This window comes from Pholcus phalangioides, unplaced genomic scaffold (assembly GCF_987345545.1).
Source record: "Pholcus phalangioides strain wild (caught in Gottingen) unplaced genomic scaffold, Ppha-v1.0 ptg000015l_1, whole genome shotgun sequence".
In the NCBI taxonomy this organism is placed as follows: domain Eukaryota; kingdom Metazoa; phylum Arthropoda; class Arachnida; order Araneae; family Pholcidae; genus Pholcus; species Pholcus phalangioides.
Genome location: NW_028301608.1, coordinates 38,135,566 through 38,207,654, shown reverse-complemented (window position 1 = coordinate 38,207,654; position 72,089 = coordinate 38,135,566). Strand labels below are relative to the sequence as shown.

At 37.3% G+C, this 72,089-nt stretch overlaps 2 protein-coding genes across 3 annotated transcripts; both read right to left on the bottom strand.

The window, feature by feature from the left end:
* Positions 1 to 15,262: 15,262 nt before the first annotated feature.
* LOC149075964 (CYFIP-related Rac1 interactor B-like) lies at positions 15,263 to 38,329 on the bottom strand. 2 transcript variants are annotated; one of them, XM_089243486.1, is made up of 10 exons: positions 38,239 to 38,329; positions 34,503 to 34,607; positions 30,779 to 30,900; positions 28,841 to 28,946; positions 27,836 to 27,972; positions 25,451 to 25,525; positions 23,379 to 23,581; positions 21,817 to 21,943; positions 20,468 to 20,538; positions 15,263 to 17,288 (listed from the first exon to the last, which is right to left on the bottom strand). In XM_089243486.1, the coding sequence occupies exons 2-10, from the start codon at positions 34,570 to 34,572 to the stop codon at positions 17,225 to 17,227; spliced, it is 975 nt and encodes a 324-aa protein (XP_089099612.1). In that variant the 5' UTR covers positions 34,573 to 34,607; positions 38,239 to 38,329; the 3' UTR covers positions 15,263 to 17,224. The 2 variants fall into 2 exon arrangements, with proteins under 2 accessions (XP_089099612.1, XP_089099613.1); XM_089243487.1 differs by lacking the exons at positions 15,263 to 17,288; positions 20,468 to 20,538; positions 21,817 to 21,943; ... (4 more) ...; positions 30,779 to 30,900; positions 34,503 to 34,607 and adding an exon at positions 36,306 to 38,122 and having other exon boundaries at positions 38,239 to 38,321.
* A 4,243-nt stretch (positions 38,330 to 42,572) lies between these two features.
* Positions 42,573 to 44,367, bottom strand: LOC149075963 (uncharacterized). The gene has a single exon (XM_089243485.1). It carries the CDS (start codon positions 44,037 to 44,039, stop codon positions 43,290 to 43,292), a length of 750 nt encoding a protein of 249 aa, XP_089099611.1. The 5' UTR covers positions 44,040 to 44,367; the 3' UTR covers positions 42,573 to 43,289.
* Between the last annotated feature and the right edge of the window lie 27,722 nt (positions 44,368 to 72,089).

Genomic DNA, 72,089 nt, shown 5'->3' with positions numbered 1-72,089 from the left:
ACATAGACCTAGGCATCATCTGATGAGATTTTTCACAACAAAATCATATAATTGAAGGTTGAACAAGTAAAAAAAAAATGTTTTCTCTCTCGTGTCTTTTTAAAAGAGACGACTTTAAAGACCTCTCGTGACATTTCCATGGAAAAAGTGTCTCGCTCGATATTTATATATAAACATGCAGTAGTGTATTTGGGAATCTTTCCAGACAAACGTCTGATTTCTGAAGAGACAGGGCATTACAGGCCAACGTACGCCATCTTTTCTCTCAAGGTTTTCTATATTAAATACTTAAATTATTCATCCCTTTTTTTTTGTTTTTTTTTAACGTCTGAGAAAATACGTCTGGGATCAAAATCTACCAGACGTGTGTCAAAAACACACCTCTCCTAGACTTATATCATTATTATTGTTATTAACAGTGTTCTGGAAATTGAAATCTTACGGATTTATAGAGGGTGTTTTTGAAAACAAATTTTTGACTCAAAAAAGTAGGTTTGCTAATATTTTTACTGAGTGTTATTATTTAAGTCAGTGCTTAAGAGCATTATGGGACTCCCAGGCCAAGTGGTTTTTCTGAGACCCTTACTTGGCAAATTCTCGAAAGTTTCAACGAGATCTCATTTTTGTGAGTCTCCCCTTTTTTGTGGCTTCCGAGACATGCCCAGGTGGGCTCATGTCCTAAGACTGCACCGAGTCAGTGTGTTAAACATTTTTACCGCTACGAAACGGTGCGGAAGTAGTGGAACAATTTTGCGTACCGGCAGCTATGGACGAAGATACGGGAGTGGGGGGGGGGGCGTCAGAGGGGAGTAGACTGATCTAATGTATATATAATTGACATCATAATCGTGCCCCCCACCCTAGACTTCCAAGTCTATCTCCGCCTATGCCGGCAGCATGGGAGAAATAATTTGACTGACAAAAAAAAAGTAAACAGGAGAGATAATAAATAAAAGTTTTCCATGTACTAGTCGATCCCGCTTATAACGTTTTCCCGCTTAGGCCGGCAGTTAATAAATACGCGGGGGGGGGGGAAGAATTTGCAGACCACCAATTAAGTTCCCGATTTCAAGGCGCAAATGCGAGCCGATATATCTCTCGTTAAAAAGTTTCGCCACAGAGAGCAACAGTTCTACAACGGCACAATTATTCAATCATCATATTTCACACATAGTTGGAAAAGTTGACGGCAGATGGCAGCACTATACACAACAAGCATTACGCAGGAACAAATTTCACATAGGGCCACTGCACGTTACATTCCGAAATGCACCAATTCGTTAGAAGCTCCGTTCCGCAGAGGAATATGAACGAGGTGCATGTGTGATTTAATAGTAGTAGTAGTAGCAGACGACCGCCAATTATTAAATATGAGAAATAATTAGTTGACTGACAAAAAATAAATAAACTATAAAAATAATTTATGAGCTGACAAAAAATAAATAAATGGGAGAAAAATATTCTTTGTGGAGGGACAATAAATGAAAGAAATTATTTGCGGACCGGCAAAAAATAAATAAATATAGTTCTTCAGCAGACCTGCTAACCACGGCCGTCTTATGAGCATCATGGGCCCCCCTTGCCAAATGATTTTTCTGAGGCCCTACCAGGCAAATTTTCGAAAACCTCAACCAGATCCCATTTTTGTGAGGCTCCCGGGTGGACCCATGCCTTAAGAAGCTATTGCTGCTAGTGGCTAAAGACAGAAATGAAAACCAATTATAGACAGGATATAATATCTTTAAATATAAATCTAAAATCACGTAGCGGTAATTAATATGAATTGGTCGGAATTTTTCGCGGACCGGTGGTTGAAAAACACTGAGCTAAGAAAATCTGCGTAATGACGACTTGTTTTGATTATTATTTCAGGACATTATCTCAGAAACGTTGTGGGGAAATTTGAATACGACTTTCTCTTTTGGGTGTATATGTCGTTGCAAACCTTCTGTGCAATCATGTTGCTAAAGTATCATTATTATCATCATTTGTGGAGTGTTGTTTCTGGGCACGAGGCCAGGATGCTAAAAGAAAATTCAGGGTGAGCCGAAAGCCGCAAAATCGTCGTTTCCTCGATTCCGTGTAATTTGGTTTTCAAGTGTATTATGTATTATCTTGATTTATACCATTTGTGGAATATGAGGATGACCATATTTCTTCGAGAATAATACGGGATATCAAGATCGAAAAATTCTACAGTGAAGAAAAGTAGCACCCCACATTTGTGCATGCAAGGTCTAAAAATTATAATAAAAAAAATTCAAGAATTTGGGAATGCCCCTGTTTCACCACTACGTCCCTCAACCATGTGCTTACCCATGAAGAGAACACCTTGCAAAGCCGTCTCGTATGCCTGAGGAATAGGCACCGGAACCTACGAACTGAGGCCATTTGAGCCTCCCTACCAATAACTTCTAAAAAAAAGTAATACAATTGACCTTCTCCCGTATATACGAGACGACCAGCAAGTTTCAGCGCCCCCCCCCCCCCCCCCGCAATGTTTTCTTTCTATCGGCGTCTGTAGCCTGAGGCCCATATATTTTTTGAAGCATATATTTGCGAATATATATAATGCGGGAAATTTTGTCACCGAAAATGAGCCAATTATTGGTTATTGAAACCTAACAAGTTGTTGCTTCCGGATTCAGCAGACAGGTGGCGTCGCTTCTTAAATCATGCATTTCTCAGAGGCAAAGAACACGATACATGCACAAAAAATTCCGGGATGCACCAAAACGCATCTTGTTTGCACGAAGGGTCTGTGTAGCACAAGAGGTTAAGAACCCATGGACTAGAATCAAATAGTCCTACTTCGGAAATAAATGGATGTTTTTATTAATACACTAAGACAAGATTTTTCATGCATAGACTCTCGAGGGCCCCGAAAATAGTTAAGGTTTTGAATCAGTACCGTCCCAACAGGGTACCGAGTTAACGGCCCTAAATTAAGATTTTTTATTGCAAACATATAAAATGTTTACGAGGTACATAAATGGCTCAAAGCCCCCTCCCAAAAAAAATGCTTGGACAGCGGAACTAGCTAATATCGTCAATATCAGTGGAGGTGGGCTATCGGGACCACGAATCATAATAATGGCCCAAAATTAGTGAAGATTTCTCGCAAATATATGTTCCAAAAAATATATGGGCCTCAGGCTACAGACGCCAATAGGAAGAAAACATTGCGGGGGGGAAGGGGGCTCTGAAACTTGCTGGTCGTCTCGTATATACGGGAGAAGGTCAATCGCATTACTTTTTTAGAAGAAGTTATTGGTAGGGAGGCTCAAATGGCCTCAGTTCGTAGGCTCCGGTGCCTATTCCTCAGGCATATGAGACGGCTTTGCCAGGTGTTCTCTTCATGGGTAAGCACATGGTTGAGGGGCGGAGTGGTGAAACAGGGGCATTCCCAAATTCTTGAATTTTTTTTTATTATAATTTTTAGACCTTGCATGCACAAATGTGGGGTGCTACTTTTCCTCACTGTAGAATTTTTTTTTAACCTCAGGGAGTTAAGCCCCGACTTTAAAGATTGTGTAAGTTTTGAGTTAGAAAATATGGTGATATAAATTTTGGGGGGCTTTCATCAGAGGCCAGCACTTCAAGTTGAACTTTCAGGAGGTATTTAAGATGGCTTCTAAGAGAAAGTGCGATTTATATTACATAAAATTTAGCAATAAAATCAAGAAAAAAAATGTGTATATGAAGACAAATATACCCTGCATTATCTTAGGTGAAAAAATTTGAACGAAGTGAATTATTTCTTTCCCCCCCCCCCCAAAAAAAAAATGAAAATTCGAAAAAAATAAAGATTTTTGACTCATATTTTTAATGAATTTTTGAGCATCAAAAATGCAAAAACATCTTCCAAAAACATGAATGTTTCGGGCCTGAAAGGGTAAAGTATACTTTATTACTGGCAATTCGATTAAGTGTTTTATATATAATTTTTTTTTTGCAAAATTTGAAGAAAGCCGCCCCCCCCCCAAAAACAACAACAACAAACAAACACAACACGAGAGCCACCGAACTATTCAGGTTGGAGTTAGTTCACGTCAGAAAATAATTTGAAAATTTTCAGAATTTTTTATTATATGTTAGGTATATGACTTCTAATACACTCTTGTTTTGTAGAACGCGCTATACCAATCTCCTAAAAGGTGTGTCAGATTATCACCCACATTAGGTGGGTGTCTCGAGATCTATAGGGAGTGGCAGAAAAAGTCATTATGCGACAAAATTACATTAAAGTTTTGATAAGGCCATGATTCTCACCCAGTGTAGACCTATATCACGACAATTTAGGGTGCTGCCAAAGTACTTAAAAGGGTGCTGTAAGATACTTAAAATTTCTAACGGTACGACGAAGAAAATTTTGACACACTCAGCCTTGTACCATAACCTTGTGACTATGGTTTTAGTATTTTACAAGGGCGAAAACATCAGCCAGTTATGACTAGTTCCAGTCAGTGACCTACTTCATGAGAAATACATATATACAGTACTATTCATTATATACGGTCGCGGAAGGGGGGGGGGAAGAGCAGAAGGAGCACATTCGAGACTAGAAAAATGGGCGGTCACCTCAGGGGTGCCAGACTAATTGGTCTAATGGTTATAGATGATGATGATTACGGATGAGGTTAAACGTCTCTCCCGTGTCTGTTTCGGATGCTACGTAAAAATATGGGTATCTTGGGGAGGGGAAGAACCTTTTCCATATTCAGATGCGAATACTGTATACACTTTCTCATACGAATGTTTCGAGTATTCCGAGAAATATCGATAAAAGGTCATTCACGAAATGATTTTCTTCTTGTACACTTGGGTTGGTACGTGGTCGAAACGTCCATTAGTTCGAAGATGATCTAGCTGGAACAAGGGTGTTCAACCGTTAGGAGAGAGTGTGCTATTTCATTGATTTAAAAACGTGCTGCGGGCCACTTTACAAAGTGATCTGGGACAGCACCGCAGGTCACTTAAATGATCTAGCAATGTGCCACGGGTCGCTAAAGTGATCTGCAACTGTGCTACGGTGATCTGGAAAAGCACCGTGACACTTAAGTAACCTGGGAATACGCCACTTGAGTGATCTGAGAATATGCCACGGGTCACAGAAGTGGTGTGGAACTCTGTACGCTGGGATTAAAGGGCACCATGTCACAAAAGGGAAATTTTACAGGAGAGCAGGGTCGTAACTAGGCTGGAAGGGCCACCGGGGGGAGCCCCGAACCGAATGGAGGTTTCACAAAAATTGTGCACTTATTTTGCATAATTGTTTTCCTTTTTAGTGGGGGGGGGGGGGGTGCTCCGAGAAGGTACGCTATGGCCCTGCAGGGAAGACCCGTTTAAAGACTTTTTTTAGAATGTCTTTCTATGGGGATCGCTTGTATGCTATTTATTGCAATGGGATTTGGTGTCTTATACCAATGTGTAGTGTGACGAGAGTAGTTAAATATTAATAGCATTATCCCAACATTGCCGAGAATGGACATAGCGCCCTTTACCTCCGGCATACAGAACTGCACTACTGGTCACTTAAATGATCTGGAAATGTGCCGATAACTTCATTTGTATAAAATTACGTTTGAAGTCGCTCCACATCAGATGACTCCAAGGGTCACATTTAGCTCGCGGGTTGAGCGTGTATGATCTAAAAGAAAAAGTTACATTGAAAGCAACTGGTGAAGGATTGTGAGGATAATTATGACATACATACGTAAATAACCACCAAGGTAAATGATTCGTGAAAATGATCAAGACCAGGGGGTGCACAGAATTTTCAGTCCGCAGGCCAAATATACGGTAATTTTACCACTTGCGGCCAGAAATTCGTATATATGGGGTGACCATATGACCTGTAAATTTTATGGGACATTCCGGTAACTTCAAAATCTCCTAGATAGATTTCAAAGTAATTTTCGTCGTCCCAACTTTTTCTTAAAGCATCCCGTTTTCCTCCTAATTTTCAACGAGGCTTATTTGAAGTTTTGAAAAAAAGAATTCAGATTGTTTTCATGGCATAATGTCTTTAACAATTTTTTAGCTGTAATTGGCAATTTTAATTGTAATAAACAATTTTTTTCGCGTTAATTGACAACTTTACCTGCACTTGACAATTTTTTTTTGTGATAATTTAATATCTCGTATGGATCCGTTTCCCGTATTTTTTTATGAAGGACATATGGTCAGCCTATGCATTTATCGTGTTGTGTATATTAATACTTTTCTACCTGTACACTTTTCGAGGGCCGGAGGTTGTGCACCCCTGATCGAGACGGATGATCCGTATATAAATGATCGCTTAGGCAGAGGAGCAGCTGATGATCATTGGGGGTAAGTGAACGGTAAGTAAATGATCATTAAGAAATGAAGCAGCAAATGACCCCCAGTGCAAGGGCAGGAACCCCGTGGGTACCAAAATTTTTGAGAATTACTGATAGTGCACACAGCTGTTCTCAAGTTTTTTTTTTAATCACGGTGCACTTTCTACTCTATAATTTCTATGGCAGAGCCCGGTAGGCTTTTTTTAATTCATTTATCAGATCTACTGATTTAGTTTATTGCCTGAAGATGCCGCGGAGCTCCTTGGAAAAGTCCACGGTGCACGTATTAAAAACCCCTGACTGAGAGTTTGCAGGCATGTGAGTGATGAAAACAATCTGCAAACATGGGATGATTGAAAGATTGACTTAGAGAGCAAGGGACCAACCAGTTAGATGACGGAACAAAAGAGTGACCTAGAGAGTGTGTGTGAGCAGGGGAGTGACCAAGAGAGTGTTTAAGCGTGGGACCAACCTAAAGAGTAAAGAACTTGGTGGGTGAGCGGCCAAGAGCGACCAAGGAAGTGTGCAAGCATGTGAGTGATCAAGAGTGAGCCAAGAGAACAAGGGAACAGGTCAGTGATCCACCAAAAGAGTGACCAAGAAAGTGTGCGAGCATGCGACTGATAAAAGGAGTGACCTATAAATGTGTGTGGGCGGGACCCCCCCCCCCCCATCAAAGGTGGAGTCGACAGATCTAATGTATATACGTACATATGAATTGACATCATCATCGTGCCCCTTCCCCCCCAGACTTCGAAGTCTATCTCCGGCTATGGTGAACATGAGATTGACCTAAAGAACGAAGGACAGGGTTAGCAAGCCTGGAAAAGAGTGACCAAGACGCTGTGCAAGTATGTGAGCCACCAAAATAACAGTGGTTCTCAACCTTTATTGACCTGCCTGTTCATTATATAATTTCTATGGAAGGGCCCCGTAGGACTCTTTTTTTTCCTAATAAAATTTACTAATTTATTTTATTTTCTTCGAGCAGCCGCGGAGCCCCCCCCCCCTCGGAAAGTGCACACGGAGCACCGGTCGAGAACCACTGTAATATAACATTTCCTTTTAAACTTACATCTGGGACTGAATTGAAAGATGAGTTTCAACAATAATTTCGCCTGAAATTCAACGCGAGCCATCCAAAAAATGAAAGGAAATCCCCGCTAATAAAAACTCTTCCCCCTCCTCTATTATCCGATACATGAAACTCGTGTTTATGATGTGAAAAAAATTGTTTATATAACCTACTATAAATACAACGTTCAAGAGTTGCGTTTATTTCGGGGCTGGTTGGAAAAGAAATAATATTACATAGAGCCACAGATGATGATCATTTCAAGAAGTTGCTCGAGTGGATGGAATCTTTTCTTTTTTGACCCACTTCAGAATAAAAAAGAAGCCTTAGAAGTGAGGCAAGAAAGGGAGGTAATATACTATTTTTAAGGATTTTTGAGAACCGTGAGAAATGCGCACCAAAAACCTGAAGAACTTCCGGCGGGAGGCTCTTTCTGTGGCATCTCTCTCTCAAGGCAAAAATATTATTCCAACCCCTCAGCGACTGAGAGAGAGAGAGAGAGAAACCCTAACGATATTTCCCTCTTTTTTCCCCCAAATCCCAATTTCCCCTAAAAACAAAAAAATGCATAATCGATCTCAGATTTACAATTTGCTGCTGGCAGAGTAGCATTTATGGTTTTTCCGCCTGTGGGCTACACGAATTTTGCCGTCCTTCTCCCATAATAATTGTTTTGGCCACTCTTTTCCTGGAATTCACCACCTTGTGCTATAATCAACTTGCCTCCCCCCACTGTCCGTCATTCTGTAGGTCACTCGTTTGGTCATTCACATGCTTGCAAACTCTCCAGGTCACTCAATAATATAGTCTTCCAGCTGTTCGGCATCTCATTATTATGACTTATAAGGGACATACAAATTTCTTCACGTCCTTCTGCCATTCTACCAATTTTCTTGCCCCCCCCCCACTTATAAATACGCCACTGATTGCTGGGCATTTATATGCACGCAGGGAACTTATTTGACCGGGAAATAGAAGTTACAGTCGATTGAAAATTACTTTTTTTTTCCTTCTCCATACATTGAAATACAGTATCTGTTAAAATGGGCTTTATGCTTGCATTGACGTCTTAGCGTCATCTGTCTTCTACAATTGAAGCAGTTTTTTGTAGCAGGAAAGATTCTGACGAAGAGATGAAGCCCGTTTACAATTCATTGAAAACTCGAAACTTCCTCTGGTTCAATAGGCGGAATCAACCTTGGCTATTGCACTTCTTTACCGATTGTTGAATGAATGAATATTCCGGGCCTGATTTTCACATGGATGAAGGGGAAAATTTGCTCAGGGCCCAATCACCATGCATTCATCGTCCCCCCCCCCCAGATCAAAGTCGGATAAGTCGTCTGGAAATTACTATTGTCTTTATTTTTTATCAGCCCCCCCCCCCCCCCCGTTTCGGTGGGCATTGGGGCTCTTCAATTTGCATTTGAAATTATTATATGTTGTACTACCGCGGCTCCGGTTGCGTGGGTTTGGTAATCTGAAAATTACTCGACGATGATCCCCCCAATATAACATTTGAAAGCCTCGTGACCCCCCCCCCCCTTTTAGAATAAGTAATAGTAAAGTATAATAAGAAAATAATTAAAAAAATGTAAATTATTTGGTATAGGCCATTTTAGTTCTAATTAAAGGCAAAAAATAGAAAATACTGTTTTCTAACGATTAGTTAGCACGTGACAAAAAAGAAAAATTCCCTATAATCTGTACTTCAAAATTCTTAACAGGCGCAGATCCAGAGCAAATTAGTGGGAGCAAAGGGCGTCAGATTGATATACGTTCCGTGTTTACAGGAGAAAACCATTTTCCTTTGTACTTCTGACTCTGGGGAGGGGACCACGACGACCGCTCGACCTTTTTAGATCAGCGCCTGCCTCGCAACGCAACATAACTGTTTAAGTTTTAAATAAAATGTAAGCAGACAAAAAAAAAGATGCTAACAAAAAAATTACATTTTGCATTTTCCTCGGAATTAATTATTTATAATGATCCTTGCAATAATAAGTCAATTATGTACTGATATTAGAAACAAAAATAGAGAAAAAATGACAGCATTTTCAATCTTTCAAGATGAAAGTAAATAATAAAAATCAAAACTGCAGATGAGGAGTGCACAACTTCTAGTTCACAGACAAAATATGGCCAGCCTTGGAATTTAATTCAGCTTGCAAATAGTACAGCAGCAAACAACAGCATGTCTCCCCCTTGTATAAGATTTTTGATTGAAACAATTCCACCCCCCCCCCCCGTCCAACACATAAAATGATTTCAAGCAACGAAATATATTCAGCGAAAGTTTTCTGCACCTACTGTATGCCAATAATACAGTATAAACTGGTTAATTTGAATTTTGTACAGTTCAAATTTTTACGAACTCTCCTTGAGTTCAACATGGTCAAGAAATTCTGCAATGATGCTGATGCCAGAACATTTGAATAATGTAGCAACTTAGATCAATTATCATATAATAAAATTTGGGAAACAGTTTCATACCCGATAAAATTTTAATAATTGATAATTATTATATGTGAATGCTGATGATTTGTGGCAATTTTAGTCTACATTGCTCTATTTAGTCATTTTACTGATCCAGGATAGATTCATTGGACAATACAAACTTTTTTTCCAGTGTGGCTTTGAATTAACCAAGTTCAACTGTATGTATAACTTTGCAATTTTTTTTTAAATTTCAGGCAAACATATTTGAAGTATAGAACGTGAGAACCTGAAATGCTTGAGCTAAACATACTTTTATTATATTCCACTTCATATAATGTTTTTATACATATACACAGAAACAGGAGGAGACTAGATGCATATTACATACATCATATACACACACACGGATATAAGATAATAGCAAATATTTCAAGAAAAATGTGTAGAGTATATATACATATAGTTTTTTTTTTTTTATTCTTAAAATACAAAAACCATACAGTTGCTTTGCTCTATTTCTCATTAATACTGCATCTTGGGCATCAAAAAATAGTATAAATCCAGTATAAAATGTTACATGAGAAAAAAAAAAACCTGGTAGAAAAAGGAATGTTAGATGATAAAAGTTGGAATGAAATTTCTTTGCACGCAAAACTGAAGGCACAAACAAAAGATAACAAAAATGAAGACCTTCATAAATTTCTAATATTTATAAATAATAAATCAATACCCTAAACCAGGGGTAGACGAATTGCAAAAAAATATAGGCACCAGAAAATTTTTTTAGCCAAAAAAAAGGTTCCCTTTTGACTTTTTCAAGGCATAGTGATTCTCTTTCATGATGGCACATATGCTGCGATATATTCCAAACATTTTGCGCTGCTCTCATTTAGTAACTAAAAGAAAATTTTAGGTGCCAATACCAATTTTTGAGTCAACCTGACACCTGGAATTTGTCCAGCCTTGCCCTAGACCATAGTTTCCCAACCTTTTTTGTCCCATTGCCCCCTAACGCAATCTAACCCATAGGATCTTATGTTACATCCGTAGCTTCTACTGCCCCCCCCCCCCCGGAACTTTCCATCAGCCCCAAGGGGGGCGTTAACGCCCACGTTGGGAATCACTGCCCTAGACGAAGAATACTCAACTGAGCAAACTCAACCAGTAAGCACGATATTGATCTAATATAGTTTTTTCTTTGACACAGCCACCTGTAGCGATTCCAAAATCTGCTGGCCTTTTGTTTATCCCATTATTTGCTTTTATGTTGTTTCTTCTCTTCCATATCAACATATAAAAACACTAATTTTATATGTATACCAATTCAAACATTTTATAAAAGGCCCAATTGCTTGAAATTAATAAATTACCATCATACACTTCACAAATCTCAATATGTCTAGAAAAAAAAGATGTGTTGAAGATCTTAGTTATTCATGAACTCAATATTCCAACAGTAGTAACATTTTCCCTTAGACTTTAATGAGCATCAATGAATCCAACATAATCATATCTCTGAAAGCCAATGAAGTTTTAGCAAAATGATTGTCATATTGGTGTAAGTCTAACAGATTTCATTGGCAAGATCTCCAAAAACACTCATTCTTATGCTGTAAATCACTGCCATCAATCTTTAAAAGAGAAGTGATTTGACATATTTTGATGATCCAGTTTCCTCCTTGAATACTAAGCATGCATAGTTCTGAAATCATAAATACGCCAGGGCCGCACACATACTGTACATACACAACACTTTCTGGCATGTATCAATTCACTAGAAATTATCCCAGGAATTACGAGGTTATGTACAGTTTTAAGTAGTAGTATTTCTGTGCGAAATATTAAAAATAACCATCATGTTATGATAAATAACAGGCTCAGAATGATGATTGATATCATTCAATATTTGACAATCTTTTTCCCTAATTTGAATTACAGTGGTACCTCTGCACTACCTAGTAATTTGTTTTGGAACTCATAACAAATGTTGAAATTGACAAGCCTAGAGAAATTTTTCAAAAATAATATGCTATGTATAGAAAATAATAGTTGTAACAAAGCCCTCACGGTTTCTGCATTATTTTAACAGCGAGATCAAAAACTTTTTGCTCATCAAAATGAGATGAGCTCAGAAATAGTCAAGTACGGAGGTTTCATCGTAACCATACCAATATTGTAATTACAATTAAAGTAGTTTGCAAAGCTAAAACTATCATGATCACACAATGAAATGGTGTATATAAATATTGAACAATAGCATTAAAATGTATATAGGCCTAGATATATGAAATAAATTTTCTGTATGTTTGTTCTTCATACAAATCTAAAATTTTAGGCTGATCGTGAAATTTTGCATATATACCAAACAGGACCTGACATGAACGATAGGCTACTTTTAAAGTTCATCGGAGCTAGGCAAACACCAAAATAGTAAAAAAAAACTGTCAGGCAAAAATGGTTTGTGGGCCTCAACAATGACTATTGGAATGTTTACTTTGGTTACCATGGTCCTCTAAGAATGCGTTACAGACATGTTTATCCCTATAATGGTTTGTTACTTCTTCCATGCTGTCAGAATATGGAAAAAATTCCAGGAAGAGCCGGGTATTGTAGCTAGTAATCAATAAAATTAAGAGCAGGGTCTTAACATTGTTGTACATTTTGTATGCGCCTTCCTACATCCACATATATAAAATACATACATATAATCAAGGAAGCACACCTAATAACATTAATACTAAGGGGAATACTTCATTTTCATACAAGTAAGAGAGAAAAATAATTATTATTCATGAAGGCTTGCAGCTTCTGGAAAAGAAAAGTAAAAAAGATGCTTCGATTTCTCAGCTGATAGATAGTGCACAAATATATGCAATATAACATTATGCCTGGCCAGAAATTGCTTTGAGATTGAATTTCATATAAATATGGGGGATTTCGATTTTAATTGTGAGTTATCATGTATGTTAACAATTTGGGATTCTGAGATAAAATAATACAACTAAATACAAAATTTTTGAATGCATGTTGATAATATAGCCACTCCACAACTTATGACTGCTTGAATTATAGAATTTTTGAGGGATTATGAAAACTAAGATTTTGAGCTCATAGAGAATTATAGATTGATCTTATAAATATCTGGCAAAAAAATATTGCTCTAGCCAGACCCTTCTCTATCTTTGATCCATTATTAGAGAATTGCATCAAATTAGATGATTTTTTCTTACAATGCTCTGAAACAGGTCCTGTTCATAAGTTGGGGATTGGCTACATATATATGTGTAATTACTTCAATAAATATCCGCAAAATTTGTTTCAGAGTGCATGTGCAATTTTTTTGTGAGCTCATCAATTCAAAATTAACCTATGTGCATCTTTGAGTGTGAATACATTTGAAACTCTAATAGCAACCTTAACTGGAATTGAGGTTCAGCTTGATGAGAAAATCCAGTTGCACAACAGGACTAAGCTTAGTGCAAAATCAATGACATACATTGTACAGGGTGGGCAAAAAGTCCGTAAAAACTTTAAAAATGAATAAAAACCAGAATAACAAACAAAAATGGCTTGCAGGGTTAGCATCGCTAGGTCACAGGAATGTTTTTAGATATGGGAAAAACACTCGATAGGTGGCGCTGGTACGACCGACTTCGGTGGAAATATGCAAATGAGATGAACTTGCACACCTAATCCACAACCAGTTTACCGTTGTAAACCATGTATGTGCACCTGCTGCACTCTGCCCTTGCTGGATTTCTGACTCCCCTGCAATCTGTTATCCCCTGTGGCGGTAGTCATGTGGAACACATACTGCTGTAATAAACAATTTGGAGGCATTCGTTATTTGCGTATCTTTTCTTTGACTTGTGTACATCCGTGCCACCCTATCAGCTGTTTTTTTTTGTTTTTTTTTTTCCCTATCTTAAAAAAAATTCCAGTGACCTAGCGATGCTAATTATTATATATATTAATCAAACTATTTTTTATTTTGGTTATTTTTCTGGTTTTTATAAATTTTTGAAGTTTCTACGACTTTTTTGCCGATCCTGTACATTAAATTTTTCTTCATAGAGAAATATTGCATCACCGGAATACTATTTGAAAATAAACTGTGATTGAAAATTAGCAGAAACTAAACAACAGTTTTTTTTTATAGTTTGCATAAAAAACATCTAATTTCTTTGGGGGGAAAAAAATAGATTTCATTGTATTAGATAAAACTAAGGATATTTTTGGTGAAATAGCACAATAAAAAAACTGTTTATCATTAATATGCCTTGAAGTTTCATGACAGAATTATTAACTTTCTTATAAGTTTCTCTCTTTGTTTTAGTTTTGAACAAATTGCTCTTTCAGGAAAGCTCTGAAACTAATGAGTCTTTATAAAAATATATTTTTTATTGCCTTGAATTTTGATCTGGGATTTTTTTCTCTCTTTCTCTCAGCTAAACAATTTCAATCATTCCTATTAAATGTGTCAAAGTATGTTGAATCGTAAATTGTAGTGATGATCAATTATATAAAAAGAGACTTCTTTTCATTTTAATTTGAAATACAGAGAAACCTAGATATAAATATATTCTGTGGGCCAAGAAAATAAAATTGCTGTAGATAGATTAGAAAGTAGAGAGATTATAATTATATCGAGAGACAACATTATCATTGCATGCCACCAAATTCTGTTGTAGTCATCTTTTCTAAATCTTTATTATTAGAACCATCAGAAAACATGCTTTAAAGTATTTATTCGCCACAAAAACTAATTAATTAGCTTATTAAATTGATTCAGATGCATTGCATAAAGAAATTTACTGTATTGCACTTTTGTGGCTTACAGAGAAAGTGACAATACCAACAGCATTATCAACATTTTTGGTGATCCTGTGATGCAAAACACAGATGCTATTGGATGCTCTTGGAAAAATGAAAACAAGTGAAAAAGTTAAAATTAAATTCAAGACAATGTTTGAGTAAAATATAAAAACATATCATTGCAGCGATTTCAAAATGTCTTAAAAAATATTGTTATAGAGATATTTATTGTAGTAGAGGATATCACTGTATCGAGAGGTATTTAACATTAGACCAGCGGTTCTCAATATATCATTTTTATGGTGGAGAACGTAGGCCTATTTTATATTTATTCATAGAAGTTATTGACTTTTATTATTAAAAATATTTGTAATTATTTTTTTCAAACTTTTTTTAATTTTCCTCGAGCAGCTGCAAAGTCCCTTGACCGGTTGAGAATCCCTGTATTAGGCAATTTCAAACAAGATTTGAAAAAATATTATAAAGGGATTTATTGTTATTTTGAGTATTGTTATATCAAGGTTTGACTGTAATACAAATATTTTCCACTCATAATGTTCTAGAAACTACGGTCAGACTAAAAAAATGTTCACACAACACAAGAGAAGCTCCTACAACAATAAAAATCTATTTCAAAATAATGTTCATAATATATCAAAAGTTTGGTGTGTTCACTTGCAAAAGTACAAATTCACATCAAAATTTTTTTTTATATGAAAATGTTTACGCATAATTGTCAAAGCGCATGTATAAAAGGGAGTTAGGAAAGACGGCCTTGAAGAATATCTGTTATATTTGCATAGTGTACAAAATTAAAGACATTCAAAAATGTCATGTTGGCAGTATATATAGCTGAAGGCAATGTAGTTATGAACACAGCTGGGAATTTCAAGAGGCAAAAGTCTCAACTGGAATAAAAAGAATCTGTTATGATCATTACCGTGATAATTTCCACATTGTAACTTTTCACCAACCTTCAACTTGTATACAGTAATATTCTGACTAATGTCATCCTACATTTATGTCATCTTGTCCTATAAAGAAAAGGTTTTTTTTTTCAATTAGACCCACCTTGAGCAAATATTGAAGGCTTTTGACATCATGCTCTTAGAATGGAAAAGTTTACCTGAGAGAGTCCCCTCAAAAAGATGAACTGAGAAAGAAATTGTGCAAATTTACATGTCCTAATGAAAAGAAAAGGCTATTATCAGTGGAAAAATTCATCTCTACACGCATCTTTTTTGACTAATGTCATTAGTCTTGGAGCAAATTATTGACTTCAGTCAGAATATCACTGTACAATAACAAAATATTTAAGTGTTTGTCAGCACACAAGGATTAAACTGAAAAAAAAAAACTCTTCATTCTCAATTGGTTAAATTCATAAATAGCTTTCAAGCACAAAGCATTCCAAAAAGAAAAACCACCTAAGTCCAATTTATGTTGATTGGCATTAGAAGAGAAAATTGATTTCCAGTCACTAGTCGCTCACTGTTTTCCGGCTTCAAGAATTCAATCACACAACAACCATTTTCATGCACAAGTTGAGATTCTAATCAAAACCTGTTGCAGCAGATATTAGTACACTAACTACACGATAGAGGAGAGCACATTTTAATGTCAAAGAAAAATAAAAAGAGATTTAACGGACAAAACCAATTTAAAATTATAACATCCTAACACTAGAAACTTAAAAAGAAGTTTACTATTATTATTTTTGTCTCATACTCTATTTATCAAATTTTTGTTCCACACACGCTATACACCTTGTTCTATATTATTTTTCAAGACAAAGTTGAATATTCTTATGATAAAATAAAAATATTATAAGATATAGATAACTAAACATTATAGAATTTTTTTAGAGAAAAAATACTGTTCACAATCACATAATGAGATCATTATTTACTACACAATTTAAAAAAAAAAACTAGTTTTGCTTGTATGCAAAACCAGCATTTTAACTGAATAAAAACATACGTAAAATACTTGATTTCTGAGCAAATAACAGACTAGACATTGATAATAAGATTCCTTCTCTGCAATGTACAAAGAACATAATTAACATACGGTTCATAAGCTCTCGATAATCAATCTGACTATTATATATAATATATATATATGAATCACAAATTTCATAAATATTCGAGAAATTATATATTTGTAAACATCCAAAGTGATCCTTCACATGAAATAGCCGTATTTCGATCACAACAACTTGAGAATCATATTCATACAGATACTTTCCTAATCTCTCTCTGATATTTCACCGGTATAAATATTGAATGTGTATTCATTTTTATGATTTTAAAATTCATAAAGAAATAATAATAATAAAAGCTTAAAATCTGGAAGCATAACATTTGTGTATAAAAATGCAAATATAAAATATTCCATAGCAAAGTGTAATAATAATATATTCAATAACTAAAAAAACGAAACGTGCAATTGCTTTCAAAGCTGGCACTTACGACTACTGACGCAATGGAAAAGACTTGAAGAGGAACTCTAATGGAAATCATACCAAATCTATTCTTCGTACGTGAATCAAAAACAAAAAACAAAAACACATTCATGTCAACAGATTTCTTATGTGACGTGGAGTTGAATCGTCATTCAAGTGCTTTGTTGTGTACCTAAGTAAAAATAAGAATAAAACTGAGACACACAGTTATAAAATGGAAAAAAATATATATATTCACATTAGTAATATTTAATGTCAGATTAATCACTTATTATACTCATAGTTGTAGTGCCTAGGTAGTGCTAGTCTTTGGCTGCGTAGGTCTGGGTTTAAATCCCAGTGAAGGCATGGATATCTATTAACACTAGCAAATTCCCTGGACGGATCATATGGATCTCTTGGGAAATTTGTGGGGATAACGTTATGAGATTTCATCTCTTGGCAAGGTTTGACATTAAGGCACTCAATGTTTTAGTCGCGACCATTTATAAATTCCAGGAGCTAAGCTTTGCTCTATCATATATTCATACTTTGAATGCAGCAAAGAGTGTTGACCTAATGCTCGACAGAAAATGCCTCGGTTGAACAAAGACACAGAACCACCATCAAATTTTAAAAAAAGTTCAAACTTTGGTAAAACAGACCCAGAAACACATGAAATGACAAAAAGTGCATATAGTAGCTATTGTTTGAGTTACTCAAAGATTTCTCAAATGTATGCTTTCTTTTGTGATGGTTGGGAGTATAATGTGTCTCTGTAAGTGTCATCAAGAGAAGTGAGGACTTCAGAGAAGAGATGCTACAAAAATACAGTACTCAGCATCAAATTCTGACCATAGACTTGGACAAACAAACATGCACATAGTATGTACCACATACACTAAGGGACGATGAAAAACATGGCAAAGTAGAACACTGCAAAGACCCATGATTGGTCAATCGAACAGACATTTTAGTAAAGCCATAGTTACTGGCCTGGCAGACGTCTGGTTGTTCCCTAAAATAATGTGGTTGAAAGAAGGCTACCATCCCAACACTATCTAGGACATCAAACAGAAATGCACAGATATTTTCAATGTGGTTCAGTAAAAGATATAAATTGGCTCAAAGGAAGCTTATTTGAAGTGAAGATGTGGAAATCTGAAAATATTTCAGTCTTGTATTTTTTAAGAGCAAAAATAATTTAATTTTTTCAAACACACAGTACTAGCAGACACACCATATAACACTGTGTATCAAAGTTTGAATACATGAATTGTATGGTATGAACTACTGCATTTGTAATTTAACAATCAATTATTTGTTGATATGCTAAATTGAGTTAGAATTTTACTTGATGTATATGTTATTTATTTTTTATATTATCAAAAAAAATTAAACTTCAGTGCACTTTGTAAAATTTTATTGAATGCAACAGAGTCAATGAATGTATTGCCCCCTCATGCTAGAAGTATAAATGTGCAAATTTTTACTTCTTTTTTATCAGATGGGATACCTTATTTTGCTTGAAAAGTGAATGTGAATCCCTATTGAAACAATGTTGTAAAACATTTTAGGAAAATAATTTCTATAGAGCAACATTATTAAATTAAGTTCAAGCAGAAATTAAAATCAAAATCGATTGACAAAGAAAGTTATTCTTATAATCACTTTCTTTCTAAGAAGATACAGATCTGTTACTTTCTTCAACATACATTAACTCAAATTCTACATCACTCGTTTATGTGAAAGTTATTCAATTTAGGTATGTTGGTTTTAGTTATTCATTTTTTTGCTTGAAAAGTTTAATTATTATGGGCTACACAAATGTTAATTGTCCCTTTCCTTTCAATTAGCAATGAATTCCTTTTTACTTTTCGTATAAGGCACTAAAACTTGTTGTTGCAGCGATTTTAGGAGAAATTTTTGTTAAATGCATTCCATTGTATGCTTCTCTCCACCATGTGAAACCACTAACATTTTCTGCTCCCCCCCCCCAAAAGCAGAATATACTAAATACTGTTATGTAGCAGACAATCAATGCTACTGAAGAACAATCTTAGGAAAGATCTCAAGTGTATTTTTCCCTCTTTCTTCTATAAAACACTATTATGGGAAACTTATTACAAAACAACATTTTAAGTCAGCTGGAGGCTCTTGATAAACAATGAAAAACATTCTGCTCTGGGGTTTTCTGCAGATTTTAAGTTATAACATGAAGCCTTCTGAAAAAAAGCCTCATTTTCGCAATATTCTGGCAGTTCTGAAAGAATTCCCTTCCAATAGTGTACCTTCTATAATTACCAAGTGATAAATGAATTCTGATCTGCACTTATCTTTGCTGAAATTCTCATACTTTTTCCCCCCATACAGCTTCAAGTATAATTTTCTCTTCATTTTTCAGGAATTAAGCCGATCAGACGGACACATTTCATGAAGAAAAAACACAAATGCAGTCTCTTTATTTACATCTTATCTGAAAAACCTAACAATATGACTGGCCTTGATTTTCTAGCTTGACAAAACACGTATGTTTGCCGAAGTATTTTTTGTTAAAAACAAGCCTTTCCTAAATTTCAGAAAAAATACTTCAGCAAACATACGTGTTTTGTCAAGCTGGAAAATCAAGGCCAGTCATTGTTAGGTTTTTCAGATAAGATGTAAATAAAGAGGCTGCATTTGTTTTTTCTTCATGAAATGTGTCTGAAGAACTTGTGAATGCTGGTAGTATTTTATTATCCTCCGGCAAGTGATTCAAACCTGAACAGCAACCCCTGCAGAGAATATTCTATAATGTTCTCCAAAAGATTATTACTGAGAATTTTACATCTATACAAATGTGAATACCAGTAATAATAAAAGCTCTCACAGTAAAGATATTATAATCTCATACATTATCATTGTTCTTTCTTATAATTTATACTCTGCATTAGGGTTATAAATAAACATGCTACAAAACTGTATACATTCATTAGCTATAATACCCTGCACTGCCCAGGTTTTCAATTACAGAGAGGATTGAAAAAAAGTGACAAACCACTACAAAGAAATGAACTATTATACATAATACTGATAGCTTTAAAGAAGTGACAACCATTGCAAAGGCTATGCATATCTGAAACGCATTGCTAGGAAACCCCCGTAACCAAAGTAAGCATTTTAAAAGTCATTGTTGAGGCTCAGAAACCACTGCTGCCCGACAGATTTTTTGCCCAGCTCTGACAAACTTTTGAAGCAGCCTATCGTTCAAGTCGGGTCATGTTTGGTATGTACTTAAAATTTGGCAATGATTGGTCTAAAATTGTAGATTTGTATAGAGAGCATATACACAGGCATCAATTTTATACATATATAAATTAGCCACACATTTACCTTAAAGCATTCAATAAACCTTCTACAACATTTGCTGGTTGGTCCTTTAAAACTTTAATACACCCTTTCACCTGGAAAATTAAAAAAAAAAATGCAAACTATATAATACATGACAATTTATTTTACCAATTCCTTCTTGAAAAAAAATGGAAGGAAAATTCTTTGATCAAAATATTATGAACCAAGTATAGAATTTTTACTTTGTTCATACTTATAGAATTCATATACAGTAGGACCTCCCAAATCTGAACAGATCCGTAATTTAGACACTTCGACAGAACTTTTTTTTTTTCAACCAGGGACATTTGATGTTTTTTTTTACCCAAATTCTTGTGTTTCAGCCTTTCTGATACATCTGCTGTTTTTATTTTTTGTACCAACTTATTATTGGTGTCCATTGCAATTTTTAGGCTTCTGGGAACCATGATGGCAACAGTGTCTCAATAAGTGTAATTAGTCAGAAAGTCAGCTTTGATATCAAAAGAACTTTTCTTCTTTTCATTTCTCCGCACTGTACAATTAACCTTTGTTTCAGAAATTGTCCAGCACTCTATTTTTTTTCTGTGATTATATAATGTGAGTGAATTTCCAAACATGCTGAAAAAATCAAGTGGTGTGGCAATTTCAAGCTGCAAACATAAACAAGATGCTTTATGTAATGTGAGAAAGTCAAACTTTTGAAACAGCTAGAACACGAAACACCAGTATGAATATTATGTAGAGAACATTTGGAATCGAAAAAAACTACCATTCACAATCTTCAGAAACAAACAAAAAAAGTTTTCGAATTTGAGCAATGCATGTAAAAAAAAATAAAAATAATTAAAGAACAAATGAAGATATGAATCAACTAGTAATGGTTTTGTACGTTAGAAATTATGATTTAAAATGAATTATCTGTTACTATATGCATACATATTGCTCTTAATTTTTTTTTTCAAATGGAAATTAAAAATAAAAGTGCTTAAAGAGGTACATTACTGCTTTAAATATGAAAACTTATAAAAAAATATTTATTTATAAATAAATAAAAGCTAATCAATAATCCAGAATCACCTAGGTCCAGAGGAGTCTAGATTTTAGAGGTCCTACTGTATAACAACAAATCAAATTCCCTGAACAGATCATACAGATGTTTTGGTAATATGTGAGGATTACGTTAAATAAAAAAAAGTCCTAAAAAATTCATGATTTTCTACAATTGAAATTTTGAATTATTAAACTAAAACACTAATAGCAAGTTATTGAATGATCACGAGGGTAATTTAATATCAAAATAAAAGCAATGGTACTATATGAAAAAACATTCAAAATAATATCTAAAATAAAAATCATATAGTAAAGCTTACATCAATGTGAGAGTTTCGAGAAAATGCACCTATAGGATGCACATGGTCATACAATATGATCACACCAACCATGACTCTCAAAACAAATAGGATGGTGTCCTCATTTTTGAATCTTGAATAGAATTCCCTGAAATTGACAATGTTAGACTGATGACTGACAATAACACTAAGACTGATCAAGCTAAAGATCAACATCACATATTAATAACAAAACACAAACTGCAATTTTGCAAATTTCAAAAAAAAGAGATAAAAATTAATTGATACAGCGCACAAAGCTAGTAACACATCAAACTTGTAGATTGAAGTATATGAAAATGAAATTGATGAATATAGCTCAAAATCATACACTTGTTTTTTAACTTCTTTACATACAAGCTTTTGGGAAAACATTTGGACAATGTGCAGTTGAATTAGCAAAGGTAAATGCCAAAAAGTGTTACTATTATTGTTAAAATATAGAAAATTAAAGGGAAAAAGATGAGAGCGAACAGGTTTTCCATTCTTTCTCTTTCTTTCAGTCACGCTTTCCCTATGTATGCGATACAATAAAAGTCCAATACAATGAGTACAGCCTATAACAAGAATCCTGCTATGAGGATTTTCTAGTGATTGTCAAACAGCTAATGTTGAATATGCAAAAATATTTGGTTATAGCAAGTTCAAAATTAGGAAACATTCACTATAACATCAAATGAATTTGTATATAAAAATGAATTTTTTTTCCCTCTTCTTTCTCTTCAAGAATTGACTGTAATGACTGCTATCAAAGCAGCACATGCTCCTTGTAAAAATTACTCTGAGGTACTTGCAACTAAAAACAGACACAGAAAAATCAAGTTTTTTAAGCTACTCATGTTTTTGAACTTCCCTACCATACACATAAGAGACCCACAGAACTAGAAGTTTAAAGTCATTCCTGAATGACTGAAAACATTGTGCTAAATAAATAAACTTTCTTGCTAGTAGAAAAAAGTTGATGAGGCCATGAAAGTGAACAATGATATGATAATTGAGGATTTTAACTGTTCAGTAGGTCAACTCAATCACTTTAATAATTTGAAACTCTATGCAAAACTGTCTCGGAGTAACAACAGCAGTGAGGCCGAAAATCGATTCCAGAGCAGCAGAAATTTTCTACAATTTTACAACTCGACAGAATGAAAATTGGAAATTCGCTAATAACGACAAGTCTGTTTTCATGACAGTTTTTCTCAAGATTGTGAAATGTCATTATAACTAACTTTTACTGTACCATTTTTTCTTCTAGTCAAACCATAGCGAGACAAAAGGAAAAAAAATTATTGCTGAGAGAAGGAACAGAGCAAAAAAATGTATCTCTCTCATATAAGAGAGACAAGTACGCTAGTACAAATACAAGGAGTTAATGGCCAAGTCTAAATTTTTTTATAGATGAAATAAAAAAAATCTTGTCTTCATACATAATTTAAAAAAAAAAACCACAGGTAAAAAATGAATGCGTATAGCAATGATCAATCAACTGTAATAGATATCAATAATTAACAAATACAATTAATAATGAAGCAGATTGAAATACATACGGATTTTCAACCATTCTTTGACAAACTTTTGCCATTGTACCCAGAGTTTCAGTTGTGTTCTCTATCGGTAAATCTTTATTATCTGATACAAATTTTGCAGTGGCGTCGCTCAATACTCTCAGCATCGGTGTTGCATTAGCATAAAATAGTGACATCGTATTTGCTAACTCATTTGGCACTTCTAACTCATCATCTGATGGGTCCTATAGATATTTATATACAAGTCATATAAATAGTTACTATACCATGTGCAAAAATTAAAAGTACAAAAAATGATTAACACTATTATCAAAAGGTCACATAGATAACTCATGAGTGATAATCATGAAGATTTGTGATTATTATAATGGAATATAAATAATGAATGTTCGTTGAAATGAGTTCAAATTTGACATTGATTGTATGCATGATTAATTGTCATATATTTTTAGTGTACCAAAAGTATCTGTGAGATATGATTTAATATTAATTCATGTAAATAACAAAATTAATGTTTTTCTCAATATAGCAGTTGCCACTCATTGGCATACGCAAAGGGGGGGGGGTTTGGGTTCTAACCCTCTTGAGCCAAGATTATAGTATTTCGAACAGGAAAAAACTTACCCCCCCCCCCCCCGTCGAGAAAATTCTGTGTACCCCTATGTTGCCACTTATTGGAATCATAGATAATGTTACCATTCGGATAGTGTTATAACTTTTGCAAGGTAACCAACTCATAAAATGGGAGAAATTTTTTTTTTATAGTTATTGGGACCTCATTTCATACCGGAAAAGCATAGGTTATCCAAATACCGATCAACCGAAAGCATTCCAGTTGGCAAATTCAAATTTTCGCACAATGTAGAAGTTCTGCTAGCTGCCTCTTGGTGAAACAAAAGTAAATTTTGGACTTCTTTTCCTAAACTGTAGTCATACTTTAATAGCCATTTTGAGCTGGTCAAACTAGGCTCTTCAGTTGTCTGTGTTATTTGTGAGGCGTGATACAAAATATATACAGTTTTGTGTTTAATATCGCTTGTTTTTTTTGTTTCATATTGCTTCTATAATTTTTTTCCCAGTGAATGATCAGTTATCTGAACACCCGCAGTCTCTAATTGTTTCGGATAATCGATGTTCTACTGTATTACCAATCTTTTTTCATCAAAAAAAATTATTTATGCATTTTCAAGCTAAGGTAGAATAGATCCATTTTTCCACTCAAAAGTTATCATTATCAACTTGCAAGATTATATGGGATGTCAAAAATGTACCTCACTCCTTTCAAAAACACTTCTGTACTTCATCCACAATGTCCTGATGGAGCCATAGTAGCTGCTGTGATTCATGTATGTATGAAGCTGCTTTTGCAATGAACTTCCTACAGTGAAGGTAATTGTATGCAAAATTGAAAAAAAACCCTTTGGTTCTTGATCAGTTTTTTTTTTCAGTTGTTCAGAGATTCAAAGTTTTTTCCTAAAAGACTTTCTCAAGGGATCTATGGAGCCTACCATACATTAAAAAAGTACCTATCGTAACTCATGAAACAATAGGCTCTAACTCCTCACATTGGCTGAAAAAAAAGGGGATTTTAGCTCAAAGGAAAAAAAATCCAGTCGTTTTGAATATAAAAAAAAAACCCATCAAGATTAAACATTTTGCAACCAGCTATGTGAAAAGGAAAAGCAATTGCCTTGTTTTCATATGTTCCATTCAGCCAAATGAGAGGTATGATCAGCCTATTGCCTTCTGGGTTTCTTTTGGATATAGTTATAAATCGGTTATTGTTATCAGTGACTCAGAACCCACTGTGATCTCATTAAGTGACATGCACTGTATTACATATAAAATAACCGGGTTCTTCATACTTATCCTTGAATGTAATTGGAATAGAAATTGGCATTTGAGGTTTCATTTAATAACTTGCAAGTGTAGAATTGAGCATTTTTTCTTGGGTGCGTCTGTGAATACCTGCCATGGTATTTATGAGTGGCAGGTTGAAAATTCCAGTTCAATGATATGAGAATTTCTAGCTACAAAAACATTGAGAACTTTCAAAAATAAAAGCTTTTTAAAAACTATTTTAGACTGCTAACCTGATTAGCTAAACGTAACCTGTTTACGGTCCTGCGATAATAACTGAAATCATTCTGAATAGCAGGATTTGTCATCTGCAAAGAAAAATTAAATACATTATTCATACAATTGCTGTTCAGGCAATAAATACCTAAAAGCATTCTAATCATTCCAAAAATATTCTGCAAAATACAATCTATAAAACATTATACAGTGGTACCTCACAATTTGATGCTCATATTTCTGGGGAAGAAGTGTGTGCATGCCAATTGCCGGATAAATGTGTAAAAAATGTTGTCCAGCAATTTGGTATTGGTGGTTTTCTCACCATTGGACAGAACATGCACCTCTGAGGATTGGGGGGGGGGGGGGGGGCAGGCATGCGAAATTTAATGATCTTGAAATGGTAGGGAAAATTAAGATAATAAAAATTGACTGAAATTAATAAATTTTCAAGACTTATTGCTTGAATAAAGAAAAGTTGGTTTTGTGACCATGAATGCATCGGAAGGGGGATGGGGTGTTAGCAAGGTCATGCTTTACTCGGTTCATCAGGTCACTGATCTTTTAATTAGCTTTGATTGTAGACATAATGAAAGATGTAAAGGAGGGAGGAAAAACAAGCAAGGAAGGAGAAATTCAGGGAAAGAGCTATATTTTTTGCTTACTTCATATTGGATGGTGAAGTTTTTAGATTATTTTATATTAGTTAAAGACACATTAGAATGTTTGAGACCATGCCAAAGACTTGATAATATTGAAAAAAATCTAATTGATTTGTGATAAATTTTCCTGTCTTATCAATGGTTGAACTTGAAGGCTGATCAGTGCTTCAAATTCAAGATAAGAAAAAACATACAAAAAATTGCTGAATTTTTATCGAAAGAATTTTTTTCCCTTTTCACTTTCTCTCATTTTTCATAGGTGTAATTTGCACACTAGAGCAGCTCACCCCTAGCAGAATGATTTAAAGGAATGAATTTCACCAAAAGAGAACAAAATGACCAGAGAGAGAAACAGATATTTGAAGAAAATTTTTTTTGCTGTAGCTTGGATTAAATGTGGCACATTAATTTTGTAAATAAGAGACAATTCAGTTTTGAATGTATTAAACCAACATGTAATGAAAGCTTTAGTATACACAGAACTAACATACACCATAAACAGGGCTCCCACTCAAAAAATTAGAAAAGTAGAACAGGGGTGGGTACGCCCTTAGACAACATAATCATAGCATCATAAATTTTTTTTTGTTTTACACATTTTAAAAATATTTTTTTCATAGCACCATTTCAGCATCCAAGCCAAACTTCAGACTCGAGCCAAAGCAAAATGACAGAAATGAGGGTTACAAAATTTTTTTTTTTGCCAAAACAGTACTATCAACCCACAGATAATTATTTTTCGTCTCTCCTCACAATATAAATTACATTCTTTTATTTTGTGGTCTTCCACAGTCCAGTCTGTCAACTCTCTTCAACAATCTACACAGCAGACATTAAATTTTTTAAGAATGATGTGAGCAAGTGACCATGTGTGTTTTAAAAATGATCGAGACCACTTCTAAAAACACAGTACAAAATGTGTAAATTACAATTATATTATATCACTACAAGGTCCATTGTAAATAAGAAAAAATAAACCAGATGGTTTTACTGTGTTGTTCTTCCTTCTTTTAAAAGGGATTTGTTTATATTTTACTGTTCAATGCCAGTGTCAGGTTTTCGACAAATGGAACATTTTCATTTTTAGCTCCACTGAGCATTGTAAATACTGTTTATGCCTCTGCATGCTCTAAAAATACAGAAGACAATTGAATGCCTGTTGGGTAGCATCAGAACCACTAAACTTAAAATAGCCTTATGTATCCAACTGCTTTGTTATGCAAACTGTTGTTTTACCTATATACAAAATGTGCAACCATAATTTTTAATGATGAATGTTAGTTACTGTACAAGACAATGAAGTCGTAAATACAAAATTACTTTTCTCATCCAGACAGAAGTTTTTAACAACTACTCCACATGTTGAACCCTCAAACCAGGCAAACAAAAAAATTTATAAACCGAATGGTCTACATACAACCCCCCCCCCCCCAAATAACATTAAGAATGAAACAATTTCTGCTTTGGCAGAATCATTAATTGCAATCTATAAAATTTGTAATATTTGGCAATATATTGATGATTCGCTCCTCCATTAAAAAGCAATTTAACAAATTTTGTTGATAGGATTTGGTGGAAAAGTAGGACCAAAAACTAGAAAGTAGGACATTTTATCAAAAACTGTAGGAAAAGTAGGATGAGTGGAAGCCCTGCTCACATTATAACTTCAATGGAAGTTCAATAAATTCTCATAAAATTCAATCAGTAAGCACAAAGTAAAATCAGTAGAAATAATATTACCTTCAGGTCATCAAATGTGAGCACAAAATCTAATATTTCAGCAAATTGTTTAACTAATGCCTGCTGCATCTTCAAATGTTCTGTTGGTGTCAGGGGACCAGAGCTCAGCTCCCATAAGATGCGAGGAACCACTGCCTCTGTACATTAAACAGTATAATTATTAGTCTAGTGGATAACAACTTAAAAGAAGACACATTTTCACAATAAAACATCAATTGTGAGTAAATGAGTGTACTAAACAGTGAAACCTCAATATTTTTACGTACTTTTCCAAGATATAAATACAAAATAAGATAAAGTAATCAGCATTAAGTGATTATCTTGTGAGAGTTTAAGCCTTCCTATTGTCTACACCCGGTATCTTCAATCCATTGCTCGTGAGCACCAGGACACTCCCTGAAGTACCCACAGTGCTCAATACTCGTGTCCAATTTAGTGCTAACAAGTACTTGATTAACGTTTTAATTGAACATCTTGCAAAAATTGTATTCAAGGATTGAAAATCATCTTGATATTCCATGCATTCATATGTCAAACTTGCCGTAAGGGTGCTCTTTTTAGTACCATCTCAGGTGTTAAAAAAAGGTACAGTCAGTGCTCGCAACTGGAAAAAAGTTGAAGACTTCTCGTCTATATGCTGGTATGTGTCTATGCTAAAATAATCCTGCTTTAAGGTATGAGGTAAATGTTTCAATTACATTGTGGAATGCCCTCCCCCACAAGAGTGGGAATATAGCTAGGGGGTCCGGAACGATTTTCATCCTTTTTTCCACATTTTCATACTAGAAATACACTTTTGCAAAGGGCCTGCCAAAGATTCAAGCCTAGGGGCTGCAGGATGATATTTTGTATGTATGGATTTATTTTGTGACTTTGGAAAATATAACATATTATATCACTACCGTAAGAACTCCATACTTATACTATGTATAAAAAAGTAAAATGTAAAACATTTGAAAACCAAAATAACAAAATTTTTAATATTTATTAGAAAAATTCACATACCTAATTTTTGGGAAAATTCATAAAATTCACGCAATTTTATTACTAATGGTAAGACAGTTTCCCAAGCTCGAGCTTGCAGCTCATCGTCATATGGTCTGGCAATAGCCTAGGAAAAGATTTCATACTTCAATTGGCTTTCAGTGAATAGTAATAAATTCAATGGAAATGCTATTTTAAAAAAAACACAGAAGTAAAATGTCATAAAACATAAAATTTATCAATCAAAAAAAGTCACACAACCATATTCTTTCCAACTTGGCCTCAGTTATTGATCAGAAAGAAAAATATTAAATTTTCTTTCAAGTTCTTGTGTATCACAGTTTTCTTTAATTTGTTTTCTAAATTTTCTTTGTTTTTCAAAAGTCTAATATTTCCTTGACAAAATTTAAGCATGTGTGACCCTCATTACTATTTGTCAATGACAATTAATAGCATCAATCTATTTTCATTAAGGCAAATTACAGTCTGATCAAGACTGAATGAATACAAAATAAAATAACTTATAGTGTATTAAAATATTTTCCCTTCCTCCCCCCCCCCCCAAAATTACCACAATATGATAAATTATTATAAAATCAAAAATCAATAAAGCGCAGGTTATATTATACGGATGAATTTTTACTCTGCAAGTGAATTTGTTGCATAACTGTTACAATGAGCACATCTATTATATCATATTTTATTACGGAAAAGCATCTCTTTTTGGTTTGCTATACAGAGTGTAATTGCCTTAGGTATTCTGCTGCAAAAGTGGAATTTGCATTCCATTGCTAATTTTTACAAGGTACTTTGACATTGAAAACGGATAAATTCAACAGTTTTATTATTTCTAAGTACTAATCAAACAATTATTATTTGTTGAATGAACATCAAAATGTTGAGAGTCATTAAAGAGCATGTTTTTTTTTTTTTTTGTCATCCTCCTGATAAGGTGGGAGAGAGCGAAATTTGGTCATTTGGCCCTGATGATTTTCCATCACTAATCTGGCATGTTAAGAAAAAGTTGAATATGAAACATAAGTATTCAAATTTTCACATCCTTTATATTTTTGCTTGCATTCAAATTACAAAATGACATTTTTTTGGTGTAGGCACTATGTCTGATTTTTCATGTACACATTTAACACGTAATAGTAAATAGGCAGGGCCATCTAAAGAGTATCATGGGCTACAGAGCACATCAAGTTTTCCTGAGGCCCCCCATCTGACTAGAAATGACTGCCTACCGATCCACGCACATAATCTCAAAAATCTCAACCAGATCTTATTACCATGGGGTCCCTCTGCACTTGAGGCACCTGGATGAGCCCATGCATTAAGACAGCACTACTAAACCAGATGTACACCTCGTCCATATTCCTCTGCAAAACTTCTAATGAACTGGTACATGCTGGAATGTGTGTGTGTGTGCATGTAGTGAACCTTCTGTGAAGTTTGTTTCTGTATAATGTTTGTTATGTGTAGTGCTGCCATCAATTTTTCTAATTACGCATGAAGTGTCATGATCATTAAGAGAGCACTACCAATCCCCAAAGCCAAATGTTTTGCATTATTCTGCAATGGGTCCTCGGCTGACTGAAAATTTTCTGTGGTAAAATTTCCCATAATAGGGTTTTCTACACTTTCCTTAAAATTCTTCCATATTGCTCTGTAGTGGAATTGATTGTTGTGTGACATATGTAGCAAATTTAGGCATGTTAAGATCTAATATCAGATGTCAAGCCCTTGCTGCATACAAGGGACATCAAACCTATTCATGACATCCAACTATTTCATGACCATTCAACTCTTGCACAAATAAAAAAAAGAATGAAATAACTTTTTTTTTGAGTCACAGTTTAGAAGAGCTTCAATTAGTAAATATCTTGTCAATAAATATTAAAAAACAAAAATTTTCTGAGATTTGTAATCATTTACATCATTCAGATTGCAACATACCTCTCGAATTTCATTTCCAGCACCTTGATATAACTGAAGTTCAAGCAGTATATGCTTTGAGTGCTGCAATACATTGTGAACTATCAGATAAGTTTCTTCTTCCATCGCAGTAGGCTGTGCATCTGAAAAATAAGAAATTTACATCAATCAGAAATTTGGGTTTATAAAAAATTTTTTCACATGCAATTTTTTTCTTGTAATAATGAATGAGAAATTTGGAACTTCAGTGGAATAAGTTTCTCCATAATTCAAGCGAACAGTGACTACCTCTGATTACTGAAAACTCAGGTAATCTGAAAAATAATAGAAAGCTTTCTATGGGGGTGGTGGTTGCTACTCTCAGGGTTGAGTTTTACTGGTAGGTATTTACCTAAAAATGGTAAAACCTAATAAATACAATTAGCCTTTATGTATTGATCACAATCAATATAGAGTAACTGTTTTAATTTATTTAGAAAGACCAATGTATGAAACGGAACGTCAAGAGACTGAAATAATATTCTGTTTCAGATAGGTTTTTGTTTTATAAAAGTACAAATCAAAGCACTAATCATTGTAAACAGACTATATTTTAATTCCGTTTAAGACAGATTTTTGTCTTAAAAGTGTCCATCTTAGACTGGTTTCACAGTATTTATTTAAACAATAACTTATAATTATTAGAGTGTATTTTATGATATATGCATACCAGGGTTTAAGCTACAGTCACATTTTTTGCAAAAAGCAAAAGAAAATCTTAGAATGCAAAAGAAGTAGTAGCCACTTTCACAAAAATGTGTACAGGAGGTAGCTACGAAAAGAGTAGACATCCACCCATCAATCATTAATTAGCCTTGTAGCATTTTGCTATAGCTTTTCCCCCATTTTTGCTTTTTTGCCAAAGGAATTTTTTATGTAGCCCAAAACCCTGATGCATACAGTTGGATCTCTATAGTTGGCTACCAGAGAAGAGGATAAACCGCGGGGAAATTATATGTATAGTATTAATAACGTTTTTTATATGTAAATACAGGGCGAGCAAAAAGTCCGTAGAAACTTTAAAAATTCATAAAAACCAGAAAAATAACCAAAATAAAAAACGGTTAGCAACGTTAGGTCACAGGAACTTTTTTAAGACAGGAAAAAAAAACCCCTAAAAACAGCTGATAGGTGGCGCTGACATACTTAATTCAAAGAAAAGTGTGTCGATAAAGTCTGTCCAATCTGTTAGAACTGAAAGATGTGATACTGTATACATCTGGACCTGCTGCACTCTGCCGTTGCTGAATTTGTGACTCGTCTGCAATGTGTTATTCCCTGTGGTGATGCTCACGTGGAACACATACTGCTGTAATAAACGATTTAGAGGCATTCTGTTTGTTATTTGCATATCTTTTATTTTACTTGTATATGTCAGCACCACCTATCGTCTGTTTTTTGAGTTTTTTTTTCCCTGTCTTAAAAAAATTCCCATGACCTAATAATGCTAACCCTGCAAACCGTTTTTTATTTCGGCTAATTTTCCAGTTTTTATGAAGTTTTAAAGTTTCTACAGACTTTTTGCCCACCCTGTACATATTTCTGCTCCATTTCCAAATATCAGTAGAAAATATGGATAAAACCACTAAAATTATCATTTAGTCAAGAAATTCTCAATTAGAAAGTAAATAATGCTTCTGACATTTTTTTTTTTTTTTTTGTTAACCTGTTTGTACAAAATCATGTAGAAAGCTTCATGATTTCATGAAAGTAAACAACAATTCATGTTGTTTCTCTCTAGTTTTGTCTACAGTTTATTTTTTCCCTCTCAGAACCTTGGCTTTCATTTTGTGAAACTACTCAAAATCCTACATGACAATGCTTTAACTAATAAACAATAAACTAATATAATAATAAATCCGACATATACGCACTGAGAGGCATATTTATCAAGGAAAAACAGACATTTTAAAGTGAATTTTTTTCCCATTGAAATCACTTAAAACAAATGACATTATGCTAAAAAATTGTATTATTTTACCATTTTACTGTCATTTCAAAATGATATCAATTTAAATAAAGAAATTGTGTATTTACCTTTGAGCTGAAATTCTGTAGCAATTTCACATATAATAGAAATTATTTTAATTATTTCTTTGTAACGATTTTTGTTTATTTTTGATAAATTTCAATTTTTCCTATCCTGGTTAACAAGATAGTACAATAAGATAAGGAGAACTACCGACTATGCTGTTTTTACTCAGTTTTCCGGGTTTTGAATATTTTTTAGTAGCACAGTGTGAGGGAGAATAGGCAACTCAACTTGTTCAAGTCAACTCCACTTTAAAATCGAGGCAACTTGAGTTCGATTATAGTTTCCCCATGTGGGAAGGACCTAAGAGAGAGGCTAACAGGGGAAACAGGTCTTAGGATATTTTTTTTGCACTATAAATTTACTCTAGTAGGGTCTAGGTATAAATTGGAGACTTCCAGTCTAAAGATCAAGACCTTCTCAAGTCTGTAATTACTTGCATTTGTGACAAAAATGGGGAAAAATGAAATAAAACTCATGCTGGGAAAGAATAGAAAGGTTTTGAAAAGGAATTTTGAAGAATTCTAACACTTCTGATTATGTGGAAACTTGAAATTTTTATACTCGAATTATCCAGACTGTACTGTGTAACTAGTTTGGCATTATGTCAAACCATGGTAAAATCTCTACATGGCAGATTTGTTCACAGAATTCATTTGCAAATTTCAATGGATTTCTGTGAAGTGGAATGAGACTCTTTTTAGCTTGACCTGCCAAAATGAAAGAATAACCATCAATTTTGCATTTTGCTAACTTTAAGCAAATCGATATGAATTCTTTACATTCGCAACAAGTTGTGGGACCCTTGCAGCTAAGATTTTATATGACTGGGCGGAAAAATCGGCACTTAGAAAGTACTAAACTACTATTGAACTGCTTAGGTGGCTACTGAACATTTCTCATGGGAATATTTAAGGAATTGGTGTGTGATGTAGGCCTACATGCGAAGCCTTGTGTGGTATATGATGTCAGAGTTATGCATGTTTCATGTTCAAGAAGGGTGCAGAGAAGGACTGCAGAATCAAGGGTCTGTCCAGACAAACTTTGGGTCAGTATTTCTGGATCCTTCACCAAATTTTGAATCTTAAAAACAGACTCTTCACAAAATACACACACACAAATTAAAGAAACCAAAAATTTGGCATTTTACATCTTTTGTTATAAAAAAGAAATGAATGACCATTTTCACGAAAATCAGGACCTCACAAAAAAAGCCTGGACAGACTCTTGAGAATGCACAAAAATACTAAATAATCAGCTGTACAGAAATATACTCAGATTAAAAAAAAATCCAGTTTATAAGATAACCATGGGTGCTCAATGAAATATTTCAGGTATGGGATGACTAGGTTCACTCACAAATAGCAAAATTCACATGCAGGGATTATAGGAAGAAACCCCCAAAGTAGAATGCTTTGCATTGTTCTGCAACAAGCCCTTGGCTGAGTGGAAATGTTAATCTGTGGTAAAAATCCCCATAATAGTGTTAAAATTCTTCCAGATTGTTCTGCAGTAGCACTGATTGTTCTGCAACGTAAGTTGCAAATGTCAACATACTCTGCTTTGAGGGGGGGGGGCGGGGGGTCCCTGGATTTATACAAATAAACAAAACCTAGCTTCTGAACATTAAAAGTAAATTTAAAAGACATGCATACTTAAGATATAAGTACTTACTCTCAAAATCAACAAAAACATCATATTTTGGAGTATCATCCCGAGATAATAGCCGTAATAGGTTTCCCATTCAGTCAGCGTTTTCTTTCAGGAAAATTGTAATTGCTGAAATATAGAACAAATACATGCATATAAATCAATCACGAATCATAATAGTCTAAAATCAAATCATGTTGTCAAAAGTTTCATTTCTTGCCCTAAAGAGTTATTTTGTGTATCAAAGAATGTTATACATGGGATAGAAATTGGTATTAAGATCAATCATCTGATCAGGCATCTTCAACCAGGGCCAGAACTAGAGGGGAGAAGGGGCAAGTGCCCCGGGTAACAAAATTTAAGAAGCTGCAATTTTAGGTGAGAACAAAGAACGCCATAAAATTAGACTTTCAAAGTTGTGGGAGCAGCAAAATCCCAGTTACAGCCATCTTCACCCTATTGTTTGCAAGCACTACGGTGCTCCCTTAAGTACACAGACTGCTCGATACTCCTGTCCGATTTCATGCTCGCGAGCACTTGATGAACATTCCAATCAAGTACCTTGGGGGAACTGCATTCACGGATTGAAATCATTATTTCATGCATTTGTATGTTAAACTTAGAGTAAGGGTGCTCTTCTTTTGATGATGGGTGCGAACAGGCATAGTGCTTGCGACTACTTTACAGTACACAAACTTCAGTCATATATTGCCATATCATAATTTCCAACTATTGGAGTTGGGTGGGAAATGAAGGCGCCATCTATCGGTGATCGCACCAGGTTCGAGAGGTAAAAACTTTTTCTGATGTTCTTTTGGCTGGACCTTGACAGCAACCTTAATAGTTGGAGGACGAGCATCTTACCACTGCGCCACTCGGGCGCTTCAGAGCTTGCAAATGGAAAAATTTTGAAGACCTCTGATTTAAGTGGTGGAACAAAAAAAAAATTTGTTTCAATTCAGAATGAGCATTTCAATCATAGCAACATCTAATAGCTCTTCCGTCTATCAATTTTGCAAAATAAGCTTCATGTGTACAGTTAACCCCCCCCCCCCACCCCAATTTAATACATTCAACAAGACTGGCAATTTTTTATTTGAAAAATCAAAAATAATGAAAATGTACACATAAGGACACTTTTAAAGAAACTTATATTGGAAAAAAATTTTAAATTAAAATTTTATTATAATTTAATAAAGGTGAAAAACGGTTTTAAAAACTTTATTCCCCAACTGCTTTAAATGCCAACATTTCAAAAAATTTTGATGAATTAGTTAATAAGTTCCCTCTGACATTAATATAAAAAACTACTCTAAATCTGGATTTCCATAAAATTTTATCTAATCTTACTACATAATGTATTACTGATAATTTACCTTCTACATCTAACATTTTTCTGTAGATATACCTCCTACCGCAGTGATAAAAGCATAAGTTTGAATGAAAAATTCTCGAACTTGAGATCAAAATGTTTGTTTTTCATTGCTAACTCACAGTGTGACAGTACGTCGAGGTTTTCACATGGGTGATTAATTTGCTAGCATAATTTGAGCTGCTTCGTAATCTGATGGTAAGCTACTACACTAAACTTTGTTGCATAGATCTAGATTCGGGACGCAGTTGCCATTGTCCAGTTATTCAAAATAAGATCTATATTGTTAATACGAATCCATTTAGCTCATTGTAGTGCATCAAATCAATGCAATGTTTGAAGATTGCGCCAAAGCACTCAGAACACTTAGCAAGACACCTAATGCAATACCAATGAGATGAATTCAATATTTACATGTGAGCATTTGAAATAATCATTGCCACAAATCAAAATTTAAAAAAAAGAAGCATTTATTAAATATACAATTATGAAACAAACAGCGACTGAACTCCAATTTGCACATTGGAATAGTGAGAAATACAGTAAAACATCATCTTCAATAATCAATAGTACACAGAGATAACAATGTTTCAGTCGCATAACTTCAACAAATATTTTTATACGTTCAGATTGTCATCAGAGACCAATGATATATTGTCCCTTAAACACATAAAAAAACTTAATGTATTATCATGTGATGAAAAATTCTTTTCATTTAAATTACAAAAATAATTTTCTATTTTACTCTTCCCATTAGTTTTTCTTTTAGCATGTACATGAATAAAGCACTACTTGTTCAAGAACGGACAATGTATTTGACAATTATTGGCAATGAAGCAATCAGCTAATTGTAAAAAAAAAAAAAGAAGAGATTAACCATTTTTTCCTCAAAGCATGTGATGTAACAGACATATAGAAATTAAGTGTGTTTTGTAATTACAACCAGGACAGCAACTAGAATAGGGCGAAGATATCTGGAGTCCTGTAACACAGGAAGGGTGCCAAGATAAACCTTTTTCTGTTCAAAATCATGAGGAGGAGGGTGGTAAAATAAACACTAGCCCTGGTCAGAACGGTAAATTTCTGTTTTTCCTAGTTGCAGCTGCCTCACAGCAAGCTGAAGTAACGCATAAAATGTATGTTGTATTTTTTTCTGGGGGGGGGGGGAATAAATACTTTTTCTAATGACGTGACTTCGAATATAAGTTTTGTAATGTAAGAAAGTGCATTGCTTATAGAAAACCACCTCAAACAACTTGAATCCATCAAAAATCATCAGTTCCTATACAAATAAAGATAAATATTTTTCGCTATTGATATCGTATAATGGCAAAACTCGCAATAGCACATTTAATACGGACACATTTATGAACAGTCACTGTAAGTGTTTCATTGGTATTTAGAAGTCCAGGTCATCATCCGGGTCCTCTTCTTCCTCCAAATACTCAGCATAATCTTCGCTATCATCACTGTTAACATCATCGGTTTGGTCGCCACCAACTTCAGAACTCATGACATAAGGTAAAGGGACTTCGCTCCTGCTCTTCTTCTCGCTGTCGGTAAGTTTCAAGTTGAAAGTCAAATTTGCAGCTGGGTCATTACTCTTATTTTCGACCTTTCTCCCATCAGGATGTTTGTATTCCTTGAACTTGAAGTCATCGAATGATGACAAGTTACTAACATATGTGCAAAACTTAACGAGCGGTCTCTTCTGACGCCGACGGATGATGACCTGACAGAGGTCAAGATCAGATTTCGAATCCGAGACTACATTGATCACAGTCGATGCGAGAGATTCGAGCATGGCGCAGTCTTCACTGGAATGAACATCAGCGTGCAGCAACCCGCATACAGGAGCGCTACCTGAAATCAATCGGTTATAGATGCTCCTGTACAAGGACTGGACGGAGTTGTGTACAAGGTAGGCTGACAGTGAATCAATGAAAAGGGCTTCGTCTTTTTCGATCCCCGAGAGGAACTCTGGAGAGAAACAGTCTCTTTGAGAAGCTGGATTTTTCCACGATAGCGGATCGGAGAAGGCATCGATAAAGGTCAGAGAAGTGGACACCAGCCCTTCGCTAAACACGGATACGGGCAGTTCATAGCATATGCAAGAAGCATCGTCGCAACAGTGATTAGAAGCCATGGCTTTCAATAACAGCCTCCCACTCTTTTCGGCGGTGTCTTTGATCAACGTGAAGGAAAAATCATCGTCGAAATCGACATCTTCATTCGATGACCACTTGAACATTTTCTAAACGCTGCCCTAAAGCTATTGAAGAAAGGACATTAAAAGAAAAAACCACGAGGCACTTTAACAAGTCATTAAAAAGGTGAGATTTATAATGTTCATCAAATAATCAATTCATATAATCAAATCAAACTCACCTTGATTAGGAGAAATAAATAAAAAAAACTATATATTGAACCAAAAATATCACGGACGCAGACAAAATAATCACACTATGCTTGTGTTGCCACTCAAACAAAAGTAAATTCGACATTTTAAATGGATAATAAAAATCCAAAACTAATATATTTGTTGAATTTATTTATTGATTTCAGTATCATTGAAAATCATAAATAGAAAATATAACTCTAAATATTTCATAAAAGAATGTGAATAAAATTGATATAATTTGAATTGAATGTCTTGTCGATCTAAGTGACATCTACTACAAATACAAGTAACTAATATATGAGGTTCAAATCATCGAGATGGTTTAAATACTTCGGACTTTACTATCTGCTCCTCAAAGCGTATTAAGGAATTCTTAATAAGCTTTGCCGCTCCTACACTGGTGTCCATAATTTCAGAGCAATGTACATTTTTCAATGTGTGATAAAGTGGAAGAAAGTGGGAGGAAAACAAGCTTGTCTGTTCAACACCTTCTGGAGCAGAAGGTCTGCTCCAGAAACCCCACCCGGGCACTGATCGGGGGCCTCAAGAGGAAAAGGGGCCTCACAAAAATGAGATCTTGTTCAGATTTTCGAGAACTTGCCTGGTAGGGCCTCAGAAATATCATTTGGCCCGGGGGCCCATAATGCTCTTAAGACGGCCCTGTCAGAGGGAGTGCAAATTTCACCTTTTAACCTCCTTCAATGTTACAAGAGTCAAAGTGCGTGCTGACCAAGCATCTTTCTTTTTTTCAAATCGAACACAACTCAGGTCTATCGCCATGGGCAATTTACTACCTACGGAATTGTGCCGGAAGAAAAGCTGCATTAACTTTCAAGTGGCTTTGGCCGGGAGTGTATGTGTATCTAACAGTCTGAGTGCGTATCTAGTGCTGTTTCTGATTTTTCAGTGCTGCCATCTATTTTTCAGAAGTGAAGTGTAAAGGCTGAATATTTGTACTGTTTGTAGTCCTCTTGCTCTCAGTGGCGAGACTTTTTAACGGGTGGATAGGCTCGCATTTGTGCCTCGAAGTTGGGAACCACAGAAAATCAACTTCAGCCTACCACCACTGTGGCGACGGTGGGGATCGAACCATAGGTGGAGATAGACTCGGAAGTCTGGGGGGGGGGGGCACGCTGATGATGATGTCAATTCCTACATAACATATACATTAGATCTGCCCACTCCCTTTTTGACGTCCCCCCCGTATCTCCGCCCATGGATCGAACTCGGGTCACCGCGATACGAGTCCGTCACTATGACCACTTGACCACCACAGCGGCTGACCAAGCATCTAGTTGTGGTCCTGTAAAGTGCTCACCAGCAAGGGCGTAGCGAGGGGGGGACTTCGAGGGTGGGGAAATTACCGTATCGGGAATTATGAGATGCATCGGTTGCGTGTAGTTACAGAGACATATCTTACACAAGGGACGGACTTTATTTCACACAACATCCTATATACATGACGAGAAACGAACTGCGCAATAACTAGAATAATCACCTGATGGCGCTTTGAGCGCGTACATCAATCCTCGCTCTGAGGAAGTGGCTTTCTTTTCCCACACGTCGGCGGCGACGCCACAGACTATCCCCCCAGTGAGCGAGCGAACGCTAATGTAGGAAATACAAGATTGACATTCACATATTGATGATACAAAGTTATAACAAATAATAACCAATGTGCATGTGTGTATAAATACTTGCGACAGCTGAGAATTCAATATTTTGCTAAGACGAATGAAAAATACGAATATATACGATGTTAACATGTTTGCAATGATTTGAAAAAATAAATAATGTAAATTAACACTTATGCGAGAAATGCGAAAATAATATGTACACATATGCGAAAATGTAAAGGCATAACACAAGAATATAAATGGGTGTAAAACATATGCAATCAAAAATACGAAACAAATCGTTCTGGAAAATGAACTCTTCGTCCATAACGAGTTGTTACTGTTTTTTCTGTCGTTGACACTGGACTTTTGGAGTCCTGTTTAGAACTGATCTCATTTGGTAGTTCGGTGACTGCAGGTGGTTCTCTGTCATCCATGGCGAATGCAGGTTTGACTCTGTCAATAGACACTGAGATAGATTTACCATTTACTTTGATTACAAAAACTTTGTCGGTCCTTCGCACTACAGGATATGGTCCAGTGTAGGGTGCGCTTAATGCAGGTCGAACTTTGTCTACGCGTAAGAACACATGAGAACAAGATTTTAAGGAAGGATGAACATAAATCTTGAAAGTATTCTTATGAGATGGAGATATGGGTGATAAACTCCTCATGAGCGAAGACAGCATTGATGCATAGGTAGCGTCTGGTGTAGATTTGGACACCTCATCTGAAAGTAGGTCAGATGGCAATCTAATAGTGGTTCCATACACCAGTTCGGCACAGGTAGCTTGAAGATCCTCCTTGAAAGCGGATCGTAGACCCAGGAGGACTATCGGAAGCGATTCTGACCATTTGGTATTGTCGTGAGCGATGATGGCACTTTTTAGGGTGCGATGAAATCGCTCGACCAGACCATTGGCAATTGGATGATATGCAGTGGTTCGTATGCGATCTGTTCCTAGTAGTGCTGCGAGCTGCTGGAAGAGATGAGATTCAAATTGAGTTCCACGATCTGTGGTCACTGTTGAGGGACACCCAAAACGACTGATCCATGAATCAAAGAATGCTTTGCAGATGGTTTCGGCGCGTTATGTCCGGTATCGGTGTTACTTCGGGCCATCTTGTAAATCTGTCTATCATGGTAAGACAGTAGATGTTCCCGTTTGATGGTGGATAAGGGCCTATAATGTCAATGTGCACATGTGAAAAACGAGCGTCGGGAAGTGCGAAGGTGCTCAGAGGTGCTTTTGTGTGCCTCTGGATTTTCGATCGCTGGCATGATTGGCAGCAGCGTACCCAAGCTGTGATGTTTTTGTTCATGTTTGGCCACACATATCGTGAGCAAATGAGGTTTTTTGTTACAGCGATTCCGGGATGCGATAGATTGTGAAGGTGGTCAAAAATCAGCTTTCGATACGAGTCTGGAACGAAAGGTCTGGGTGAGCCAGTTGAAATGTCACACCATAATTCACCATCTGTTAGATGACATGGCTTCAGTTCCAGCTGTAGAGATGTGTTGTTACCCTTCAAAATTTCTTTCAGTTCCGGGTCGCTTGATTGAAATTCCCCGAATTCTTTGAAATTAATGTCCTTAGAACCAGTTATTGCGTCGATTTCGATTCTTGACAGTGCATCTGCGACATAATTTTGAGAGCCTTGGACGTGACGGATATCGGTTGAATACTGGGATATCAAGTCCAAATGACGAAGCTGTCGCGGCGAACATTTGTTTGGATTTTGCTTGAAGGCATAAATTAGGGGCCTCTGATCTGTGTAGATAATGAACTCCCTGCCTTCGAGCATGTGCTTGAATTTTTTTATAGATGAATAAATTGCAAATAGTTCTCGGTCGTATGCGGACCATTTGTTTTGACTTTTGGACAATTTCATAGAGAAGAATGCGATGGGTTCCCATTTGTCGGCTAATTGCATGAGAGCACCACCCACTGCGACATCTGAAGCATCTACCCAAACACTTAATTTAGCTCCAGGAAGTGGATGTCTCAGGAGTGTGGCATTTGCCATGGCATCTTTGGCCAAAGTGAACGACTTTGTTGCTTCATCGGTCCACGCGAGTTGGTCGTTGGCACGAGCAGAACGAGGTGATTTTTTATTTTTATGACCTTCGAAAAATTTTATTAACGGATGTAACAAATCGGCAGCTTTCGGAATGAAACGTCGATAAAAATTGTACATACCGAGAAATCTTCGAAGTTGTGTCAAGGTCGTTGGCTGTGGATAATCCAAGATACACTGAACTCGATCTGTCAGAGGTTCGATGCCGCTTGTAGATAGCCGGAATCCAAGGAAGTCGATGGTTTCTTTACCGAAGTTGCACTTGGAGACGTTGACGCAGAGTCCATATTCTTGAAGTCTGTTGAAGAGAGTCTTGAGATGATGGATGTGTTCATCAGGATCTTTTGATGCAATCAGGATGTCGTCGACGAATGCGTAAACTCCAGGAAGTCCTCTGGTCACTTCATCGATGAATCGCTGGAAGGTTGCAGAAGCGTTGCACAATCCGAATTGCATCCTGGTGCTCTCAAACAATCCGAAAGGTGTGCATATTGCTGTTTTGTGGATGTCATCAGGATTTATTGGGATCTGATGATAGGCTTTTATGAGATCCACATGGCTGAAAATTTTAGTACCATGCAGTTCAGCAGTGAAATCAGCAATGCAAGGAATGGAATATTTGTCTTTTAACGTTTGTGCATTTAAAGCACGGAAATCTCCGACCGGTCGAAATTCCAAGGTACCCTTTTTTGGTACCATATGAAGTGGTGAGGCGTAATTACTCCTCGAAGGTCTCAAATGCCCCAGTTGCAGCATGTTGTGAAATTCCGATTTCGCTATTTTTAATCTGTCTGGAGCTAACCTACGAGGTTTCGCCACCACAGGCGGTCCTTTTGTGGATATATGATGGATGGTGTTATGCTTTACTGGTGCATTTGGATTAGGAAATTTAGTGATCTCCGGGAATTCAGAAATCAGCTTGTGATACGCCGAGTCACCGGTAATCGTTTTCACCGAATGAATGCACGTTGCGTTTGAGACGCGTCCGGGACGTTTCAATTTCGTTTTCAAGTCACGTAGGAACTTGTTGCGAAGGTCCGGGACTAAGTCGAAATAATGAAGGAAGTCCGCACCCAGTATAGGAGTTGACACATTGGCGATGTAAAATGGCCAGGAAAAATTTCGTCTCAAGCCGAAATCCACGGAAAGAATACGTTGGCCGTACACCTCGATGGATGATGAATTCGCGGCTGCGAACGCTTGAACAGGCCGTTGTTTGCGCTGAGAAAGGCTTGCCGGCAAGATCGAAACATCACTGCCCGTATCAACGAGGAAAGATAGATTCGTTTTCATGTCTTTCACAAACAGGCGACGTGACGTAGATGGCAAAGAGCAAGTCGCCTCTACTCTTTGCTGAGTTCGTTTCCCGAATATTTGCAGGGAGAGACACATTTCTTGGCATCGGTGCCGAATCGTCGATGATACCAACACTCGTCGCGATTTTTCGATCTGCTACGCTGTCGCGGGTAGCGGTTTCGGTACGGGCTACGACTTCGCCCTCGGGAAATCTCGTCGATTCGCACATGGAGCTTTTCGATTTCCGACAACAAACGTTCCTCGATGGAATTCGCGGAAGAGTTAGAACAGGCACTTACCGCTTGTGGTGCTACGTCCATGACGCGATCGGCGATTTCGGCCGCTTTGTCCAACGTTAGTGGTGTGACTGCAGCCAGGATAGATTGCACAGATGTTGGCAAATGCTGAAGAAACAGTTCCAACATGAGCTCGTCCGGAACGCTGTGTGATTCCGCGCGACGCCGCATGACGCGCAAAAGTTCACTTGGACGACGATCATCGAGTTGCTCCCCAGTGAGAAGTTTCCGTATCTCTTGCTGTGACGATTCACCACTGCGCTTGATTAATTCCGATTTCACGTGTCCGTAGGGATCTGTTGTAGTTGGATTCGTGATGACATCGCGGATGACGGAAGCTGCTTCCGGTGGTAGATGGGCCACTATGTAGTTGAATTTTGTGCGACTGTCCGTTACCGGTTTCGGAATCCCCAGTTCGAAAGTTGATTCGCACATCAAGAACCACAGTGTAGGATCGGCGAAATTGTACGGTGGTATCTTTACCGCTGCCACGTCCGCCATGCTTTCGCTTTTGCGTGGGCGAGAATGTTCAACAGCACGTGTTGTTTCCGTTGAGATGCGTCCGCTGTTTCTTTTTTTAGATATAATGTCTCAACTGATGATCAGACTTTCCAAGGTCACCATTATCGGGAATTATGAGATGCATCGGTTGCGTGTAGTTACAGAGACATATCTTACACAAGGGACGGACTTTATTTCACACAACATCCTATATACATGACGAGAAACGAACTGCGCAATAACTAGAATAATCACCTGATGGCGCTTTGAGCGCGTACATCAATCCTCGCTCTGAGGAAGTGGCTTTCTTTTCCCACACGTCGGCGGCGACGCCACAACCGAAAAAAGGGAAAAAGATGGCCAAATCTATTGTTCTATCACTTTGGTCGCCCCCGAAATGAAAGTGGTCCCCCCCCCCCCCCCCCGAATGAAATTTCCGGCTGGCTACGGGCCTGCTTACCAGAAAGGTAATCCCATGACTCCGGGTTGTTGTTTTTTTTTTGAGGAACCCCACTTGGAAGGGCCATGATTGTGGTCTTGAGAACGGATGGGATTCGCCAATTTCGCCTCCTACATTTCACCCCTGACATTTTGCCTGCCCTGACCGTATGAGTGACCAAGTGACTGGCTGTGAGACCAAGTGACTGGCTGTGTGAATGATCAAGTGATTGGGTGAGTGGCTGCATGAGTGACCATATATGTGGGTGAGTGGCTGTATAAGTAGGTGCGAGGCCATATGAGTGACTACATAAGTAGGTGAATGGCCATATGAATGACCATATAATTGAGTGAGTGAGTGAATGGACATATGAGTAACTCATTTGGTTCAGTGAGTAGGTGAGTAACCGTATGAGTGATTATGTTAGTGACCGCATAAGTGACCACACGTACTGGGTCTCTCATACGATCACATACTACTACTACTAAATCACACATGTACAGTACCTCGTACCTCGTTCACATTACTCTACGGAATTTAACTGTCACATACTGCCACTCTCTCATACTGTCACCCACTTACTCACTGGTTCACTCATACCCCTTCACGGTTCACTCGCCCCTTCGATTCGTCACTTATATGGTCATTCAGCCTCTCACTTGATCACTCACTTGGTCACTCCACCACTCGCTTGGTCATTCATATGGTCACCCACCCACTCATTTGGTCCCTCACCTATTCACTTCGTCTCTCACACGGCCAGGGCAGGCGAAATGGCCAGGGTGAAATTTCCGTAAACCAGTTCGTATAGCATTCATATACAAGCCAACTTAACGCCTGGTGGTGGGGGAGAACCAGGTAGTAAGCGAGTACTCCCAGCTGGGGAGGGGGGCACTATACGGGGTCTGATTCTTTCACCTGCGAAAGGGGCAGGGCCTACAAATTTTTATGGCCTCGAAATTGGCCGAATTTTGTATGAGATAGGCACAGGGCCCCCTCCCCTCTAGCTTCTGCCTCTAAGAACACTATATATGACGGGGGGGGGGCATAAATTCTTATTTGTCCAGGACCCGAACTTATGAGAAACAGGCCCTGGCCCCTATAGGCGTAAACTTGTATTAGGACGCCTCGCAATATCTGCTGCCATCGCAATCCCATAGGCGGAGAAAGACTTGAAGATCTGGGGAGGGGGGGGGGGCGTAATGATAATGATGTCAATTCATGCATACACATATACATTAGAACAGTCAATTCCACCTTTGACGTTGGGGGGGGGGAAAGGGGCAATGCCCCCGTATGTGCACCCATGCTCAATCCTATGAAAAGCTTAGGTTCTACCCCTCCCAATATTTTGAATAATTTCACTCCTATGTAAGGGCCTCAGAAAATTATTTTTCTCGGGGGGGGGGGCTTTATAAAGCTGTTGACACGACCCTGATATGGCATGTATAGAATTTTTTTTATTTTGTCTTACTCTTTTCCATTATATTTATAGCAGACGACAAAGAGGAAATAAATAAAATCTCCACTATTACTACTACTACTAATAGCAATGGTCTCTTTTGGTAGCAGACGACGCTCAATGATTAGCACACTAACGCTATCACAACACCCATCATTTCATTAAAGATCCTTGGATCGATGGGTTGAGATCATCTCCTAGTCAGTCTCGAGGGTAAGGCAATGAATATTTTGTAAAACGTATTTTAATGAATGAAATAATGAATCTATAACACAAATAAAACAATTTTTTAAATTGCTTAAATATTCAAAATTTAAAATTAAAAGATGCAATTTCATTGATTATATTAGAGATTTTATATTGGATTTTTCACATGGCTATTGAAAAAAAAGTATTTATGAACGAGTATTCAGTAAATTCTTATGCTACACTATTACGTTTGTTCTTTTTCATGATGATTTCCCTGAGAAAAAACAGGTCTTTTAATTATGTTTATCATAGGCTTTGATTTATGGTGCCCCCTTAACCAGGGTGAGAATTCATTGTAGGCGGTGAATTTTTTATTTTAAAAAAATTAATGATTTAATTTTAGAAATAATGAGCTTTATCTCGGGGCCCCTTCCCGTGGTCATCTCATGATCTGTGTTATAGGCACGGGCAGACCGGTAAATTGAGAGAGTAGCACCTCTCTTTCTCTCTTTCGAATCGCTGAACCAGTGTTTTCCAAAGTGGGCAATATCGGTTTACGGAAACTTTTCCTCCGACATTTCGCCTCGGACATTTCGCCTGCTCTGACTGTGAGCGACCAAGTGAGAGAACAAGCGAGTGACCGTATGAGTGATCATGCATACTCATACAGCTTGGTCACCAATACGGTCACTCAGTTGGTCACATATACGGTCACTCACTTGGTAACTTATACGGTCACTCACTTGGTAACTTATACGGTCACTCACTTGGTAACTTATACGGTCACTCACTTGGTAACTTATACGGTCACTCACTTGGTAACTTATACGGTCACTCACTTGGTAACTTATACGGTCACTCACTTGGTAACTTATACGGTCACTCACTTGGTCACTTATAATTTACTCAACCATACAGTCACTTACACTCACATACTCATGCGGTAGCACACTCGGTGAATCATGCGGTCACTCACTTGGTAAATCGTGCGGTCGCTCACTTGGCCATTCACATAGTCATTCACTCGACCAAATAGTAACTTACACTCCAATACTCATATGGTCACTCACTTGGTCAGTCAGGGCAGTCAAAATGTCGGGGCGAAATGTGTCGAGAACGAAACGTCGGTCGGGGGTGAAATATCGCTTCCGGAGGGTGATGGAAGAGTCTACGAGGGCGGTAAAGCTTCGGATTTAGTATAAGATCCTGTGGAGTGGCATGAGTTGGGGGAGATTTTTTGAGGGGAGCGATGGAAAAAAAAGTTTGGGAAACTATGCGCTAAATGCTGGTACTCGATTTGGAATTTTTCCCGTCTCTCTCTACCAGTGGCAGGATTGCAGCATCGGGTTTACTGTGTGTATCGGATATCGCTTATGGGGCAGTGCGCTCTTAAGTGCCCCATCCGGGCACGGCCTCTAGCAGAGAGGAGGCCTCACGAAAATTCAATCTAGATAAAATATTTAAGATTAAGCATGTAAATTGGTGGATGGGCATTTTTAAACAAGTAGAGCCTCAGAAAAATCACTTTGCCCAGCCCCCCCCCCCCCCATAATGTTCTTGAGACGGATCGCCTTACGGGTGGTTCAGATTATCTCTGGCTCTCGAGCTAGATCACTGTCAGCCACAACCATTCAGGACAGTGGTTTTCAATTTGTGGGTCACGGTGAGCTGGCGATATTGATATCTGCCTGTTCGCTACTTTGGAGGGTTGCTTGTTAAGGTGAGTACAGGCTACTCTGACGTGACGTGGAATCACGTGGTATAATGCATGGGATGTAAAATTCCACATATGAGTTCTCTGTAGGTAAGTTCACACCGTGCTGATGTGACGTGAAAATGTGTCATTTTCTATCACAGGCATTACCGCGTGGCCCCCCGTCACGTCAGAGTACTCTGTATGCACCTTTAGATTATTCTAGGGAGCCATAGATGAACGTTTACTAAGGCAACGGGGCCGTGGTTAAAAAAAAAGTTTGGTACACACGTATATCCATAAATCGAATTATTTGATAATTTTTCTTGTACAACGGTCATTTTTTGCACGCGAGACCAGGGCCATCTTCACAAATTCGGGGCTGCCCCTTGAGCTATAATAATAAAAAAAATCTTTTTGGGGGTAGAGGTGTGGAGTTAGCATCCAAAAAGACACGTAATTACATGATATAAAGAAATTCTATATAATATCAAAACACTCAACAGATATTAAAGACCCTTTTACGTACATTAAAGCGAATTCAGAACTGACGAAAGAAATAATTTCAGATTTCAATGAAAGCCTCCAATAATTTGGAAGGTCCCTGTCTGCCTAGTGGTGCTAGGCCTCGTTGGCCTACCCGTTAAGACACCATAAGTCTTAACGATAAGAGAGAGAGAGAGAGACAATGACTAATTTGACCCGGAACTATAACCCCACTAACATCGAGTAGTTTTCATTTACAGTGCTAATTCTTTTGTTTATGACGCGAAGATTAATATCGGAACCATCTTGATGCATGAGCACGGCCATGGGCTCATTCGAAAATACTAATATGGCTCTGGCCCAAGTTCATTTTTGGGATCAACATCACCATTGAAAATTTACTAGAAAGCAGAGCTGGACAAATGGATTGTCCGAAATGCCCGAAAAAAATTTACTGGTATATTTTTTCAACTACATGCCCGACGCGGGCATTAAAAAAAATTAAATACTTTCATTTTTTTATATTTTTCCTCAGCAACGATGAAAGTGTTCCTACACACATGCGTGAAATTCCATAGAAAAGCTTTATTAGGCAGTAAATGATGGAATATATGTCATTGTAATAAAGTCATTGAATATTTTCATCCATTGTTTGGCCCGGTGCGGCCTGGCTGTAACTGACCCCAAAGGTAAACATCTTCAACCCTTTCAGACCCACAACGGTGCCACAAATGTGTGGGTAGTTTTTTTCCTCTCTGTAGATTTTTTTCTTTTGATCCCAGGGAATTAAGCCCTGACTTAAAGGATTGTATAAATTTTTAGTTGGAAATAGGGTGAATATGAACTCTGAGGGCTCTCATCAAAGAGCACCAGGCGCACACATTGTGCCCCGACTTTTGAAGGTTCCGAAAATCCGCAACTTTTCACTTTTTTCAATTTAAGGGGCCCAATATTTTCTTCGGCGCCCGGAGCCTCAACCGACCTTAATCCGCTTCTGCGTATAATCAATCAGTACTTGTAGCGTAGAAATAAACTTAAAAAAGTGGCAGATATTTTATTTAGATTATAAATTTTTTTGTTTTGTTTTTATTTTCATGAAATGTTTATGTGCTTGGTCTTCTTTTTACTTAGACTGAAGTTCTTTAAAGATTCTCTTCTTTTATTTTCTAACGAAAATGACTTCAAGATAATAAACTGAAAAAATAAACATATTTGAAAATATGTCGAATGAACTGAAAGCAAAGGACCAGCTGAAAGTTTATAACTGGAAGATTTCTCAACTACTGCAAAACATTGCGGAACTGCGGAGTTGCCGCTTGCCGCACAAGCGAAAATTCCAATCAGATGAAAACTGTCAAGCCAAGAAGCTCTGTTTGTCTTATGCCCCGTACAAGCGGAGTATAATTTTAGAGTCATCATCAGAGAAAGTGTTCGTTGGAAAATACCACGACAAGAAAAAACGCGATTGGCAAAGAGATGATCGTGAGAATGAGGAAAAATTTTGTGTTGACTTTGAATATTTTGAACCGAAAATAACCCCTCTTATTCTCGATTGCAAAGGAGACAAAATTTTCTCGGGCTCTTCTAGCGCAATATCAGAACCAACAACATCCTCAGGCATTTTAGGCAGTCAAGAATCAGTTGTGTCTGGAAATGTATCTACAATCGAAAAGACCCTCTCTGCAGTTTCATCAAAACGATTTGATTACCGCTCAAAAGATACTTTGAATCCCTACTCTGAATTGGAAAAGAAGCAAAATGGCATGGGCTTAAATTTTTTTAATCATAGTTTTCAGTTTTGTTTCAAAGTTTTTTTTTTAAAGGCTCCTTCCGTTGATTACTATCTATTGAATCAGATAAAACTGGGCGATTTTTCTATCTCCCCTGGAAATATAAAAGATCTCATTTACGGACAAGATACTGGGGTAGAAACAATGTATGACTTTCAAAATGTTGCTAAAGTTACGTCGATTCAGCCAAACGAAATACTTAAGAATACGAGTGAGGTAACTGAAGCCTCAACTGAGTTTACATTCATGCGTGTTCTAGAGCCAAATCATTCAAAACTACTCATTAAGGAGCATATAAGCATGAACAAATTACCTATACACGGAGACTCGGGGTTGGCTAATATCTTGGTAGAAAACTACAAAGATCAGATAAATTGTAAAACACTTATGATGGCAGTCAATGAGCTATTGATTACTGACGACAGGATGGCTGCTAGAAGCAATTTTCTGTCTATGTCATCTGGAATAGCAAATCTAATTCTTGGGCTTGATCAGACCTACCATAACACCAGTGTATTGTTCCCGCGTGAAAATACTCTGTCTCAAGCGAATATGAATTTCTTCTCTGACTTTCCTGATTCTGCTAACCTCTTTGACAGGGTAGAGAAATCAAAGAATTTCTGGGACAATCTTGAGATTTTACTGCCTGAATCACAAAATTATGCTGACATAAAGATGATCGAAGTTTTACCTTATGTTAAATGTATGGGTATAACACCAGCGTTCATTTTCAACCAAAATAAGAGTGTTGATGCTAAAACGGAAACTATAGCTTGTGTACAGCCATATTGCAGTTCACATTCAGATTGTGGATTATTGAGCAAGAGTATTATTGAAATTGGTCTGAAATCATCACTAACATGGCTCATCGGTCAGATGATTGGAAACACTAATAAATGTACCAATAAATTATTCTATGATACCCATTCCAAAGGTGACTTCCGATTTTCCATTGGGGTAAAAGAGGGAAAAAGAATTTTGAAGTTTTTTAGAACAGCACTGCTCGATAATCGAGGATTATTAGCAAGCTTGTCTGAATATGCTATTTCTGAAAACAACTGTTACAATAAATTCCCAAGGATCAAATTCCCATTCAATGAATTAAGCAACGACAATGAGTTATATTCTAATTTTTGTTCCTTGTCTGTCTTAAATTTGAAAGCTCATATGTCTAAAACCAAGTTGTTCAATTACATGGACAACGATTACTTCCGGTACCGCTTCGGTTATGAAAAGGATGGATGTTATAGCACAGAATCCATCATGTACAATTCAATTAATGTATTGGATGCAAAGCCAGTGAATGCTATGTCAATACCACGTTCCAGATATGCAAAACTTTTAGACGAATCAGCTTCTTTGGTTGTCAGTTTCGATGAAGTATACTCTATTCCTACTAGAAATGACATTAAGATTATGACGGAATGTTTGAGGAACGTTCAGTTGTGTCAAATGATGCACGACAAAGGATATACTTGCTTCGAAAATACAAAAGAAAATTTTTTTCCAGATAATTATGGCCATGTTGATATCTTTCCGGTGTTGGGTCCTAAGAACATAGAAAGAATGCTTGAAAACAAAGATGAAAGCTTTCAGATGCCTAAGGGTGATTTTCTACCAATTACTGACAATCCCTGTACAACTCTGGAAAGCGAAGAAATGGATTGTGAAAATATTTCTGATAAATCTTTCTCTAAAGCTTCCTCGAACCTCAAATGCTTAAGATGGCTTCTTTCAATCGGTGAAGGGTCTGCACAAAGTAATTCCATGCTAATGAAAGTCGAAAACACATGCGAGATTGTTTCAAAAACAACCAAAACTGAAATTAAAGATGACAAGACTGAAAATACTTCAAGACTACCTTGTTCAGGGAACAAAACGCTAAAGCTTGATAAACATATTTCGGCTGAATACTGTCAAATTCATGGTATGAAAGGGATAGTTGAGGAAAACAGAAGAGATCCGTCTTATTGTGAAAAAATTGAATTTGGGGATTGTGAAAATAGTTATCCTGAACATTTCAAAATCCCTAAGGATATGTTAGATGGAAAACTTCGTTGCATGAATAACAACCAAATTATTGATAATCATCGATTCACAGAAAACACAGTGTCTTCCAACGAGAAAAACTTGAGGCAAAAGACAGAATGTCTCGCTAATTCACATTTGACTACAAAATTAATCACTGCTTACCAAAAAGAGTCTGAAGATGCTCGCAAAGGACGATTACCACTCATTCATGAAACAACAACCGAATTGGTTTATTTGGAATCTGAGCCAAATGTAATTAGTCAAGCTTTATCAGATTTTGTACCGAGGATGTGCGAAAACAAAAAGCAAATCATATCAGAAAAACAGCCCAGAAAGTTTTCGACGAACCTCCAAAATCGGCGACCCAAGGCCAATGCGATTCTATCGACAACTATTACTCAGGAAATAAACCATTGCGACGCTTCATTATCCAGATGCGATTCATCGAGCTCAGACATTGACGAAAACACTAATGCCTCTACCCGATCTGATAATGTATGGGACAACAAAGAAAACATTCCTTCTATTGACTCGAACAAAATAGAACTACCAGTAAGAAAGAGGAAAAACCTCGGCATGACACCACGCTCGTTGTTCAAGCTTTCAGAATGGGAAGATAGATTTGCAAACCTGAGCTATGGAAACAGAATTAATGACATAACGGATAATGCAGTCCATCACCACCAGTCGAACCCTGTATGCGAAGACGATGTTGATGCCATCACCAGTTTTACGAAATTTCCCGTTCCACGTATCTACGTGGACGACAACGATGATTCAAGTACTACTGTTGCATCATCTGTTGACCAGTTGGTTCCTGGTGCTGAAGGGGATCTCGTGAGCATCTTCCGTGTGAGAAACCACGAAGGTAAATTTTTATTTTAAATTTATATTAAATATGAAGTATCATGTATTGCTGTAATAGAATTCTGATCACAATATAGAAATCCTTAGAAATTATGACAGCAGGACCATGATGACTTCGGGGGGGGGGAGGAGTTGTCCTAGGGCCCGAACAATTTCCTGGGCCCTTTGAGATAAGTAGAGGAGCTTATTTTCAAAAATTTCTTCTCTTTTACGAAATGAATTTTTTTAACGGTTTACGCATCTTTGTGATAAACTCTGTCAGATTATGCAACTGGAATTATTCAAACGAGAATATTTTTGTTAGAAATTACAATGTTAAGTTGGTCATTTCATACACTTCAGTGTTTTTTATCTCTCGATAACGGACACCCATGGGACCGGAAATTTTGTTTGCTAGCAAGGAGCGTCCGTTAATGGATATTAAGATAAATTGAGTCCCGTCGATGTGATTATAACTAGTGTCCGTCAGTGGAGGTGTCCTCTAACGGGACTGTCCGTTATGAGAGGTTCCACTGTAGAATGAATGATCGTGTTTCTTATGTTAGCGATGAGAGGGCAGTAAGAGGTACTGTACTGGGCTAGTTAAAACATTCTGGAATCACCAGGTGACGTAGAAATTTCCAACTTTTCAGACTTGACCAGCTCAAATTTTAATCAAAAAAGGTAACATTTCCACTGATTTTCTTTCAAAACGGAACATTTTCAAAATTCAAATGTAGATAACTCTCTTGACTGTTGATCAAGAGAAACATAATATATAAATATTCTTCTACCATTCCTACATGCTACCTGCTGGGTTTTTTTTCTACTTTTGTAAACCAAACGTATTCCGGTGGGATGAGTTTTTACTTCTGCTGTGAATTTAGCAAAAGTGGGAATGTTCTCTTTTGAAAATAAACTCCTCAGTTTATGTATAGAAATCTTGTTATATTATTGTATATTATAAAAGTATTCAATAATTCGGGACCCCTCTGTTTAGCTCGTGGTCTCGGGCTCCGTTGGCTCACCTGTTAAGATGCCATTGCTCATAAATTTTCTGATTCGAAATCAGCTTTGTTTCATCGATAGTTATGTTGTTTACAGTTTAAAGGTTTCCTTTGCTTTGTTGATCTTGCAGTCTGAAGAAGCAATGCTTAAAAGACGCTAAATTTCGAATATGAGGGGAGTCCCATAAATTCGTAAATAGTTTAAAAATTCATAAAAATAGAAGAAATAGATATATTTTAATGCAGTTTGCGAAAAATGTTATTCTCACGAAGGGGGATTGTTTCTGATGCAGAAAAAAAATTAGTTAAAATTTTTTGTGGATTGAGGGTGGTGCACGGAAGCTGATCACCTTAAAGATGCAAATTAGAGTCCTATAAAATGAAGGATGTACGACTAACAGCTCATTTCTGAGTTTTCCTGTTACTGGCACTAACATAAGGTTTCCATTGTGATCTTGATATTAGAGGGAAAGTAATATAGGTGAAGTTGTTTTACCTCAGCCATGAATCTTCGGCTGAAGCTTACGAACGTTTCGGAAACAGAAGAGATCTAAGAAAGGTAAAATTTGAACAAATTCCTTTTTTTGCAATAACCGCCTCCTCTTCGTGAGAATAACTTTTCCGCAAACCGCATTGAAATATACCAATTTCTTCTATTTTTATGAATTTTTAAACTATTTATGAATTTGTGGGACATCCCGTATATATGAGAAGGTTTAGGAAAAATAGCTAGAAAGTTTTATTTATGTTCAGAGAGTAACATAATGAAGACGAAACGTAAAAAATACAGTTGACGCTCGATATAACGACCCCCTTCGTCCCGTCGAAAACGGACGTTATAGTGGAGGGTCGTTGTATCGAAAGTAAAACATAAATGTAGTCGTTCTATGAAAACATTTGGGACTCATTATACCGGTCGTTGTAAAGGAATAGTTATATAACGTGGGGTCGTTATAACGAGGTCGGCTGTAATAATTAAACTTAAATTGATGTGTTTTTCTCGGAACAATTAATGGAGTTACGTTTTCATATTTGATTAAGAATTATTAAAAAAAGATGAAATCTCTAAAAAAAAATTCATCGAGAGAACTTTTTGTTTGAATGTGTCACCGACCTAGCATGATGTATCGATTTATTTTCAAGAAATTAATACGCATGTGCTATAACAAAATATGACCATGCCATGCTCAATCAAAACTTTTGTGTTTATAATTCATTTTCGAATATGCAGAGAGATTCCATGCAGATGAAACCCGGAAGAGTTTCAAGATGGTTCGGACAGGATTATCTCGCAGACAACGGGTGGCTAATCCTTTGCATCCTTACTTGAAACATGCTGGGAATCAATTGAGATTGTGAAAGACTACTTGAAGAAAAAGACATATTTTTCTCTCAAAAAAAAACGAGTGAACTAAGAAAGATTTAAAGCTCCAGTAAGACGATGTTTTAGATTACAAATCCGGCGAGTTTCAAGCTTAATATATTGTTTCAAATATTATTTCAAACCTAAAACTATTTTTCTGTGGTCATATAATATTAATAAAAGCATTTACATTTTTATAGTTTGAACCAACAGAATTTTCATTTTGAAAACAAGGTTTTATTCGTGGGATATGTGAAAAAGTAGAGAGAGAGAGCGAAAAGTGAGGAATTTTAATTGTGTTTAAAAGTAAATATTTTACTCTTTATTATTGGGAGATAATTTTCTGTTTAGTGATACACACAAATGGGGAAATTATGATGTCGATACAGTCATTTGATATTAGTGGTAGCATTTCATTTTTTCGAGTTAAACTTTATTTATTCAATTCATATTGTATTTTTTATTTTTGAATTTTTTGGATCACAAGGATCATTTTTATAGTTATTAATGAAAATGTTTTTGCAGGAAACGTATAAAAAATAAATTGACTTTGCAAAACATTTTGCAAAGCTCGGTTCGGTGTAGGTCTTATGTTACAAAATATTTTATGAATGCATATTTTAAATGCTTCTATTCTGTTGATATTTTTTTAACTCATTGAATTTGAACAGAATATTACATAAGGTCATATTATCTTTTTCATTCAAGTCTCCCAGCGTAGTAGCAGCTGTGAACAATTGTTGTTGTGTGTGTTGTAGCATATTTCAAGGTAAGTGTTAGCGTAACGTGTTTGAAAGATTTCTTGTCAAAATGATTGCACAAATACTTTTATATTGGTAAACTGTAACTGACATCTGTATGAATTGTTTCTGGAAAATTGCCAAATAAAGACAGGATATTTAACGAGAAATACTTTTCTTCCTTTCAAAACCGGACACTTTTTACGTATCAATCAGAGCAACAAAACGCATTTCAGCAATTTTTTTTTTGGAACATTTCTAAACTGAGTAAAAACTGTGTATGTGTATGCTATTCTGTTATTTTCGTTCCACTGTTTCTTTTCCCCCAATATCGTTCTGTTTGTGGTGTAATTTTTTTAACGAATCATTACTGCCATCTATCCGCAGAAAATAACGAATTTCAGTAGTACATCGTTCAGTCAAGAGATGCCACTAGCTACGTCGATATTTGACCTGATCGTTATTGTGAAGAAAAACCACGCGCAAAGTTTTATTTTTTAGAATGTTTGGTGGGAAATGTGCTAGAGAAAAAATTTATGCAGTCAAAAATAATTTTTATTTTGTTTGAAAGGAGAGAATAGTTGCCTCGTAAGTTTGATTTAAACGTAAGAAATACCAACTGAAGCTTTTTTTGCTCACATGAGAGGGGAGGGGGAAACGAATTTAACTAAATTAAAAAAAGCACATACTCTTATTTAAAAAGGAAAAAAAGAATGGATGCATGGGGGTATATTTTAATAATTTTCTCAATGTGGTTCATATTTTTAAAAATTACAGGGACTTGAATTTCCAGAGCAGTGTTTATCTGTACTGTACGAAATTTGAACAAATTCGTAATATCTCTACTTAATGGCAGATTAAAATGAGATAAGCATAAGCACAGCTGTATGTCCTTTGAATCATTTTTTATGCAAAACGTGATCCTCGTAATTCTAGGCTAATTCCACAGATGAGGGAGGCCTTTTACTCCTAGGGAGAATAGAAGGAGGCAGTTTCTTACTCTGGAGGTCGGTCCTTCTAAGTTTAGGTGAAATAGGATCTTGTTTCAGGAAACTCATCCCTATCAGCAGGAATGATCTATTCTGAGGAAACACATGTGAATAGGGTGTTGTATTTACTGTGCTATGGTACGGCATTCCTTCTTTTTTTTTTTGCTATCCTAAAAAAATTTTTTTTTGCTATCGTAAAAAAAAATCGTATTTTTTTCCCCTCTTCTCAACCCAGTCAACTTAACCGGAAGATACCATGAATGGAGGGAATTGGGGATATTCCTCCTGTCGTCTATCCATATGGAAAAGTTCAGCTTAAGAGTGCTAAAAATACTTGAAACATTTTTTTTTTCTCTACTTTTATCACACGTTTGAGTTTTTCAGAGATTTTTTTTTTCTTCTGCAGATCGAGAAACCTATCACGAAATTTCTTATCATAATTATAAGATATGGAGATACTCTCTTTGAATAATAATAGTTTCCCCTGGCTTCTTCAAAATAAAACAGCTGATTAAGAATGAACAAAAATGGTCTAAAAAAGTGCTGAACAGAATGAAGTGGGTTTTTGTTTAAATTAAGAGCTCGCAACCTCATACCTTTCTGGAAAAGACTTGGCAACTTTTATGTAATAAAATCTTTGACGGGCCTTTTTAGTCCATTACTTTTCACAGGCCCCTATGCAGGATCGTAACTAAGTATTTTGCTGCCTCCACCACTTTAAAATTCGATAATTTTATAACGGTGTTCTTTGTTCCCACCTAAAACTGCCGTCCCTTACATTTTATCAACCGAGACAGTTACCCCCCCCCCACCCCACCCTTTCTAGTTCCGGCTTTATGTATTAAAATTTTCGTGCAAAAAAAATCAAGCAAACAATAGGATTTATTTTGGGACTCTGGGCTCTGTTCATGCTAGTCTTCGAGTTATTTGAAAAGTCTCTCCGCAGAGAGTACTATTTAAGCATTTATCATCTTCATTTCAAATACGGAAGGCAGATGGCAGCAACAGCAAGAACAAAAAACAAGCACAATACTGACAACATAGACACGCTATGGGTAGGGCCCACAACTAGGTAGTTTGTCAACCGGGACAAGCACGCATTTTAGCACCCCTTGTAAAGTAGAAGTTAAAGGGAGAATTCGGTGCCCCCCCCCCCCAATCCAGCACCCGGGACACGCGACCCACTTGTTGCCTTAACGACCTTGGTCAAGGGCTCACACATACACAAACGACACGCATTCCGTCATGCACTGATTCATAAGAAATTCCATAGAGGAATGTGTATGAGGTGTAGGTATTAATTATTAGTCCCGTCACCTTTCCCACCAGGAGGCGGATGTAAGGGTGTCTGAGCTCTACGGAATAGTGCAGGTGTTCTCAAACTTTTTTCACCCGTGGCGCCCTCTTTCTCTAATCAATAACTATCCGCGGCTCCCCAAAGCTGTTTAACAATCGAAGGGCATTTGTCAGCGTTGCCACTCCGCTGCGCCCTTCACAAAAGTTGGCAGCACACCAGAGCATCACGGCGAACAGTTTGAGATCCCCTCGAATCGCGCTACAGGAAGGGCACCAAATTTTAGAAAAGGGGGGGGGGGGAAACAAGCACCAAAAATATTATTTGAGACAAAATAAATTTTTTTTTTTTGCTTTTACAATTCAAATTTTGTTTGAAATAATAAGAGAAGACTAATTTTTTGATACATGACATTTAGATGAGAACAATTCTTGATGCGGTTTATATGCCTGAGAGACGCTGAAAAGATATCTCACACGTTGAGAAGTTTGTCTCGAGCCGCCTCTTCCCCTTCCCTATGTGGAGAGATTATGCTTTCACTTAGTGGTTCTCAACCTTTTTCGACTCGCAGAGCCCTTTCAAGTAAAAAAAAGCCTATGGTGGAGCCACGTAGGCCAATTTTTTAATTATTCATCAAAGTTACTGATTTATTTTTACTATTCAAAAATATTTATAATTATTTTTTAAAATTTTACAGCTTTTTTTAATTTTTCTCGAGCGTCCACGGAGCCTCTGGAGAGTGCACAAGGAGCCCCCGAGGGCTCCGTGGAGCACCGGTTGAGAACTGCTGACTAATGGAAGCAAAACGCCTTGCCAAAGTGATGGAAAATGCTACTTTCCGAGTATAGGATTATAAAAATATATCAGGTTATATATTACATATTTTGTTCCTCAGCGCTAGTTGTCACGTGAGTATCCAAGAGAATCTGCTCTGACGTCTTTCTATTTTTGTCTGTCTATCCACCAGCAATACATTCGTCCACGCCACTGATATGTCTACATTTATTGAACACACACACACATATACGTATTCGTAATAATGTTGGCGTTGAAATGACGTCATTACTCATTACCCACAGCTACACCATTTTATTTTGTGTGTGTGTGTGAGTGAGAGAGTGTGGTATCGGATTTCTTCTTGGTGTATGACGCTTGTAGAGAGTTTCGCATTTTCGTTCCCTTTCTTGGAAACGTGCCCTCAGCAGTTCACACAGACTTGCTTCCATTTTTTTTTTGGCGTGTTTTTTTGGATGCGTTCAAAAAAGCCTAGACACTAAAGACAGGCAGCAGCAGCAACGTCTGCAGTTCTTTCTTACATTTTTTTTATCCTTTTAACTGGAAAAAATAAAGAAGAACGAGGAGAAGGAGACGAATAGGGCGCCATTACGACTGAACTTCTCAGAAAAGAAGATCGCTGATCCTTTTTTTTTCCTTGTAGGAGTACGTGTGACGTCATTGCCGAACGTTTGGATTCGAATTTTCTGATTTTCCGTTACTGCAAGAAAAATTTATTGAAGATATGTATATTTTTTTTTCACTCTGGTTCTACTTTCATGCTCAACTCAACCGTCTATTGACAGAGGCGGAATTATATAATTTTGCCGCCCTTCTTCCATTGACGCTCGTTCCTCAAATTTGCCGCCCTAGTCTGTACTTCACATAGCACCACGCCTGTAAATACTTCTTTATTTCTTTGTTGGCCACTCGTTTGGTCACTTGCATGCTCGAACACTTTCTTGGCCAATCACATGCTTACCCACTATCTTGGTCACTCACCTGCTTGCACATTATCTTGATCACTCTTTTGGTGATAATGATTCTCACTGCAGTTTTCCTAACTTTTTGTTAATTCACGTGCTCATGCACTGTTTTGGTCACCTTTTCTGGTCATTCACATGCTCACAGACTGTTTTGGTCTCCACACGCTTGCACGAGCTCTGGATCACTCTTTTGGTCACTGACCTGGTCCCTCACTTTCTAGGTCACTCGCTGACCTGTATTCTCACTCTATAGGTTAATGTTTCCCAAAGTGAGCAATATCGTCCCCTTTGGGTTGGGGTGATAGAAGCTTAGGACTTAGTATAGGTTCCTATGGGTTGACTTGGGTTGTCGGCGAGTGAATAGTTTGGGAAACTATGCTCTAGGTGAGTGTTTCCTAAAGTGGGCGATGGAATGGTCCGGGGGGGGGGGGATAGAATTTACGAATTTAACATAGGATCCTATCTATGGATTCACTTGAGTCGGGAGTGATGAGAGAAAAATTTCTGAAGAAGGGGGCGATGGAACAAAAAGTTTTGGAAACTATGCTCTAGGTGAATCTTCCCGGTCATTCGTTGACACGTTCCCTCTCTCTCAAGTTCACTTAAACTTTAGACCTGTTTCTAGGGAACTGATCTTTGTCATTCGTTTGGTGAGTTACTGACATGGTCCCTCGCTCTCAAGGCAGAGGTAGATTTATGGTTTTACCGCCTGCGGCAGGACAGTATCCATAAATTCATTTCGGAGGGGGACAGCTGACATTTAGGAGGGGGGGGGGACCAAATTGATAAAACAATAGACTTATGCAAGTTATTAGACATATATCAGTCATTTATTAACATTTTGGTTCCCCCGGTTCTCCCCCTCTCGCTACGGTTTTGTCTTGCGGGGTTTATACGTTTTACAGCCCTTTTCGCATTCTACTAATTTTCTCGATCACCCATTCCCCAAATTCGCCACCCCTCCGAACTTGCTGACCCGCTTTACAACCCCTCCCGGAAACACACCTCTATTGACCAAGATGAAGAAATCAATGTTTATCGTAATTGTATGGAGTTTGAAATTCATTCAATAGAGTGCTCATAAAACCCGAAACCTCACTTTCAATTGTTAAATCCTCACGATGCGGATGTACAGATCAGATAGCGTGCTCGTTGTAGGCTATGTTAATTGGGGATTTACGAGTAATGTGCCGCCATTTCGGACATTGCTCCATTCATTTACTATCCTCCCAGTGTTATCTGAAAGTACTCAATGGTGATTTATCTGTTATTTCTTTCATATAGAAGTGAGCAGCAGCCACAAAAACATCTTCACAGACGGTTGGAGATACTATAATAGCCGCATGTTAAACGGAAACGCATTTTCCTGTGACCGCTTCTTGGAGGATGGAACAGATAGATCATCAAAAACAGGAAATAGCAAGTTTGAGTCATTTCAGTCAAAGGAAGGAAAGAAAAAAAAAACATACATGAAGGAGACATTAATAGAATCACAGGGGAGTTGTAATTGCATTAGGTTCGGCCGCAAATATCCGGCAGAGACAACAAGAAAGATAGCCCCGTATACTATGGGGTGTGTGTATTTTATCCTTCGCGACATGAAATATACAGTCAAACTCTGTTATAGCGACCTCGGTTGCAACGACACCTCGGCTATAACCAATGGCGTATTTACACCCCCCCCCCCGTGGGGGGCGGGGGTCAGTGGGGATCAAGTTCAGATTAGAGGGGCGGTAAGTTTGAGAAATGAATAGTCAAGAAAATTAGTAGAATGCGAGAAGGGTATGCAAAATTTATGAAGCCCAACATAAATTCGCCTTTGCAAGGGACTAGGTTAGTTAGTGACCAAACGAGTGACCTAGAGAGTTTGCAAACATGTGAGTGAACAAAAGAGACTGTGCGCAAGCACAAAAGAATGACATTATAGGTCGCGTTCAAGCATGTGGATGACTAGAAGAGTGACCTAGAGCATGTGCAAGAATGTGAATGATCAAAAGAGTGACATAAAAAGTGAGGGACCAGGTCATTGGGAGATCAAATTAGTGACCTAGAGCGTGTACACGTATGCGAATAACCGAAAGAGTGATCTCGAGAGTGTTTGAGCATGAGGAGGGACTAAAAGAATGACTTTGAGAGCAGCGGATCAGGCCACCGAGAGAACGAAAGCATGTGCAAGCATGTGAATGACCAAAAGTGTGACATAGAGCGTGTGCATGCACTCGAATGATCGAAAGAGTGACATAGAGCGTGTGCACGCACTCGAATGATCGAAAGAGTGACATAGAGCATGTGCACGCCTGCGAATGACCAAACGATTGACCTAGATAGTGAATGAGAGCATGGGGACACCAAAAGAGTACGCAAGCATGTTAGCGATTAAAAGAATGACTTAGAGACACGTGCGTCTTTACAGTCGTGGGGGGGGGGGGGGTCGATGGAAAGCGGGTTCACGCCATAGCACAGGGCGGAGAATTGGAGGAATGAATGGTCAAGAGAAAATTAGACTAGATGAAAGAAAGGTGAAAAAATTCGTGCCCACGGGACATTGGCCGCATTTTTCCTCAATGGAATATGGTCATCAGATCATGGGAATGCTTTTTTCGTGAAATACAATTTTGTTTACTGTGATTCGTAGCTGCTGTTTATTTTCACACTCACCCTCCAGCAATTTTAGCAGTAATTAGCATATTGCATATAAAGCAATAAATTACAATTTTATCAAAATTTAGTGATATCCCGTATTTACGATTGCAATTTCTTGCATTGTCCTCAATGATGTATGTATGGTGAACCTAAATATGAAGGTATAATTTTATTTGAATCCATATGGATATCACTAATATGAATTACAACGGGTGAATCATTTTATCAAGTCTGCCTGCTGACCACTTATGCCATAGTCAAGGACCATCTCTGGTCCTCGGACCATAGGTTGAAAAACGCAGTCTTAGAGAATAATGTTATCAGCCTTACTTATAACGTCGATATAACCACCTCGGATATAACGACAAATTGTTTTCGTAATTTTTGTTTCCGTTTCAAGGACGTTTTCCCAAGAAATCCCGAAGCTTAGAGCTGATCATATCCAGGGAATGTTCGTCTGTTGTTATATACTATAACAACTAATGTTGAAAAAAAAAATTATTGCATGTTTTTGATGTACCGACTTGTTCACTGACATGACCACTGCATCAAACATTCCTGTATTTTGCCCTTTCCGACTTTTTTTCAACGAAACTTGTTTCAGTTCCCAATCTTTACTAAAATCAGAAATGAAGATAATTTGCATAAACTTATAAATTTTGTCATAATGAATATGACCATAAATATTCATCTCACATGTTGCCAATTTAATTTTTTTTCTCCGTGAAATGCATTTTAACAGACTTACTGTAAAATAAGTAAATAATACTGTAATAATAATAATACTGTAGCATTGTTTTTCTCGCCGAGGGTTTATTTATAAACAATATTTGTGGCGATTTCGTCGACATGTAGCAATATATTCATCGAGAATTGGCGATGTTCCGTATTAATGATCTCAATTTGATGTATTTTTCTTGCTCAAATTGGTCACCCTAATACTAAAGAAATGAAAACTTCATGCGGTGTATTTGATTGCCTCTGATGGCATTTTTCGTCAAAAAAGGTTATGAAAACGTCTATCTAAGTTATAACGACACCTCGGTTATAACGACATAATTTTGTGGAATTTCCGACGTCATAACCGAGTTTGTGAGTGACCGTAAATTGAGTAATCATATCTATATATTTATACAAACTTCCTTCTCTTGTCTCAGAAACACAATGATGCATTAGGCTGTTTTAATTTGTAATTAAATTTGGTGATAGCAATCCAAGTTCATCTACGAACAGTTCTTATGTTCTTTTTTATTAATATCTAATGATTGTTTTCAGCGCCCGAATGGGCTCATCCTTGGCCAGGAGGCTGTTGATACACGAGGGATCTCTGATGACTTCGCAAAGCATTTAACATAATTTGTATTATACTTGCAATGGATCCCAGGGATGAATGGGAGTGGGCAACCTGCTGTTAAGATGACAATGATTGTTCTTCATGTTTCTTGAGGAAATAAGCAATATGTAAACTTCTATCTCTAAGAGTTTACATAGACTCGGACAAACAATATTAATGGGAACTAAATTGAGACTATTGTTGGGAGAAGTCACTGTTATCAGAATATTGTTGGAAGAGGTTACTGTTATGAGACTATTGTTGGAAGAAGTCACTATTATGAGACTATTGTTGGAAGAAGTCACTGTTATGAGACTAGTGTTGGAAGAAGTCACTGTTATGAGGCAACTGTTAAAAAATCATTATTTAAGACTGTTTATTTTAGGACTGTTGGGAATGATCATTGTTGTTATGACTGTTGTGAATGATCATTGTTGTTATGACTGTTGTGAATGATCATTGTTGTTATGACTGTTGTGAATGATCATTGTTGTTATGACTGTTGTGAATGATCATTGTTGTTATGACTGTTGTGAATGATCATTGTTGTTATGACTGTTGTGAATGATCATTGTTGTTATGACTGTTGTGAATGATCATTGTTGTTATGACTGTTGTGAATTATTACTGTTGTTATGTCTGTTGGAAATGATAGTTGTTATTTGACTGTTGTATAGATCATTGTCGCTAGGATGGTTGTGAATGATCATTTTCTGATGATCCGTCCATTGATGGATCATCCATGTTCGACGGTAAAAAGACAACTGGGAGCAGAGGTGTCGACATCAAGAAAATATTGAAGGGGGCTGAAAGGCGCCAGTGATCCCGTATGAATACGGGGATCAAGCCCGTGTTTAGGAGGGGTGTGTTGAATATAATTGTGGGCTGTGACTTCAGCCCCCCCCTCCATAAAATGGGGAGGGGGAAGCTAATATAGTCTCAGCTTCTAGGTTCCGGCGTTTATGAATGAGAGGAACTTGTGACGGACGGCTGTAAAAGATCATTGTTGTTAGGACGGCTGTAAAAGATCATTGTTGTTAGGACGACTGTAAGATATTATTATTGTTAGGAGGGCTGTAAGATATTATTGTTGTTAGGACGGCTGTAAACGATCATTGTTGAGAGAAGTCTACATCTACGACGGTTCGAAAAGGTTCGTTGCGTGAGGGCAATTGGCAGTTCGAAAGATCATTGCTGTTTGAACGGTTGAAAACGATAATCAAAAAGACCAAACAGTGATTTTTGCTAGCCGTCAGGTTATAGCTTGTCACTGGGGGGGATGGAGTTTTTCATACAAGAGTAATGCCTTTGCAGTTCATTAATAGCACATATATTTTTTGCTATCATTCAATATTGCCTATAACAAATAATTAAAACACAAGTAAAGTAACTTGTGAAGCTATTTCCAACTTCCAAGCTATTTTCAGTGTCTTTTTAAGACTTTTCTTCCAGAAAAAAATGTCTCTTGATTAGTTGGAGCCGCTGAACGACATCTGTGACTGCATCCACAACAACAACAACAACGTAGTCTTTTTCTCGACATGTAAAATGTAGTGTTGATCGGGGGAAGGGGATTGTGAATGGAGGAAAGAAAGGCAAATAAAACGGGACACTAGATGATGGCGGGCGGTACTTTGGAAATAAGATTCTTTGCCAGCCATGACGCTCCTTCCCCAACCGACAACACAATGAATGACTCTGGTACACAAGAAGAAGAAGCGGAGGAGCTAGCTTTGCTCTATGAGGGAAAATAGAAGAAGAAAATGAAGGCAATAATAAGAAATGAGTCATCATCTCTTCAGTTCAGAGTTTTCTCCTCCATCCCCATCCATAAGAGAAATGCTTTGCAGCTTTTATTCACAGCAACTGTACACAGGGTTGCAAGTCCAGCGATTAAGTTTGGCGACCAAGAGGAGGGAAAAGTTTGATTTATTTATGGTTGCTGTTGCTGCTAAACTATTTGTCCAATCATGTCCTACATCACATAACAAAGAACGTTATTATTCACATTTATGCGTTCTAAAAAACGGGAATCGCATTCACACTCAGAAATGTGTTACTCAGTGCTCCTCAAAGCGTACGTGTGGAAACCTCACCCAACTTTTTCGCGGGAGCCTTTCCAATCAGAGCATATTGATGTGCAACCTACAACAGTGTTTCCTAACCTTTTTCGCTCATAGTCCCATGGCCGCAACTAAAACTTGCTGTGTTGAACGGAGCCAGTGCATTTCGGCGCCCTCCGTCACCGTAATATTGAAAGGAAAAAGAGTAGACTCCCTTCCCCAGTGGCAAAAGACCCCCTTTCATCCCTTAGTTAAAGCCCTGCATGTGGCCTCCTTTGGATATATTTCCTCCTCGTGGGCCTCCGTCTTTTTTTCAGAACACCCCTCCTCATCCAGGAGTGAGATCATTGCTAGCCACCTCGATATCATGGGTGTCAAGCAATGTTCTGCACCCCCCCCCCCCCCACCCCAGAATTTTCTGGAGCTGCAAGTAGCAGGTAATGATTGCATATTTACAAACGCAAACTCAAAAATCATTGCACCAGATTTCATTATGTAGCTCCTATATAGATATGAGGCCTCCCCTCCCTACCGGAATATGCCCAGATGAGCACATGCACACACGCATGTGTCGTGAACTAAACGTGAAGTTTGTGTCCTTGTAATGCTTGTTATAGTGCTGCTATCTGCCATCAATTTTTCAAACTATGGGTGAAGTGTAATGATTGAGTAATTGTATCGTTGTAGGCCTGTTATACTCTGTGGAGACTTTTTATCGGGAAGATCGGCTCGCATTCGCACTACGAAGTCGGGAACCGCAGAAAACCAACTTCAACCGGCCAGAGTGGTGGTCAGTGGGATTCTTACCCAGGTCCTCGCTATGGGAGTCCGGTACTACGACCACTCGACCACCACAGCGGCTGCAAGTCGTCCCGTATATACGGGACTCAAGTTCGTACGCAGGAAGAGGAAAGGTGTGGTGCGTTGCATTGCTCATGCATGTTCATTAAGAATTGATGGTGGGGAAGCCTCAGTTCCCTCCCTCACGAAATTTATCGGGGGCTCAAATATCCTCAGCCTCCGGGTTCTGTCGCCTATGTGCGCGAGTGCATGTGAATTCTTTAAGTCCAATCACGACGTTTACTAGGCTGAGTCAGATTTCCATCAGGCAAGTGAAGCATTCTAACAAAATTTTATTGTTGAAAATTTCAACTGTTCCCCCCTCCCCAACTGCTGTGGGTGGCAGCCCCCTCTTTGTCAAGGGCACGCTCAAGTCATAGCCAGAGCCTGCAGTTAGGATCAGAACCATGAAATGGATGAAGTTGCAGAATTTTGCAAAAATAAAAGGCAGTGAGTGCTGCAGGCAGAAGTGCAGCCGTAGACGGGGAATGAATTCTATTTTAGAATATTTTCTTTCCTATTTTCTCTCTCTTTCTTATTCGTTAGATGAGGCAAAAACAACGACAGCTGAAATTTTCTGTGTTTGCTCTTCTACTCCATTTTGGTACCGAAACTGGTAGAGATCCGAGGGTAGAGGCTCCCTGTTGTATATGGGATCCTTTTTATTCACGAGATGATTGCAAAACTCACTGTGAAGGAAAAGGTCATTTTTTTAGTACTGGTAAGCGCCGATTTCCAGTTCTCTTTTATCTCCTTTCAATTCATCCATACGATTAATCTTTTTAAAGATATATATATTTTTTGCATTATAAAAAAAAAAAAAAGTTAAAAAGTATTACAATATTTGGAATAGTGGGTGATTGTTTAAGTGTTATTTCGAGTGAGAAAAGAAGCTTAATATCTCGATAGATGATAAAGATTCGAGATTGTTTATATTTATCAGTGTTTTTTTTAATAAACAAATCACAAAAACACAGACATATATACAAATACAAACATACGCATAGGTACAAACATAAAAACACATAAATACAAACACTTTGTGACCACAAGGGACTTCATAAGTCCTTCCAGCAGGTCTAAAGGGGGTTATAATCACATGTTTCAGACAACAGCTTTTCATAAAAAGATCAGACATGTTATATTTTATTTCTATTTATATATTTACGATTACGTATCACGATTACGGTATATTCCTTAACCTATAGTCATAGGTGGAGATAGACTTGGAAGTCTGGGTGGGGGCACGATGATTATGATGTCAATTCATCTATATATATATATATATATGCATTAGATCAGTCGACTCCACAATCGAGTTGACTCTGGTGGGGCAATGCCCCCCCCCCCGTATTTTCGCCCATCCCTATGGTCCACGAACCGGTAAGCGAGGATGGCATAGGTCTGCAGGCAGCCGATAAAATTATTCATCCGTTGTAATTCAAATTAGTAATGCCCATATGGGTTCAACTTAAGTTATACTTTCATACTTAGGTTGAAGACAAGGTTTCCGGCATTCTATAAATACGGGATATAACTAAATTTAGCCAAAAATTGTAATTTAATGCTTTAAACGCAATTTCCTAATTGCTGCTAAAATTGCTTAAGGGTGTGGAAATAAAGGGCTGCTGCAAATCGTACTAAACAAAAATGTATTTTACGGGAAAATATTCAAATGTATTTCAATGATGACCATATTCCATTGAGAAAATAAAATACGGTAAACTGGGATCTCTCTTAATAATCCATGAAATACGGGACATCGCCAGTTGTCATCAAAAACATTGTCGGAAGGCACACAGTCATCAATCGTAATTAAAATTCCAATTGAGGACAAAACGTTAAACCTGACAAATAACACAAAACAAAGGTATGGGATGAATATTTATAATATATTTTCCATAATTATATCATTATATAATTTATGTTATGAAAACGCTGTGTGTTTGTGTGTTCACGACTCTAGTAAATATTACAAATTCAAATAAGTATCGTTGAAAAAACGAGACAAAAAAACGTATAAAAAAAAAATCGGAATAACCAAAATTACAGGAATGTACCGTAATACGAGACACAAGTGACCTGTGAAAGTTTTTAGACATTTTACTGACTATTGTTTTCAGAAAGGTTGAGAAATACTGATACGTGTGTATATATTATTATGCAGCAACTTTTCTGCGTTGTCACTTGCAAAACTGACCGGTCGAGGGAATTCCATGCGTGATTCAACCCTCTTTGGTACATCAGACATCAAACGTTCAATTGATTAAGTAATTTAGCCGTGCGTCTTCAATAAAATATAAGTTCTTTGATGTTATTACACAATGATTCTCACCGAATCTACCGGTCTTTATGGTCGATTTTTCATGGTCAGCCTCCGTAAGGGAGCTCAGGACAAAGTAATCATTACGAGAGACCTCCTTGTAATATTTTTTCAGTCAGCAAATAAACTGAACGTTGCTCTAATCCAGCGGTTCTCAACCGGTGTTCCACGGAGGGCTCCGTGACCACTCGAGGAAAATAAAAAAACCAGTAAATTTGAAAAAAAATTATTAATATTTTTGAATAATAAAAATAAGTCAGAAACTTTGATGAATAAATAAAAAATAGGCGTGAAGGGGCTCGCCATAGAAATTACATAGCGGAAAGGGCTCCGTCGTTCAAAAAAGATTGAGAACCGTTGCTCTAATCTGAGGCCTTCCCCCAAATTATGGGAGCTATGGGCAAATCTACACTTGGCAATGAAGAGATATCATACCCAGAGAGTATCAGAGTACAACAGAGGCTTTCTATTTACTGAGGTACTCAAATATTCCGTAATGTATTAAGATAATCCAATCTCATGGTGTCCTAACGGGTGGTGAACGAGACCTCGCGCATCTAAATGTGTGAAACAGGGAGCTAAAAATTGTTAGACTCTATTTATTTTTATTGAAAATATTGTTTTACTGCATAGTTATTTTTGTGCAGATTTTTCCGTATTTTTGCATACAGTATTCCTGGGAAATGTATGATTTTTTAAAGACCGACTTCGTACCAAAATATCGTAATTTCTTGCGTATAATCTGCAAGTGCTATTTGGAGAGAAAATGCCATCCTATGAGCATATGTTTTCCCCAACGTATAGATCCATGGATTATGGTTCCACAAACTTTGAGCTGACCAGCTTGTTTCCAGCCCTGGGTCCCAGAACGGTTTTTGTCTTCTTTTTTTGTTTCATTTCACACTATAAATTCGATATGGGGAGCCCGTGAAAAGTCTGGACGGGGGCCCTGTCAAATATCCCACTCAAGCAGTTCCCTCCCTTCCCTACTGTCGGATGTGGGAACCATGGGGGCAGGACATTACGGTAATTTACCCATTTGCACCCACTGTGGTCATTTGAGCCCAGTTTAACAAGAAAACGTATGGGTTGCAAATTTTGTCGAAAAAAAAAAAAATCGTGGGCACAAATGGGTTAAATTATGGCTCAAGGACGACCTTCAAAAATGTTTGGACATCAAGCCCTCAAACCCGTTGACGTAATTGTGACACCGTAACCTCTCGGGCTGATACATATTTTGTGTGATGGACAGTTACCGTATTTGTTTTTACTATTGAGTCATCGGAAAATGCTATCAAGTTGTGAGAATATAGGCTATTGAGTTGTCACAATATAGGTTATTGAGTTATCGGAAATATTGGGGGGGGGTGTTAATATTTCTGTAGGTATGAAAATGGTGCCAAACATTGGGGGTTCGGGCTCGTTTCATGGGCGAAGATACGGGGGGCGGAGCATGATGATGATGTCAATTTTTATATACGAATAAGCAAAAACATCAGATCAGTAGGCTCCATCTTCGACGCTGGTGCGGGGGCGCCAGCGTCGCAGATTGAGCCTTCTGATCTGATGTTTTTGTGTATAGATATGAATTCACATCATGATCATCATGCCTTCTCCTCCGCAGATTTTCAAGTATATCTCCCCCTATGGCTCATAGGCTCAATACAAGTCCACGCCGATGTTTTGAGTATTCAAATTCTTTCTTCTTGTTTGTTTAGGCACAATCTTGTCTCACAGTCATTACAACATTGATAATGATCGCTTAATTTCTCACGAATCTTTCCTTAACGCAAAAAAAAAAAAAAATCCCCCCATGAAGATCCATCAGCCGTTAATTGAGACAAATCTCCAATAGGAAAAAGCATTTTTCTTTTCCACGTCGTAAAGAGAGCCAAACGGAGATAAATGGTAAGTAATGGCACCAAGAAGAATCCTTCTCATTTCATAAGCATCCCCAGGAGTTGAGTGACATGACCCTGGGACGTTGAGAGGTCAGAGGTCAATAGCGGAAGAGGGAGGGGGGGGGGAGGCGAGTGGAGGAAAAAGAAAAACTTTGCGACGGAAGAGAGCAACGGCATCAGCAACCAAATTCAGAACTGAACTGCACTCAGCAAGAACGGTTCAAAATGCTTTTAATCTCGTCCAGAATTTCCCTCCAGAGCTGTCGGTGGAAAAGAAAAAAAAAAAAAATGTGTTTCCCATATGTGCCCACATGGAGACATTATCCCTTCTTTCCACCCACCAAAAAATGGGTCTTCTTGAGAGAGAGAGAGAGAGAGAAGAGAACAACCCTTGATTATCTCTTGGCTTGGAGCGACATCGGAAGTGAGTGCACATGGACCGACATGCGTTAATTTTTCACATTCGTTTGGAAAAATCCATTCTTCGGTGGATCCGTATGGCAGACAGGATGTAAGTGTTGCGGCGCTCTTCCGTGTTTTGTTAGTTTTCCTTTCTTGATTGAATGGACGGTGTCCGTTATCTTCTAGTCCTTTCCGATTATTACACCGCGCTTATAGAAGCCGATACGTGACTGCGTTCCACGGTGATGCTGGTGGTGGTGTCCCTGTGCTAATGGGAGAAGAGGTGAGTTTATTTTGTGATATTATAAAACAGCGCTGAATATATAGTGATATAATGGTGTGTTTTGCTGCTCTTTTGAGATTTGTTACGTCATTACGCGATGGATAGCAACTTTTCTGTTGTAGACTTCGAAGTTTGTATTCAGGGACACAACTAGATGTTTGGTCACCCGGGGC

Bases quoted from the DNA above. Each gene is read 5' to 3' on its own strand.
- LOC149075964 (XM_089243486.1), bottom strand. From the start codon at position 34,572: ATGGGAAACCTATTACGGCTATTATCTCGGGATGATACTCCAAAATAT. The intron at 25,526-27,835 runs GTAATATTATTT...TTTTCTTTGCAG, and splicing joins TCACATTTGATGACCTGAAG to ATGACAAATCCTGCTATTCA. The intron at 17,289-20,467 runs GTAAATGTGTGG...ATTTTTACTTAG, and splicing joins GGTTTATTGAATGCTTTAAG to GTACACAACAAAGCACTTGA.
- LOC149075963 (XM_089243485.1), bottom strand. From the start codon at position 44,039: ATGGCGGACGTGGCAGCGGTAAAGATACCACCGTACAATTTCGCCGAT.